Genomic DNA, 71,600 nt, shown 5'->3' with positions numbered 1-71,600 from the left:
AGATGTCTTTTAAAAGTATGATAGTTATCTATTTCCTTGACATCTGCTGGTAGGACGTTCCACAGGGCAGGCGCCACTACTGAGAACCCCCTCTGTTTCTGTGCACTCTGGCTTCTGTCACAGTGTTCTGATGTGCCAGAAATTGTTTAGTCATGCTAGCCACATGACCTGGAAAGCTGTCTATGGACAAATGCCGGCTCCCTCGGCCTGAAAGCAAGATATGTACCACAACCCCAGTCGCCTTTGATTGGACTTAACCATCCAGGGTCCTTTGCCTTACTTTCTTTCTTTCTTTTTACCTTTATAAGGTGTGTGATCTTTGTTGTATATTTTGTTGTTTCTTCAGCTTGTAAACTACTTTGTGTATGGTAACATAGGAAGGCGGTACGCTAATTTAAAATGAAATGAAATTATATACGTTTCAAGTGTGTTGCTGTTGATATGTGGCTGCACCCAGTGGTGACTTTGTGCTAGCACAAGGTGGAGTATCCAATTCCCCCCCCCCCCAGTTCCATCTCCCACTGCCCAAGAGGACTAAGGGTGCAATAGGTAGAGGGAAGCAGGAAAGAGGTGGTATTCAAAGGCTTCCTGCTTCCTACGGTGTTAGTAGAACACAGCTGTTACGTCTGGTAGTTATTGCTAGCCTTCTCCGTGAATTTGACTAACCCTCTTTTAAAGCCACCCCAATTGGTGGCTTTAATTACTTCTTGTGGAAGGGAATTATGTGCTGTGTGAAGATGTACTTTCTTTTGACTGTCATGAAGCTTCCGACATTCAGCTTCATTGGATGGCCCTGAGTTCTAGCATTATGAGAGGGACAGAGACATCTCCCTTTCCTCTTTCCCCAAACTGTGCATACCGTATTTTTCGCTCCATAAGACGCAATTTTTTCCTCCTAAAAAGTAAGGGGGAAATATCTGTGCGTCTTATGGAGTGAATGGTGGTCCCTGGAGCTGAATTGCTCAGGGGCCAAAAGAGGATCATGCTTTTTATTTTACAAAGAGAAAAGGGAGTGTTGAAAGGACCCCACTCAGCAGCTGATCAGCAAGAGATCGGGAGAGAGAGAAGAGTCCCCGGCTCCCTTTCAGCCCCGCCCTCCTTTGTTGAATGTGCTGCAGAGGGAGGTTGTTTGTTTCCTCAGCGACATGTGACTGGCTGATTAGATTATCTGTCTGGAAACTGTAGAGAAGGCTCCCTTTCCTTTATAAGCTACAGAAATGTGAGTTGAACCCCATAAAAATGGGGCTTTTCCTCTTTGCTTTTCCCCCTTTGCAAAAAAGCTGCAAAAATTTTAGCTGATCCTCAAAAAACAAGGGCTTTTCCCTTTTCAAAAAAAGCTGCAAAACTTTTAGCTGATCCTCAAAAAAACAGGGCTTTTAGAAGAGGAAAACCAGAAAAATATTTTTTTTCTTGTTTCCTCCTCTAAAAACAAGGTGCGCCCTATGGTCCGGTGCGCCCTATGGAGCGGGAAAAATACGGTAATTGTAAACATCTCTGTCATGTCTCCTTACTCCCCTTTTCTCTAAACGAAAAGCCCCAAATGTTATAACCATAGCTGTCAACTTTTCCCTTTTCTTGCGAGGAATCCTATTCGGAATAAGGGAATTTCCCTTTTAAAAAGGGGGAAGTTGACAGCAATGGTTATAACCTTTATTCTAAGGTTATCTTGCTCATTTTGGCTGTTTAAGCTCCTTTATTGTAAATTGTCCTGTGTTTGATTTTATCACAGGCAGGGGATGGGATGTAAATGCCCATGGGTTGTCTTTGATGCTGTCCATGCATGAGTGGGATGGACCTCTCTCTTGCAAAGGTATTTCACCTACCTCTCCCCCCATGTATCCTGAAAAATTGCTCTAGGGAGTTGGGGGGGTCTGGGCAGGGATCTGCAGGATGGAGAGAAGAAAGATGAAATCCCATTGCGCAAGCAAAAGTCCATTCATGAAATGTCAGATTCTACCCGTAATAAATGAATAAAAGCACATTTGGCAACTTGTGGGGAAATGACTGGAAAAATGGGGCAACTAAATAATTAAAGACTTAGAAATCCCTGGTAGGGAAAAGTCAGTGATGGGTACCTGAACAAGAACTGAGCATAATTCTGCCACTGCTGTAAAGGCAAGCTCTCCTTTTAACACTCCAGCAACTGCTGCTAATGTGCAATGGTAGTCCTGGGTGAACCGTCTGCTAGGGAGAAACACTGCCAAAAGGCATACAAAAATGTTGGATAAGGGCTGTCAGATTGTTCGTGTTATGAGGCCTCATTGAGAGAGGTTTATTCTGGTAAAATGCTTTTATTACACAGCTCAGACTGCGTTGATGGCTAATTAAATTATTAATTTAGATATATTAATGATTCATCCTACACTACTCTGCTGTTACAGGTTTGTTTTTGTTTTTTTATCAGCAGCATTGAAAACTATCTTTTCCTGCAGGCAGAAACAAAGCAGCTGTTAATTGTACAAGTGAAACCTATGCGTAAGTGGTCATTATTATTAATTATCATTAATCCCTCTGAATGGTGCAAGACAATGGCTTGATAGCAGATCGTTTTTATAGTGGCAATCTAGTGTGCTCATAAAATTGTGTTTTTAATGCCACAGTGTTGAATCTTCTGGTGTTTGAAGGATGAACATAATTCATCAAAGGTTCATGTAGGGAATTCTAAAACTGGTTTAAAAAACAAAACAAAACCTGACATGATGAATGTTATTCTTGGCAGTATTCAAGTTCATGAGGGTTATTCTTTGATCTAAGATAAATAACAAGACACTTCACAACTAAACACCACACCCACTTTTCCAAGTTGAGAAACCAAGACTTCAATCCTGCAAAGACATACATTTTTATCATAAAACAATGGGGGGGTTTACCTGATTTTGTTTCCCATGCCAGTCCCACTAAAAGCAATAACCCAAAGGTTAATGGGTCTACTCTGGTTACAGGTAGGTAGCCGTGTTGGTCTGCCGTAGTCGAAACAAAATAAAAAATAATAATAAAATTCTTCCAGTAGCAAATAAGTTTTGTTATTGGTATGAGCTTTCGTGTGCATACCAATGACAAACTTAGTTGGTCTCTAAGTTGCTACTGGAAGGAATTTTTTAATTTTTTATTGGGTGGGTCTACTCTGAGTATGGCATTGGATATCACAGAATCATTTAATTTTACAAGTTAGAAGGGACCCAAAGGGTTTAATCATAAGCTGCTTTGGGTGGGCATTTCCCAGAAAAGTGGCCCAGAGTAAAAAAGAAAAAGAAAAGTAGCCTTTTAAAGAAAATTAATGATAAAAATACATAAATTATAAAAATGTGATGGCAAAAGAGCTTCTTTTAAAGAGGCAGCGTTGCTAATTTAGTATATTTGAAGTACAATTTGCACAAGGATGCCTATCCTTAAAAAGTTCACATATATTAGCCTATTGACATGAATGTCAGTTAATTAAAATGTGACAAAACCTAGGGAGAAAACACAGGTTTCCAGCTCCTTTATTACAAAGGTCAAAAGTTATAACAATTTCAATTATTCACATGAACATGAACGCAGCTGGTATGCACGGTTACACAGACATAGGACCATCTTTCTTCCACGAGCGAAGCAACTTTCCACCTATTTTATTAGAGATAAGAATGTGCTTCTCATTTGTCACAGCTTTGTAAACAGGTTTACATAGGACATAGCACCGGAGTTCAGTGTCCTGCGCAAGCTTATGCAGCTTTCCTTTTACTTTGGAAAGAGCTCTGTTGTGATTATGTTTAACCCGAAAGGCTGTCATTCAGTGCAACAGAGCTTTTGCAGCTCAAAAGTGATTAGCAGCCCAGTTTCATTACATTTCACATACAAAAATATCACTGATAACCTGAAAACTCAATGGGCTTGATACATGACCATTATACTGAATTACTGCATATTCAGGTATTAGCATTATACACACAAAAACTTAAACCATGGATGTATCATTTCACCACTCTCTTACACACTTCTCAAGAACTCCATCACTGTTGTTGGCTTTAAGAGTTGTTCCAGACACTGGGAAACAGGAAAACAGCATCTCACAGGATAGGAAAGGTTTCACAACATCCAACAATCACATTCTCCTTACCCCCTCCCCTGGAACAACCAGCTTGATTAGGGCTGTGTGACTATTGTGGTACCAGATGTACCGCCATTGGGAATTTGCATTCTCCATGTGTGCCATGGTAGAAAGAGATTACTAGGAAGAGGTAGGTAGGTAGGTGTATTGAAGTTTATGGCACGTGGCAGCCACGCCACATTGAAGCATCTACTAACTAGGGTGAAGGAGCACAGTGATTTAAACAAAAAGCACAAGAAGCTGTCACCAACATATTGCAGCATGGGATAAACATACTGTAGCTAGGAGCCTTCAGATAGGGTTGCCATATGTCCTCTTTTTCTAGGACAATGTCCTCTTTCTTTTTCATGGGTATGTAAAATGAGAGTTCGTCATAGCGATCCATACTTAAAAGCAGAAGTTGGCAAATGGGTCCTCCTTTTTTGCTCTTCAAAATATGGCAACCCTACTTCAGACCTCAGTGGACACACCTCCAATGTTCATTATAGCGAAGGTGTGGGAACAGGCAGATTGGGGAAGAGGATAAATGTCAAAATCCCAGTAACATTGATGTTACGCCCATGATCTGGAACACATTCACTTGGAAACAAGTCCCATCAATTTCAAAATAAGCTTATCCCCAAGTGAGTGTGTGCTTTGAAGTCTCATTTGTCAAACAAAAGCATCTATACAGAGCGCCTCTGTTAAGGCTTTGTACTGGTCTGAGGATAGGTTCTTTCAACCAAGAGATTGTTCTTTCGCATCTGCCTCACTTTGCTTCAGAAGAAGGTTTCTTTGTTGATCCACATGAGGCTGCGGGTCTCATTCGGCTTGCACTCATACTCAATGCAGGCAAAGCTGTTTCCCCACTGGCAATGGTCTCGCTTGTGGTAGTTGTAGAATTTGACTTGCCAGACTGTTTCAAAAGCACCGATGTCAGTGACCTGGAGAGAGCAAACTCATTACACTTCTTGTTAAGGGCTGCAAAACCATTATTATTATTATTATTATTATTATTATTATTATTACTTTATTATAAGCATTTCATTTATAGAAGGACAGAGTGAAAAAAATAAAGAAAAAGTGAGATTGAAAAAATTGAAAATAGTCTTTTTTCTTTTCTTCTTTTTTTTTAAGAGCTGCAAAAATCTGCATGACAGCAGATTCAGAGGTCCTGTGAATACCCTGTAGCCTGACAAACACTAACCTAAGCAACTGTATCATTATTAACAGAGTTGCTGCACATTATATAAAATAAGTTATTTGAAATAAAGCTTTCGCAGGACAGTGCTTGCTTACATCTGTGGCATGAGTAGCAACACATTCCTATGCGTGTCTAATCAGAAAGAAGTCCCACCCACATTCAATGGCACTTATTCCCTCGTCCAGTCTGCTTAAGTTTGCAGTCTAAACCCCACTGAACTTCAGTGTCATCGCAGAAGTTTCACGTAGGGGAAGGGCCGTAGCTCGGTGGTCGAACTCCATCTGCCTTGCATGAAGAAGGTCCCAAGTTCAATCCCTGGCATTTCCAGCTAAGGCCCCTGCCTGAAACCTAGGCAAGCTGGTGCCAGTCATTGTAGACCACACCGAGCTAAGGGGACCAATGATCTGGCTTCCTTTGTTTACATGCCGAAGGACCCATCTTCAGTCCTTGGCACCTCCAGCTAGAAGGATCCTTTAGCAGGTAGCAGGGAAGACCTCTGCCCCAAATCCTGGAGAGCCACTGCCAGTCAGAGTAAGCAGTACTGGGTTGGATGGACAAATAGACCCAGTATGGGACAGCTTTCTAATGACAGATACTTATGCCACAACAAAGTCAAATCTGGCTTCATTCCACAACAACTTATATTGGGAAGATGCTTAAAAAATTGTGGTAGCTGAAAAACCACACACACAGTCACCCCTCTAGGATCAGACACCACTTACCATATGGACCTGCAGGTGGGCCAATACCAGACTATTGTAAGGGTAGACAAGCCTATGCAGATACATGGATGTGCTTAATCTCTTGTTAGTTTACTGCATTTTGGTTAATTTTTAAATGGTTTTTATTGATAATTCTTATATTTCTTATAAACCACTTGCAGAGTATGTTACAATCAAGCTGTATATAAATTGGGCTAAATAATAAAGTAATAATACATCTAAATTCTCTTATGAAAGAAAGCGAAATTTTCCCACCTGAATAAGTTACAAATTAAGGAACCTTGCAAACGGGTCTCAGGCTAGCACTTGGGAGAACAGGGTTCAAATTCTCTACTCAGCCATGATGCTCACTGGGTGACCTTAGGCCAGTCATAAGCTCTCAGTCTAACCTACCTGATAGAGTTGTTGCAAGCATAAAATGTGGCAGGGCCAAAACTAGACTTTCTGTCACCCATGGCAAAGACCCAGTTCAGCACCTACCCCCACATGTGTTTGCGCGCGCGCACACACACACACACACTTGTTGATAAAGGGCATAAAAAGTAGTTAGAAGCTGGAGAAAATATAGTCTCTCCAAATAGTAGAATTGTCTGTGGCTTTCATTCAACCTTAAGTAGATCTCCTCAGAGAGTAATAGATCATTTGAGGAATTCTAAGACTATATGACCAAAGGGAAAATGAAAAAGTAAGAATAAATTGTTTGTCAAAAGTAGAGCTTCCATGTGCAGCAATTGATCCTCTGGTTTCCAGATAGATAGATAGATAGATAGATAGACAGACAGACAGATATGGGGTCTTTTTGAGGCTTTTGCCACCCCTCTTCTTGTTTCCTGACAAATACAGTTCCTGACAAATACAGCTGGTTAGCCAGGCTGAAATGAAAGGGTTTGCACATAAGAACATGACTTTAAAATACCTGGGTGTGTTTGTCTAACTTATCCTATTTTCCTAAGATCCTGTTACCTTTACCTTTTTACAAACCACAGGATGGTTTGTTTGTTTTAAGGGAGATGGGTAGTTACAGATAGGCTGAGATGTGTGTGCCTGGCTCTTGATGCCTTGTTGATTGGGTGTTGGTAAAAAGCTGGATCATAAAGAAGACTGATCGCTGAAGAATTGATGCTTTTGAATTATGGTGCTGGAGGAGACTCTTGAGAGTCCCATGAACTGCAAGAAGATCAAACCTATCCATTCTTAAAGAAATCAGGCCTGAGTGCTCACTAGAAGGACAGATCCTGAAGTTGAGGCTCCAGTACTTTGGCCACCTTATGAGAAGAGAAGACTCCCTAGAAAAGACCCTGATGTTGGGAAAGATGGAGGGCACAAGGAGAAGGGGACGACAGAGGATGAGATGGTTGGACAGTGTTCTCGAAGCTACTAACATGAGTTTGGCCAAATTGCGAGAGGCAGTGAAGGATAGGCGTGCCTGGCGTGCTCTGGTCCATGGGGTCACGAAGAGTCGGACACGACTGAACGACTGAACAACAACAAAAAAGGCTCTGCATGAGGTGGGGACACTGAAAAGGGGAGTTCTGAGACATCTGGCATTACAATGAAGGTTTCATAAACATTCAAGACACACTTCTAGATACAAGATATCCACTCTTTTGCCCAGATACATTTTTACATTCAGAAATCAGGAGTGTTACAGGGGCAAAATAAAACAATCAAAACAAGGACTATGTTTCTTTTGCTTTAGTTGCCTTATTTAACCCATCTGAAGTTGCAATGGCAGCCATGGGGGGTGGGTTATGGGGCTGGGGCTCCCTGTTAGCTTGATTGTCAAGCCATTATTCCATTGTTACCTGGCTTTTGACTCATTGAATGCTCTGTAAATGAAGGATTAAGATGAAATGGTTATCTCTGGGAGCCACAGGTCCACTCTGCCCCCTCCCCCCTTGCTGACAGGTGGGAAGCCTGGTGCCCTTGGGAAAGGGTCAGGGGCAGAGATACTGACTGTCTCCCCCCACATTGGCTACAGCCCCGAATGGGGGCAGGAAAGTCCATGCCCACAATCTTGAGCAGAGGGAAGGTGGGATATAAATGCAATAAAATATATTTTGGAATGTGACTAAGTTTTATTCAAAGTAGATACATCAAAATTAATGAACAGGACTATGTTAAGTCCATTAATTTCAATGGGTCTACTCTCACTGCGGAAGGCAGTGGAAGACAGGAGCACCTGGTGTGCTCTGGTCCATGGGGTCATGAAGAGTCAGACACGACTAAACGACTAAACAACAAGTCTCAGTAAAAGCCCCACCCTGACTACCAGAAATCTTGTTCTAGATTTCAGCTGCAATTGCCCATGTGTCTTCTAGTGCAGGACCAGCCTAATACATTTTGCTGCAAATTGCTGCTGCATCTCCCCAGTCAAGTTGCACAGTAGACAAGGCTGGCCTGCTCCATAGACAGAAAAGCTCATGAGCAAACTCTTTCCTTTCCTTCCAGAAATATAAATATAATAATAAACTAAACAATTCACTTCCCTTTCATGACACTACTCTCCATGCTTCTACAGAACTGTGGCAAAACCACAACCCTACTGCAACCCCAATGAATTACTTTGTGAATTTCCACCCCTTCACCTCTTAGTTTTTTCACCTACAGTTATGTCTCTTGCGTTAGCATATAAAGTAGAACCTGGTGCAGCTGGCTTCACAAATAAAATGCACAGCAGGGGAAACATCAGCAAGAAATTAGCTTGCTTCAAAAATACACAAAGGCAGTGACCACCAATATAGTTTTGAAATAACGTCATTTATGTCCACTGAAAATGATGACCTGGTATGACTTGGACTACTGCAATGCACTCTGTGTGGGGCTACCTTTGAAGGTGACTCACAAAATACAACTAATTCAGAATTCGTCTGGGAGCAGCCGCTAAGACCATGTAACAGTAGTTCTAAAGGATCTACACTGGCTCCCTGTATGTTTCCGAGCACAATTCAAAGTGTTGGTGCTAACCTTTAAAGCCATAAACGGCCTTGGCACAGTATACCTGAAGGAGCATCTCCATCATCCAGCCTGGACACTGAGGTCTAGCTCCGAAGGTCTTCTGGTGGTTCCCTCACTGTGAGAAGTGAAGTTACAGGGAGTCAGGCAAAGGGCCTTCTTGGTAGTGGCACCTGCCCTGTGGAATGCCCTCCCACCAGATGTCAGGGAGATAAAGTATACAGCTATTAGAAGACATCTGATGGCAGCCCTGTTTGGGAAAGTGTTTAATGGATGATGTTTCATTATGTTTTTTATATTCTGTTGGAAGCTGTCCAGAATGGCTGTGGCAACCCAGTCAGATGGGTAGGGTATAAGTAATAAACCATTATTGTTATTATGATGATTATGTTTAGGCCAGGAGCAGTGGAAGAAACTGTAAAGCACAACTGACAAAGACTTGTTGCATCTACATCTAATTTGCTTAAATCAAAAGGTCTTGAAAGATGGGGAGGATAGAGAGAGAATTGAAAGCATTTGGTCATGTTATTACTGACAGCTAATCTTTGTCAAGTGCCTTCATCCCAATGATCAAGAGCTGACCTTTGCTCATCTAAATGCATCTAAGATTTTCCAGACCAGTGATTATTGTAAGCAAATTCCAGGATGACTTTTCAGCCTAGTCAGAATCAGAAGCTTCGGAGTCTCACCTAACAGACACGAAGGCTGTGCTTGCTTGTTATTAGATTATATAGTGGCCCCAGGGTACACCTCTGACAGAATAACAAGAGAGAGAGAGAGAGAGATCTGTCCCAAAGAACTTACAATTGAAATTAGCAACTGTTAGCCTCACAAGAAGAGAATGGTAGAAAAGGGAAAGAAAGGGTTAACCAGGATGCACATGGCTTTGCCCACATTTCCAACTGTAAAACCTATGAGCTGAACTTATACACTGCTTGTATAAAACCTCAAAGCAGTTTGCAAAAGATAAAACAGCAGAATCAAGGGGGGGGGGGGAAATGCAACTACCGTATTGGCCCGAATATAAGCTGCCCCTGAATATAAGCCGCATGTTTAAAATTGGGGGGGGGGAGAGAAATTAGAAAAAATATCTGAATATAAGTCGCTCCATTCCTCACTGCTCCTGACTGCATACTGGGGGGGGGGGAGCCATGCTGCGTTTCCAGCAGCCTTTCCCCTTCCTCACTCTCTCCCTTCCCGGCCTTGGGGGAGAGGACAGGGGACTACACATGGGGAGGGCCCCACTTTGCTCCTGCTGCTGTTCGCCCTGTGCTCCTGGCCGCATATCGTAAGCCGTAAGGTCACGAATATAAGCCGCACTTTAACTTTTCATGGTCGGAATTTGGGGGGAAAGTGAAGCTTATATTCAGGCCAATATGGTAATACGGATTAAAATTAACAAAACTTTTAAAGCATCTGGGTAGGATTGTCTAAACAGGAATGTTTTTATCAGGTGCCAAAATGACAACTGTGAAGGTTCCTGCTGTGAAGGTTCTCAATAGGCAGCGAGTTCCAAAGTGCAGATGCTGCCACACCAAATGTCTGAGTTGCATGATAAGCCTCCCACTGACAGCGTAAACCAGGGACCTCTGACCTTTTTGGACCCAGAGGCACATTTGGAAATTTAAGAACTGTCATAGGCACACAAAACACCCATTTCGCAGAGGATGCTCACCTCCACCCCAGGCAGGCAAAGCACCTATGCTCCTCACAGCTTTAAAAAAAGAAAGGAAAGAGCAGAGGGGGCCTTGGTGGGAACAGTGGGAGATGTCTGAAGATGCTGTGGTGCCCATGGGTGCCACATTGGGGAACCCAGGCTTAACATGAGTGAAGGAAGAATTGCTTAGGCATGCCAGAGATGTTCTGAAGGGCTCATCCATCTGCAATGGGAACATCTGTTCACCAGGAGATTTTCAGGGATCTTACGTAACAACTAGGCTTTCAGCTCCTGCGCAAGACAGCAATGCAATATTTAAGCCCAACTCCCAAACCATGATGTTTCTGCCCCTACAGATATGTTAAAATCGGTCCAAAGGCTGGAACTCTGCTGTGTCATCGGCTCTCAGGCTTCCCAGGTCAGCGTTCTCCCCGCAGAGGAGTATCCTGTGCCTTTAGCACTAAACTGCACAAAGCAATGATTCCAGGAAGGAAAACCTAGACTTGCAAGGTACTGGTTTTTACATGTCTCCTGCCTGTGTGAGTTGTTACCACACATGGCAGGTGTTCCATTCTCCTGGTCTTACTATGCAGGCTGCTCAGCAATCATCATGGTTTATATGCACACACCTTGCAGCTTGTGGCTATCTGATGCAGTAAGCCAGGAATCCTGCCCTCAACATCCTCCATTTCCATTGAAATGCAAAGCCCAGTTCTGAAAGGTGGTCTCCATTTCACAGTTGCAAGGCTTATGAAATGCAGAAGCTCTTAGCAGAGAAGGAAAATAAGTGATCTTATAAAGGTGTTCACAGCTAACAGAGATGCAGATGACTTGCAAAATGGGAAGGGCTTTACTCTGGAGTGTGTGGGTATTACAGCCAAATGTGATAGATAAATGTGATAGATGATATAACTAACAAACAACACCTTAGAGCTGATGTGTTGACAGAGGATGCCATAAGCTTAAAAATGCAACTCAGATGGATTAAATCACTTAAAGGGGCACAGTTTAGCCAGATTTGGTAGCTTTTGCTATGTTTCTATATGGCGGAGATTGCTCTTTCAGTGGGGCGAGATGGGTGAACATAGATCCTACACAGCTTGTTGTTGTTGTTGTTCAGTCGTTCAGTCGTGTCCGACTCTTTGTGACCCCATGGACCAGAGCACGCCAGGCACGCCTATCCTTCACTGCCTCTCGCAGTTTGGCCAAACTCATGTTAGTAGCTTCGAGAACACTGTCCAACCATCTCATCCTCTGTCGTCCCCTTCTCCTTGTGCCCTCCATCTTTCCCAACATCAGGGTCTTTTCTAGGGATTCTTCTCTTCTCATGAGGTGGCCAAAGTACTGGAGCCTCAACTTCAGGATCTGTCCTTCTAGTGAGTACTCAGGGCTGATTTCTTTGAGAATGGATAGGTTTGATCTTCTTGCAGTCCATGGGACTCTCAAGAGTCTCCTCCAGCACCATAATTCAAAAGCATCAGTTCTATGGCGATCAGCACAGCTTACATTACTGCAATAGTACAATACAGCAGTAAAAGATTCCTTGCACCTCACCACCAAGGACAGCAGGGGAAAGGAAAAGCTTCATTCCTGTGATCTGGATTCAAGAACCCTGAATGGAGTCTCCCAATAAAGATAAAGAGATGATGGAAAATGCTAGCATGTTAATGGTCAGCCACAGCTAATTCCGAGTGTTTTAGCCAAGGATGCATATCTTTAAACTAATGCCCAAGCCAGAAGAAGCCAACATGGTTCCCTCTAGAAAATGTTGGGACTCCTATCAGTACCAGCCTGCATTGTGCTTGCCTCTGAATGGCCCAGTTTTGCTGCAAGAATATGTCTAGTCACGGATGACCATGTGTCGCTCCTTAAACCTCAGGTGAACTGGAGCGATGAATGGGTCAGCTGAGGTCATGGGCTCTGCAGAGTAATGGCCAGTCAGCCTTTGGAGGTTTACGCTGTCACAGATGCTTAAAAAGCTAGAAGTCCAAGGTAAAGGGGAATTACAACAGACAGTGCTGTGTTCTTAAGTGCTATACCTTTTAAACAGACCAGAATGCACTGCCCGTGCTCAGACAACATCACTTATGCTACCCCACACCCGGAAATATACACTACCTGTATGTTGATTTGTATGGGCTGCCTCTCGCCACTTTTAGTGTGAGTTACGCCTTCTGTATCGTAGATTCCGGTGTAGGTAACAGCTTGGGGCTCTCTTGACTTCTCTTCCAGGGGGAATGTTACTCCCCCTATACCCATAGTCCTGAAAGAGTAGTTAATATTCTTAGCAAACCTCTCTTCCTAATGTGGAGAGAGAAAGCAAGGGTTACAAGCAAACACCTGCCATGACTATAACCAGCTCCCTTTAGTTTTCTGTCCATATATCAGGATGTTACAGAGAAGGGAAGGCAGAACAAATGCCATGCTACCGTCATTCATGACAGGGGCGGGGGGACATACAATGGACAGATACTCTCAAGAAACAAAGAAGTATTCAGTTCCACCACTTTCTGTTCAGGAGACCATCAAAGAGGATGTGCCTCCTCCACGTGAGATCCATAGGGTGGCAACACAACAACAGGCCTTTTCTGCAGTGGCCCCCCGTTTGTGGAATGCTCTCCCTGGTGGAATGCTTGCCTGGTACTTTCATTATACACCTTTAGGCTCCCAGGCCTTTGAATGATTAACATTCTATGTCCTTTTAAATGTCCTTGTGGGAGAGAGGGTTATGGGTTTGTTTTGGGGTTTCTTTTTGCATTTTTTTTTTTTTTTTTGCATTTTATGCTGTGAGCTGCCCTGAGATACATAATTATAATCTCTCCACCCCAAGGGATGCCCTAGAAATATGCTGGCGACTCTTTTTGCAGATATCTGTCTATGTCATATAGCTGCAATTCAAAACAATTTGATTATGTGCCACTAATCTCAATTAATACAAATGAGTAATTATTCGAATAGTTTGAACAGAAATGCCACAAAAGCCAAAGAAGAAGAGTGGGCTGTAACAAGGAGAAATTGGAGGGGTTTATTTTAAAGCCTGCCTTTTATGACTCAGAAGAAGATACCTCTGTGCTTGTCCTATGGGCGCCTCAGAACATAGTAAACTGCTTTATACCAAGGCATGCCATTGGTTGATCTAGCTCAGTATTGTCTGCAGAGATTGATAGTGACTGTCCAGGATTTCAGGCAGGGGATTTCCCCAGCCCTACAACTCGCTTAGGAGCATAGCACCACCATGACTTCAGGAATAAATGGACCTTTCTGCAGCCTGATGCTCCTCAGAAGCAATTCATATTTAATTCAATGGGTTTTGCTCCCAGCTACAGTGGCGGACTTTGGGCTTCCAAATTCCAGCAGTACCCTGTGCAACACCAAAATTCAGTGGCCTCTTGCCTTCTGTTCTAAGTCATTGTTGCAGCGCCCCCTGCAGCACCCTCTTGGCTCAGCGCCTAGTGTGGGCAAACCAGTAAAGGTAAAGGGTAAAGGGACCCCTGACCAATAGGTCCAGTCGTGTCCGACTCTGGGGTTGCGGCGCTCATCACGCGTTACTGGCCGAGGGAGCCAGCATACAGCTTCCGGGTCATGTGGCCAGCATGACTAAGCCGCTTCTGGCAAACCAGAGCAGCGCACGGAAACACCGCTTACCTTCCCGCTGGAGCGTTACCTATTTATCTACTTGCACTTTGACGTGCTTTCGAACTGGTAGGTGGGCAGGAACAGGGACCAAGCAACAGGTGCTCACCCCGTCACGGGGATTCGAACCGCCAACCTGATCAGCAAGCCCTAGGCTCTGTGGTTTAACCCACAGCGCCGCCCGCAAACCAGTAGCACTCCCCTAAGTGGGGAAAGGTTTGCAACTTCACTTGGGAATAAGCTCCATTTCACTGTAGAAAAAGGTAATGATTCTTAAAGTAAAAAGAAAAGAAAAAAGGGGGGAACCTCAGACTTTGGGGGCCCATTAGCTTGCTGCATTTTAGCTTGCTTATTCAGTTTGTTAGTTATTGAATTTGTACACTGCCCTTCATCCAAAGATCACAGGGCAGCTCACAACAAAATGAGAATGCAAAATTAAACAAAAACAATCCACTAACCTCAACCCCCAATTTAAAAGGCCATAGAATGCTAGTCAAAGGCCTGGTTATAGACAAACTTTTTCACATTCCACAAACGGGGGGGGGGGGGTTTACCCTCCGGGCCTCTCAAGGAGGGGGCAAAGAAGAAGGGCCTCAGATGATGATAGCAGGGTCTGGGTTGGAGAGGCTTCTTTGGATGCTGTGGCATGTATTGCTTTAAGGTCCTGATTTTAATGAATTTGTCTTTGACATCACCCTAATACACCCCCCCCCCAAAAAAATAAAACCCTGTTGGAATGGAAGGCAGAAAATGAATGTTTAAAATAAATATCTCGCTGGCAAACGTGCCCCCTTACAAATTCCAAAATAAAGAGAAACAGAGGATGCTGCAGAGACCAGGATCAGTCCCGGGGGTGCACGCCCCAGCGGGCCAGCTGGAGTCAGCCTTAGGCCCATTTGCTGCTGCCCTTCCTCACCACCTGCAGCTCTGTCACTGGGCGGGGGGACTGGCGGTGTCCAGGACCCCCACCTCCAGCAGCCCACCTGGTTCCAGAAGCCCTGGATCCGCCCTGCTTCCAAAGCACCCCTAGAGGATGCGCGCAGGAGGGGAGGCCGGTTACATAAGCAAAGCCGGAGCGAGGACGCCGAGCAGATCCGCTCCATTGTCCCCCCCCCCTCCCCAATCCCCTATGCATCGCCCTCCGGCGCCGCACCTCGCAGGGCCTTCAAGCCGAGCCTTTCCAGTCCCTTCCCTTCACCCGCACCGGCTCTTTTCTGCTTGCGTTTGTCTGCAAGGCTGGCCTTCGCGAGCAGGCTGCTCCGCGCTTTATTCCTCGGGCGCAACGCAGCAAGGGAGCTCGTTTCCATTTTGTCAAGGAAGGTCCCGTTGGCACTGCGGGTCCAGTTGGCCGCTGTGGGGTGGGGGGTCAGAGAGAAGCGGGACGCAGAGATGCCGAAACGAAAATAATAAGAATGGGAATAAAGATGGAAGCCTGTCCCTTTGCCAGGGAACAAATCTGGGCGGGCGGGCGCGTTGCAAGAAGCAGAAGCTGCTGCTCTGGGGAGGGAAAGGTGAGGAAAGCAGATAGGTCCCACTTACGTGGCCTGGATGGCTCCGGGCTTAATGGCCACCTCGACTTTGTACTTGGCCCCCGTGAGCAGCTTGATGGTCCGGTTCTGGCCGAACCTCTGGCCGTCCACCTTGAAGTAGACGGGCCCGTCGTTGGGCTGGATCTTGAGCGAGATCTTGATCCGCACCACGGTGGGCACCTCGGCCATGGCTTCGTCTTTGCCCTCCGATCCCTCGGCGAGGATGGAGGCGCCAAGGGAAGAGAGGAGCAGGAGAAGGAGGGCAGGCTCTCTGCCCGGCGCCCCCTCGCCGCGAATGACGACGGAGGCCCGCTACACGACCCCCCCCCCTCTCCTCCCCGCGCGCTCGGGTGCGGACGGAAAGAGCGACGAAGCGGGCGGAGCGCGCGCGCGCCGCTGGGTCTGCGCGCAGCGCGAGGCGCGGAAGTTAATCCCCGCTGGGCTGATTCTGGGCCGCCCCCGAGCCAAGCCGGGCCCCTCCCCGCGGACTCGGCCAAACGCGGCCAGCGAGGCTCGGAAGACGCCAGCGGAGAAGGGAAACCCACGGAGCGCCTGGCGGGTGGGGCTGGTCGCTGTTCTTTTACGAAAATCAGTGCGTAAGGGTGGCTCTGGCTCGGATTTAATCGCTCCGGGTGGAAATAGCTGTCTGCCCAGCATCTTCTCTCGGGGTGCCGTAGATGTATAGAATCGTCGAGTTGGAAAGGACCCCGAGGGTCATCTAGTCCAACCCCCTGCAATGCAGGAATCGCAACTAGATCATACATCCAGAGGTGGACTTTGGGAATATGGTGACCTGAGCGAGGACAAAATATGGCGCCCCCTCCCTAAACATTTCTTAGGGTAAAGGGACCCCTGACCATTAGGTCCAGACGTGGACGACTCTGGGGTTGCAGTGCTCATCTCGCTTTATTGGCCGAGGGAGCTGGCGTATAGCTTCCGGCTCATGTGGCCAGCATGACTAAGCCGCTTCTGGCGAACCAGAGCAGCGCACGGAAATGCCGTTTACCTTCCCGCCGGAGCAGTACCTATTTATCTACTTGCACCTATTTATCTACGTGCTTTCGAACTGCTAGGTTGGCAGGAACAGGGAACGAACAACGGGAGCTCACCCCATCGCAGGGATTTGAACCGCCGACCTTCCGATCGGCAAGCCCTAGGCTCTGTGGTTTAACCCACAGCGCCACCCGCTTCCCAAATATTTCTTATTTTCAACAATTCATTTTGGTACATTTGCTTTTTTTAGGGCCTTCTCAGTTGGTGCCCACATAAGTATAAGTTTTATTATCATGATCTTCCATACTTGCTTGACAGGTTTTGATGCTGGGTGTCATCAATGTTACCTCTCTCCCTAGGTCCCAGCAAGGTAGTGAGGTCCAGGTGTCTGAAGTTGGTGGTGATGGACTGGATGAGGCCTAACAAACTGAAAGTTAATTCAGATTGGTTGGTGGGAAGCAATCTGGTTGATCTAAGATCAGTTGCTGAGCTTATTCTGGGTGGGGTTTCACACACCCATCCTTGAAAGAGAAGATTTGCGCCTTGAAGGCGCTTGTGAGTTTGGCTATTACAGGATGAACCAAAGGTAGCAGCGGCCAGTAGCTTTGCCTACTACACCAGTTGAACAAACTTTTAGCCACAGAGCTGCGTAGCACAGGAACCTCAAAATTAGACTACTGCAATGCATTCCACGTGGGGCTGCCTTGGAAGAGAGATCAGAATGCACAACTTGTCCAAAATATGACAACAAGGTTCTTGATGGGCTTCTAGTTTGAATCACACCTAGTCTCACACATCTGAATCACTTACCAGCTAATGTCTGGGCCTTATTGAAAGTGCTGTTTTGACTTTCAAAGCATGAAATGGTCTGGAACCAAGCTATTGGGGGGAAAGTGTGTCTTCTTACATATTCCCCTACTTACACCATCTTGGGTTACTTACTTTGCTGGCACATGGACAGTGAGAGCCACATCACAGGCTTTCTCTGTGGGATTCCTTCTGCGGGAGGATGCATCTGGCCGACCCTTGTGAGTTTTTGGAGGGCAGCCAAAGCTTTCACATTCAGGAAAGCTTTCATACTGCTGGACAAGAAGATATGGTTTTGTTTTTATCTTGTTTGATGCTAGTGAATATGTTACTTGTCACTCAGCTCTGATGGTTGTTTTCTTTTTCTTTGCTGCAAGAACCATGCACTGAGCATGCAGGATATACATGTCATGCTCAAGGATGGGGGTCCCAGTTATAGAAGATCTAAGCCATGGGTAGGCAAACTAAGGCCCGGGGGCCGGATCCGGCTCAACTGCCTTCTAAATCCGGCCCGCGGACAGCCCTGGAATCAGTGTGTTTTTACATGAGTAGAATGTGTGATTTTATTTAAAATGCATCTCTGGGTTATTTGTGGGGCCTGCCTGGTGTTTTTACATGAGTAGAATGTGTCCTTTTATTTAAAATGCATCTCTGGGTTATTTGTGGGGCATAGGAATTCATTCATAATCCCCCCCCCAAAAAAAATATAGTCCTGCCCTCCACAAGGTCTGAGGGACAGTGGACCAGCCCCCTGCTGAAAAAGTTTGCTGACCCCAGATCTAAGCCTTTACCAAAGTACTCATCAATGTGGGGAGGGTTGCAGATGCAGCCCAGTCCAAGCAAACCAAGGTCAAGCACACATAATTAGTCTAGGTCCAAACATGATCCAGAGACAAGGCCAGGTGACATCACAGGGAGGTTAGGCCATATACAACACCGCAAGGCAGGGAAACTAGCACCAGGAACTAGCTACCAAAGACTTTTCTTTGTTTGCACAAACTGGAAGACTCAGGAGGGGAAGCCTTATATACTTTGGGCTCCTAAATGACACCCTAACCACGACTGCCGGCAGTGAAGGAGTATTAGGGACTCCTTTACTCATGAGTAGTTGCAGTTGCTCAAAAGTAGACTGGCTCTGGGTTTGTAGACAGATACCAACCATGCCTAGACCTGAAGCTTTTGGTGCAGGCAGTCATGAGGAAGGGGGGCACGCTCCTTCTCTGCCAGTCCAAGGGGTTGTTCATCAGGGAGCAGCCTGGAAGGGGCTCCTCAAGCTTGGATTTAGCAAGTCCTCAACCTTTAGGGGGTCTGGTTCATCCTCTGAGGACTCCACGTTTGATACCTGGTCAGAGTAGTACTGCAATCCGAATCCTGTTTACTTGCAAGTAAGCCCCACTCAATTCAATGGGTCTTACTTTTGAGTAGACAGAGTTAGAGTTGTTCTATTAGTTTTTAATTAAAGTTTGAAAGAAAAAAATAGAAAGGTTAATATCAAATATGAAATGGTCTGGATGATAATTGGTCTCATCTAGTCCTCTACTGATTCCCTACCCCAGGACTAGACAGCCTGTGGCCCACCAGATGTTGTTTGACTCCAGTTCACATCAGCCCTAGCCTGCAAGGTTTTGGGGGTTTTTTGAAATAATTTTTATTAAATTTTCACTTTAAACAAAAAACAATAAATTCCAACATTCATCAACACATCTCTTTTCCACCGCTCTGCTGAGCTTGTGACTTCCCTCCACCCGGCCATCAGTTTTTCCTTCTTCCAATCTACCTCTCACAGTTTCATCTTATTTATCCAATCCACGTCGTAGGATTTATTTCAATCCTGCTAGTGTCTTCAAGCCTCTACAGTTTTATTCATATAGTCAATAAATCTCTTTGGAATTTTGCTTCATCCTGGTTTCGGATCCTGCTAGTCAGTTTTGCCAATTCCACATAGTCCATCATCTTCATCTGCCACTCCTCCATCATTGGTCATTCTTGTAATTTCCACTTTGGGGCTATTAATGTTCTCGCCGCTGTTGTTGCATACATGAATAGTTTTTGGTCTACCTTTACAATTTCCTCTCCCTTCAAGCCCAGCAAAAAGGCTTCCGGCTTTTGGGGAAAGGTAGCCCTAGCCTGCAAGTGTAATGGTCAGATATTCAACCTGATTATGAAACTCACCCACTGAATTTGAATTACATTTCCCAAAATCACAAATAGAATGCATTGTTTTGTCTCAAGTGTTTCAAATCATCTAGTCCAGATGATGGATCCTGACAGATCTTAATTTATCATCTCAAATTATTTTACTGATGTCACTTAAATCCGTACTGCAAACACCACTACAATCTCACACCACTGTAGTTTAAGCCATTATGTGTGCCTGCCGTCTCTGTATAATGGCTAAGTAGATAGTGGTACTAGATTCAGGTAGGTAGCCGTGTTGGCCTGACGCAGTCAAAATAAAACAAAAAATTGTCCAGTAAGCACATTAGAGACCAGAACAAACTTAGTTGGTCTCTAAGGTGCTGCTGGACAATTTTTTTTATTTATTTAAGGTAAAGGTATAGGGACCCCTGACCATTAGGTCCAGTCGTGTCCAACTCTGGGGTTGCGGTGCTCATCTCGCTCTATAGGCCAACGGAGCTGGCGTTTGTGCACAGACAGCTTCCGGGTCATGTGGCCAGCATGACTAAGCCGCTTTCTGGCGAACCAGAGCAGCGCACAGAAACGCCGTTTACCTTCCCGCCGGAGCGGTACCTATTTATCTACTTGCACTTTGACGTGCTTTTGAACTGCTAGGTGGGCAGGAGCTGGGACTGAGCAACGGGAGCTCACCCCATCGCAGGGATTCGAACCGCTGACCTTCTGCAGGATTAGTTGAACATTCACATATTTACCAGCTTCCATGGTGTCAAGACATGTTGGCTGACAGGCAGTTAAGGGTGGGTGTTGTGTATATTTAGATGATACTGCTAGCATCTTTATATCATAAAGATATAACAGGCCCATGCCTAAAATGTAGGCCTTTATTATTGTATTATTTGTTTCTCATTTTTTTAATGTGCTGGATTTGGGATCTCAACCCAGCGTGTCTCTTTCTAAGATCCGAGCAGATTTTTTATCTATAGATTTGACTCTTAACCTGGTGCCTGGGGAAGTTGTGTTTATTCTTCTTTTGGGAGTTTCCAGAAAAATGCTAGACCAGAATCTACTGCCTGGGAATCCAATGTAGTACCCTTCAGATGTTGTTGGACTCCAGTTTCCACCAGCCCCAGCCAGAACTGCTGACAAACAGGGATGATGGGTGTCCATCCACATCTGGAGGGCACCATGTTGCATATCCTGATCTACCACAATGCTTTGAGTACAGAACCAATGGCCAACTGGTTCTCTTCATGCTCTGCTTTGTTGGAATCCTTTTTCCTGACTCTAGTCTTTTAATTTCACATAATTAGAAGGATAGTTTCACAGCACCCTTCATTTTCTGCAGTCAGCTCAGAGGGACTGAAGGTCATTTGGGGGACTAGTAAATCCATCCTTTACTCTTCCTGTTTCTTGAAGCTCAAAATGTTAGTAGCATGCATCTATATTAATGCTGTCTCAGTATTGGTAGTTTTGAGAGATGGGACATTGAACTAAAAAGCAATCTAATGTGAATTGTACATGAAAAGTGTGCATGAGAAAGGGGAGTAACAGCTATTTTCAAGAGTGGAGTTTACATTTGCACTGAATTATTTCCCTCCAAATTTACCTAAATTCAGTTTTGGGGTGTTTGGAAAATCCATTGTACTGTGTTGATCATAAACAGTACAGTTATGATGAACTGAGATATACCACTTTGATGAGGGTGAGAGGGTGGTCAGGATATCATCTTGTATTTGGGGCTCATTCTAAATGCTTGTGAGTATTACATTTTTAAGGTCAGGGTTCATATTGTAGCACCTGCTTACTGCTACAGCTATTATTATTTGAACTTATATTTTAAATGCAAAGTTAGTAGGTAGGTAGGTAGGTAGGTAGGTAGATGCCCAGCCACGTGCACTGGGAAAACAGGGCAAATTGCTCTTTCACCACTCATTGATCATCCTGACTGTACAGTGGTACCTCGGGTTACAGACAGTTCAGGTTACAGATGCTTCAGGTTACAGACTCCGCTAACCCAGAAATAGTACCTCGGGTTAAGAACTTTGCTTCAGGATGAGAACAGAAATCGTGCTCTGGCGGCGGAGTCCCCATTAGCTAAAGTGGTGTTTCAGGTTAAGAACAGTTTCAGGTTAAGAACGGACCTCCAGAACGAATTAAGTATGTAACCAGAGGTACCACTGTGTACAGGCAAATGGGCAATTCATGCTGTACTTGAAAAAGTAGGTCATTTGTGCAGCGTCATCCCGAGAACACACCCTTAGAACACTTGCGTAATCATAGGTGAGAAAGACATCTGGCTGTGTCATACCAACATGATAAACTGGCCAACAAGGAAAGTTAATACTTTGCAAAACAGATTTGGAGAATCGAAAGCACATGGGGCAGGGGGTGAAAATGCCTGGCAAACAACAAGTACAATACTGGTGCTGGAGAAGATGATTAGAGATTAAAAAAAAGCAATGATGGGATCATTCCCATTATAAAAATGCTTAACTTGGCTCTAAGTATGTCTTAGCAATGTAAATTATTGACATGGGATTGAAAGCTGCTCCTGTCTAGACACCTAGGGTTCTTTCAGCACCATAGATGTGGACAGTTACCACCTAAGAAACTGGTTTACACACTGCTAAAAGACGGCTCTTCGATGTAAACTCCCTCCCCCTAGCTATTTTACCGGTAATTCCTACAGAGCCCAAACCTTGTGAGTTCCAGCTAATCTAAAATTTCATTATCCAATTGAGCAGTAACAAATGACAACCCAGGAAGGTATATGCATAGAAACATACTGTATAGTCAAACTATTAGCAGAACTAATAGCAGATGGCAGAATGCCAGAACATTGGCTAGCACATTGGCTAGAATCAGCAATCAATTAGAACTCTCGCTTGAGTGGGGCATATCATGCCTGGGTAAATTGTGTGGAGCTGGAAGTATTGATTTGAATTTGCTTTTCTCCTAAACAATAGGCTGGATCTATAATGAGTTTAAATCCATTGCCAGCCTTTTATATTTGTTCCATTTGAACAAACAGCTTTATGTAGACAAAGGGAGAGTGGCATTTTTCTTTTATTGTCCTGGGAGTTTTGCAGCATAATTCATTGTTGTTGTTGTTGTTGTTGACGACCTACTCTTCACTCAAAAATCCCAGGGCAGGTTGTTGGCATCCATATGTTTTGAGAGACAGTGGAGAGGCTTCCGGTTTGGCCGCTCCTGCAGCCAGGTCTAAAACTGCCGGGGTTGTGACTCGGGCAGCCTATCCACAGAGGGAAAGAAGTTTTGGAGGCAACGAACATAAGCTCACGGAGGAAAATTCCTGAGCTCAGGGGGCAAGGAGCAGCGCCGTGAAGAGGGGTAAGAAGAACAATAATATTACCCAAAAAAATCGATTGAGAAACCCTGGCGCAATCGCGTAACCCTACCCTCTGTAAGAAAAGCCTCGAGACAAAGGCGCAGCTCAGCGGCTGGGTTTTCAGGAGACAAGAAAGCAAACCCAGAGCAGAGCCAATAGTAAAAACCTTATAAATCAACAATAAAATATTGTGGTCTCAAATATTGAACCACAATAACCCTTGCAGCTTCGATATTAAACTGAAATAAGCCAGGGGAGTTAACAAGGACTTACATATGAAGGAACTTGTCTGAATTCTGGAGAGCCTTTTTACTACAAAAAAAGCAATACAGAAATAAATATATGAGAGAGAACTAAAACGGGAGACCTAGAACTTAGAGCTCACCACCCACCCCAGCACGCCGAGTCTGGAGTGCACTTTTGGGGGTGAAGTCAAACTGTTGGAAGGTTATAGAGCCTTCTGTGGCTGTAGTAGAGACCGATATGGGAGAGACATGTTTTGTTGCAGCTGCAGCAGATGAAAACAGTTCAAGATAACTCACAATTACAAAAATGGTGTGGGTTCTGAAAATACATGTCTCAAGTGTCGAAGACCAGGGTTCAATGAAATCTGTGTCGTGAAGGTGCCAGATGCGCTACAGTGGAGAGGGAGTTCCACAAATGAGGTGGTCCTTTAGAGAATGCCCTCTCCTGGGCCAGCATCTCCTCAAGCTTCTGAGAGTGGTAGAGCTACTAAGAGGACTATCTATATCTATAACTATATCTATCTGTCTGTCTTCCTGCCTGCCTATCTATCTATCTATCTAATCTATCATCTATATCATCTATCGATCTATCTATCTATCATCTATCTATCACCTGTCTATATCTATCTATCTATCTAAATAACTTTTTTATTTGGTTTGATAAATAAGAGTGATAGGAATAATAAATGATGCAAATAAATAGACCTAGAATAAAGCTCTATCTTTTTCATCTCATTAATTAAATGTGGGCCAAGTTCTATCAATGCTGTGGCTTTGTCATCATGCTTCATTGAAGTAAATTTGGCACTCAGTCCTTGGGGGCCCAACTGCTTTCAGGACCTTTTTGCTCTCTGTTGTAGTAAGCATGGATGGGCCACACACATTTGCATATACACAAGTCCTCCACAAGTAAGTGACGAGTGTTTCCTCATGTCCAAATCATATCTTTGATCCTTATTATGCTTATTAAAGGACTGCTGCTCCGGTCATGTGATAAATATAGATCCTGTTAACTGTCTATTGAGACTAATCCATTCATGGCTGCTGTGACCCCCACCCCCCACCCCCACTTTCTCATAAGAACTGCAGGCTTGAGGGTAAATACACTTTTCTTCTCCCCCAGCATCTTGTCCGATGAAGAGTTCTGGAGAATCCAAAAAATAGACCACCATTTTGTGATACTTTCTTTGGTTCTAATAAAGGTATCCATTATAACCCAAAGGGATTGTTACCTCACTTCCTGGCCACAGTCCCCTACCCCCCCCCCGGCTTATGCAAATAACCAATAAGATCAAACAAATTGGCCTAAACCCAGAATATCTTCTTAACGGAACTTTAAATAAGGCAAAAATTACTATTACTCAGAGACTTCATGATGTCAAATTACAACAAGAAACTGCCTTACTCCCGGAGAAGTATAGATGTTTAAAATCTTGGCCTAACTTTGCAGCGGCCCCTTATTTAACTAATATCACTAATGAAGCCTATAGATGGGCCTTCTCTAGAGCCCGTTTCGAGACAATGCCTTCAGCAGTGCTGTATGGCAAATTTATGAAGGTTCCAATGCATGCGCGTCTCTGCCCCTGCATGTCTAACAAGGTAGAATCCGTTACTCACATCCTTTTATTTTGTGAATTCTATAGTGAAGAACGTGCTCGATATATTTTACCCCTTTTAACAAAGTTTACACCCTTACAACACTATTTGGAATCCTCCCCCGAAATTTTACGAAAATATCTTCTGGAGGATTCTTCAAGTCTAGTATCATATGATGTGGCTAAATTCTGCACTTTAGCTATTGAGAAGCATAAATCTCTTTTATTGAATAACACATTGTAAAGTTCCTTTGTGTAATTGTTTTATCTCTGGTGATGTTGTTGCCAATTTTTCTCTGTTTGGATTTATGATTTTCTGTACTGCTGGCTTTTGCCGTAATAAAACTGACTGACTGACTGCGGCATGTGTATATATATATTTAATAAAACTCCTGCCTCCAAGATCTCCTTTTCACATTTTAATAATAGGCATAGGAATACATTTTAGGGGGCAAGGGCCACAGACCTACTCTTAGACATTTTAAAGAGAAACAAAACAAACAATTAGTGCATCTTGTGAGCACTTGTTGAGTCGCTATCACAACTGGGTGCCGCTTGAGAAATATCCAGGCTAGGTCTAAAATAGAATGACTGCCCTGCGACTCTCCCCCAAGGGCACTCCTGCTTGCTTTGGGAAACAAAAAGCCTGAGAAAAACCCAGGCTTTAATGAAACAAAAAAGGACGGAAATGAAGATGTTAGGAAAGATCTAATTAAATCTAGAAAAACTTGTGCCTTGGAAATTTTATCTCGTAGTTTGCAATATTTAGGTTTAGTAGCAGTGGGCGCATGAGACCCCTGGTCTGCCTGAGACCTTGCTCACCCATTGGCCTGTGCTTCTGGGCTGATTCTTCTCCACCTTTTTACTATAGCTTGTTGGTCTAATGCCCTGAAGATGTTAATGGACAACACCATCTCCCTTGACCATTGGCCACGTTGGCTGGGTCTGATGGAAGTCCAAGAGCATCTGCAAGGCTACAAGTTCTGCATCCCTGGTCTAAGACCTGCTCCTCTCCCCAGCCAGCAGCAGCAGTGGTGGAAACACCCACTTCCAAGAGGAGGGAGAGTGGTAGAGCCCCCCCCCCTTCTTTCCCATTGTGTACTCGAATAGTCCATCAATGCCTCAAGGCTCATCTCTGCTGCTGGTGCTATGATTAAGTAGCATACCTGGGAAAGTGGGGGTTTAAGAATGCTTTAAACTGAAATAATAATGTTGTACCTAAATTGCTTCACCCAGCTTGTGGCTAAGATGAATGGAAGACTAGAGGACGAAGTCTCTCCACCTTAGTGTGAGTCACTGCTTCATCTGTTGCCCTTAGTGAGTTTGCACTCTCCTGCAAAGCATCTGTTTTGAACGTATTTGGAAATCAGGCTCTGTGTAAGTAGTACATTTTGGGGAGTGGGGTCAGTAGTTGACCTTGATGGCCTAGGCTCTAGTAAATGTCAGCTGTCAGGCAATGCCAGCTGCTAATGCAATGCCTGATCACAACCCTTTTCTAGGGGAAATTCTCTCACCTGCACCTTGCCTTGAACCATAAGAACGAGCAAGTCAATTTTTACAATGCAACAGGAAGGACCTTAGCTCAGTGGTAGAGCATATGTTTTGCAAGCCCAAAGTCTCAGTTTAAACCCACAGCACCCACAGGTCAGACAGGGAAAGACCCTTGCCTGAAACTCTCGATAGCTGCTGCCAGTCAGTGTCGACAGTATGGAGCTAGCTGGACCAATGTGCTCTGTATACAAGAGAACTTTCTATGCTCCTATGATTGCCAACAGAATCTGGCCCTGTTGCACCCTATTGCCTTGGCTTTATGTCCCTACTGCATTCTGACTTCTCCATATTCATGTGTGCGCATGGTGGGGAATGTGAGACTCGTAGAAATGTTAGTTTCTTAACTAGCACACCGTCTTTTGAGGCAGCAAAACTGCATATGCTCCGGAGCCAAAACCCAAAGAACCGGGCTTACGTGTCACCTTCCTGGCTGTGCAACCTCATGCGCAGCAAGGCAAGCAATACATTAAATGCAAGCATTTAGTTTGGCTCGTAAGGTTACCAGATTTTTTCCCAAAGAATCCGGGGACACTTCTTTTTTTGAAAAGAGAAAAAAAAAGTTATTTAAGAAAGTTAATTAAAAAAAGAAGAAGAAGTAATATCTTCTCTTCTGTGGTCTCCTCTGTCACGTGGCCTTCCTCTGGGCCCCGGCCTGGTCTCTTGGAGAGCTAGCTGCCGTGGAGTAGGCTTGGGTCAGGCCTGGGCTCGGCCATGTGTCCTTGCCCTCCCAGTGCTCTCCTACCTCTTCTCTTCAGCGGCAGCAGCACGGCAAGCTCGGGGCTCCCCTCTTTTTTCTCCTTCCTCTTTCTCTTCCTTCCTTCTCCTTCTCCTCTCCTCCTTCTTTCTGCATTGGCTCCGGAGTTTTCCTTGCCCCGGGGTTTTCCTTGCCACTGGGCAGTCGGCTGAGTGGCCAGGCGCTCTCACTCCTAGCCAGATTTGGGTCATGGGGGGCGGTCAGCAGTTCCCCCAGTTGACGTGCTGGGCGTCCCCAGTTCCTCCTCGGCAGTCTCAGCAGCCTGGAGCCAGCCTGGTAGCGCAGTTGGCTCTGGCTGGCTTCAGGAGCTAGGCCCGCTGCCGTGGCGCCCGCCATTTTGCCTCGCCGGAAGTCCCCATATGATGTGCCTTGTGCCGTTGAACCAACCACCCAACATTCATTCCCTACTAATAAATCTCCAATACTTAAAATATAAATCCAGGGACATTAGATGAAATCTGGGGACATTCCAGGGATGGATTTTGTCCGGGGACAGATGTAAATTCGGGGACTGTCCCCGGGAAAAGGGGATGTCTGGTAACCATACTCTGGGGCATATTAAGTTTTTCTATTTTCTGCCTTTCTCAGCTTTGTTGTTGTTGTTCAGTCATTCAGTCGTGTCCGACTCTTCGTGACCCCATGGACCAGAGCACGCCAGGCATGCCTGTCCTTCACTGCCTCCCGCAGTTTGGCCAAACTCATGTTAGTAGCTTCGAGAACACTGTCCAACCATCTCGTCCTCTGTCGTCCCCTTCTCCTTGTGCCCTCCATCTTTCCCAACATCAGGGTCTTTTCTAGGGAGTCTTCTCTTCTCATGAGGTGGCCAAAGTACTGGAGCCTCAACTTCAGGATCTGTCCTTCTAGTGAGCACTCAGGGCCGATTTCCTTGAGAATGGATAGGTTTGATCTTCTTGCAGTCCATGGGACTCTCAAGAGTCTCCTCCCGCACCATAATTCAAAAGCATCAGTTCTTCGGCGATCAGCCTTCTTGATGGTCCAGCTCTCACTTCCGTACATTACTACTCAGCTTGTGGCCATCCAAATGTGGCTACCAGAGTATCTGGAACAGTGAGGGGAAACTGGGAAATGTTTCTGTTGTGTGCATTTGTTTAGACTCATTTGGTTTGGGAAGGCTTCACCGCTTTAATGTGGAGATTTTAAATTAGTGGAATGAAGCTGAAAGCCTAATCTTCTCTAAAAATAACATCCTGTGAAATTCATGCTGCAGTCTGTGAGCTCAGTTGTGGCATTTTTTTATTAGCTCATTTCATACCTTTTGGGATTTTTCACCTGCTTAGAAAAACAACTGGGTTTTTTTAATCGCCCTAACAGAATCAACAGCTATGTAGATTTGCTACCCTCTTATTATTACAATTCTGGCAAACAGCTTTTGACTCTACTCTTCTCTACTTGCTTAACAGTTTATCGACAGGTGGAGTCAAATCAGCACCAGATTTAGGGTGGGGCAGGGAGTTCCCCCAGCACACAGGGTGCCAAGCTGAGGGGGCACAAAGTAATAATAATAATAATAATAATAATAATAATAATAATAATAATAACAATAATTTGTTGTTGTTTAGTCATTTAGTCGTGTCTGACTCTTTGTGACCCCATTGACCAGAGCACACCAGGCACTCCTGTCTTCCACTGTCTCCCACAGTTTTGTCAAACTCATGTTGGTAGTTTTGAGACTGACTGCTATCACCATCTGCAGTGATCATGGAGCCCAAGAAAGTAAAATCTCTCACTGCCTCCATTTCTTCCCCTTCTATTTGCCAGGAGGTGATGGCACCAGTGGCCATGATCTTCGTTTTTTTTATGTTGAGCTTCAGACCATATTTTGTGCTCTCCTCTTTCACCCTCATTAAGAGGTTCTTTAATTCCTCCTCACTTTCTGCCATCAAAGTTGTGCCATCAAAGTTGTGTGGGGGGATTTCCAAAAGGTGGCACTTTGTCCTGGATCTTAGGCAAGTTCATAAAAAACTCCTTTTTTGGCATTTTTGTAAAAAAATAAATAAAAGTCAACAACCTCAACAATTTTCAGGCTGTCCTGGTTTTTACTTTTTGAAATATGGCAACGCTAAAATACTTGTATGTCTGAATCTGAGCATATAGTTGGAGAGACTATTACAACCTTGCTTTCCATCTAGCAGTTTAGCTGAAACTTTAGCAGTCTAGTGTCACATTTGACTACAATGAAAGAACGGAGGGCTGTCACACAAGCACATTCCAAAATACATCCATAGAAACATTTTATAAATATCTCCGGTTGCTTCTAGTACCAGAAGGGGGCGCTTCTATAACTGAGAAAAACAGCCGAGTAGACTGTGGCGAAGTAAGCATGCAATTTTAAAATCTAAGCAGGAACAGTGATTTAAAAAAACAAACAAACCTGCAGTAACTATACCGTTCTTATGCATTTATTGCGGGGCACCCTGACATCTTTCCTCAGCATAGCCCATGTGAGGATATTGAGTTGTTCTAGGACCGAATGTCTTGTGCTTTGTCCCTGGGAAAATATGCCCTACTATGGCTAGCACATGCATTTCAATTGTGAATATGCCTGGAATTCTACCACTGGATTGTGTCTGTGGCAACAACTCCTTCTCCCATCCCACACCGTTCCGACCTTTATGTTATACATGCTTCTTTTTAAAAGCAGTGAATTCTAGCAGAGCTCTCCTTCTGTAGTAATGCTTCATCTTTGGGGCTTCTTTAGTCTTTTATATAGAACAGGGCTGGAGAAACTTGTGGTCCCACCAGAATTTGTTGAGCTACAGCTCCTATCATACCTTTCTGTTGGCCATGTTGGAGTCCAGCAACAAGGCTCCCCGCATCTGCGTGTTCAAAATGCCTCAGATGCCTTATTCTATTGTGATTCTGACCGCAACCCTCAAAGAGGAGGTGTTCCACTCTGCTGTTATTGTGCTATGTATGTGTTGTCATACCTGCGCGATTCTTTATTAGAGAATTTGTATATTTCCGTGTGCTGCTCTGGTTCACCAGAAGTGGCTTTGTCATGCTGGCCACATGACCCGGAAGCTGTGTGCCGGCTCCCTCGGCCAGTAAAAGCGAAATGAGCGCTGCAACCCCAGAGTCGGATACGACTGGACCTAATGGTCAGGGGTCCCTTTACCTTTACCTTTATATCACCCTTGATGAATTCCAGGGTGGTTTATAATACACAATTTAAACACAATGTGAAAACTAAAGCAAACATATCGTGGTCAGTGTTGTTACCCCCACGTTTCAGAGAGGGAGCTCAAAAAGGGTAACTGACTCAGGGAAGAGCCGTAAGAACCCTGTTGGATCAGACTAATGGCTCATTTTGTTCACCACTCTGTTTCCCATTGTAGTAAATCAGATACATACAGGATTTCCACAGGCAGGGCAGGAAGACCTTCAGTGTTTGTCCTCAGCAGCAAATATTTATGTCTAAACCACAGAGCCTAGGGCTTGCCGATCAGAGGGTCGGCGGTTCGAATCCCTGCAATGGGGTGAGATCCCGTTGCTCGGTCCCAGCTCCTGGGAACAGAGATACCTGTCCTGTCCAGCCAGATATTTATTCCAACTAGAAATGCCCTCTCATAGAAGAGCATTTACTCTAGCCCGTAATCACATAATGCCTTCAGCAGTTCTCCAAGGGAAGTACAAACGGACCCCATTGTGCGAGAGATACTGCCTGTGCGGATCTGGAGAGGTGGAAACTACTGGCCACATACTCCTGCGATGCTGCTTCTACGAGGAGATGCGAGGCGAGTTTATACTGGCTGAGCTACCTGGACGCTCGGACAATTTCTATATAGAGTGGCTTCTCTCAGATGCTAATGCTAATGTGACAGCAAAGGTAGCCAGGTTCTGCGCTAGAGCCATAAAAATTCGGTCCGATCTAGTCCGCAGTACCCACACAACTTCAAGACAGAGCTAAAGACGAACAAATGCTGTAATCGGCTGTAGCCCACCTTTTAAAGTAGTGATATCTTCTTTTATCTAAAAAATTTAAAATTTAAAGTTTATATTTATAGTTCATATTTTAGCATGTATTTTGGATTATTTTTTATGGATATGTGCGTGCTGGTTGAGAACCATAATAATAAATCTATCTATCTATCCCAGCTCCTGCCCACCTAGCAGTTCGAAAGCACATCAAGTGCAAGTAGATAAATAGGTACCGCTCCAGCGGGAAGGTAAATGGTGTTTCCGTGTGCTGCTCTGGTTCACCAAAAGCGGCTTAGTCATGCTGGCCACATGACCCGGAAGCTGTCTGCAGACAAACGCCGGCTCCCTCGGCCTATAGAGTGAGATGAGTGCCGCAACCCCAGAGTTGGACACAACTGGACCTCATGGTCAGGGTTCCCTTTACCTTTACCTTTACTAAGTGGTGTACAAGGAATGCAACGCAATGAAAATGAAAATAGGTTAAAACGATAAAATCAGAATAGACTTAACATGCCTGCTGGAATAAGAAGTCTTCAGTAGGCACTGGAATTTCAATGGGGATGACCTCATATGGGAGGGAGTCCCACAAATTTGGGCCCACAACAGTGAATGCATGATTCCTGGTGGATTTGAGCCATGTATCCGTGATGCCCTCAAAGACCTTGGTGATCAGGCAGGGACAGCAGGCAGATCTTGATGTAACCTGGACCCAAGTTGTTAAGGACTTTCAACCTTGAACTCAGCCCGTCAGCATATGGGCAGTACATGGCTCATAGCCATTGCTATCCAAAGATGATGGATGGAACAAGCAACAGAGCTTGCTGACTAAACCTCAGTTGGTGACCAGACTAGTTATCTGGCGAGAATCCTACCTCAATATTCTTTATCCTAAAAAAACTGAAAAGATCTGTTGTGATACCATTGCTGCCAGGTCATTGTCATTAAGAGAACTTCATTGTTTTTGTCTGGGTCAAATATCCCAGCAGGCTGCGACTCCACAAGAGCACCCCTTAAAATGTGTACTCGCTTAATTTAACAAGAGAAGCTCTGTTCTCTGAGACATCTGGAAAAAGAAAATACATTGGTGGTTATTTCCCCCACCCAGTTTGTGCTAAGCGCTCAGTGTAAACCATGTTAATATTAGTTTATATCTTTAAAAGTTCTTAACTTACCATGTGCACATGATTCTGCATTTCCTTCTTCCGGAAGGGGAAATGAGCCTGCTTTCATGTGATTAAGAAGCAGAGGGATTTGCGAAAGTGACAGCTGTATAAATGCAGCTCGCGAAACCTTGGCGTTGTCAGATGTGTTTGGATTCTGCTGGCAGAGCACAGCAATGGAACCCGAACGAGAACCCAGGCGTATCAGGGAAGGATACCTCGTCAAGAAGGTACGTGTGAACCATTTTGCACAAAAGCTGTGGGGGGGAAATGCTCGATCTGAGCAAACTAGAAGTTTGTAGTGTTCACTATTCTTGAGCTTGTGAACCTCAGAGCTATAACTCTCAGATAGAAGGACAGGACATTTACGTAGAACATAAAAGCCTTGGTTAATCTCTGTAATATTTTCAGGGGTCAGCAAACTTTTTCAGTAGGGGGCTGGTCCACTGTCCCTCGAACCTTGTGGAGGGCCGGACTATATTTTTTTTGGGGGGGGGGATGAACGAATTCCTATGCCCCACAAATAACTCAGAGATGCATTTTAAATAAAAACACACATTCTACTCATGTAAAAACACCAGGCAGGCCCCGCAAATAACCCAGAGATGCATTTTAAATAAAAGGACACATTCTACTCATGTAAAAACACGCTGATTTCTGGACCATCTGCAGGCCGGATTGAGAAGGCGATTGGGCCGGATCCAGCCCCTGGGCCTTAGTTTGCCTACCCTTGTTTTAGGATGTTTGAAATATAGAGTGCCTTTTGTTTCTGTGAGCATGCAATGTCAAGCAGGGTAGGGGGACAGGACAGACATGCCTCTTCCATGATAGCTCAGTTGGTAGAGCATGAGACACTTCATCTCAGGGTCGTGGGTTCAAGCCCCATGTTGGGCAAAAGATTCCTGCATTTCAGGGGGTTAGACTAGATGACCCTTCCAACGCTACAATTCTATGATTCTACAAAGGAAATTATGCCTGTTGTTGAGAAATTGGATAGAGAGACATCATAATCCAAGAAGATGGGTTAGCCAAAAAAGCTGGCATCAGCTGGTGAAGGGCAGGCTTTAAGTACAAATAATAAATATTTATTTGATGATGCTGGATGAGACTACAGAAGAGAGTGAACTTCAAGCAAGCTATCTTTCTTCCTAAACCAGTGAGAATCCCCTGGTGTAATTGACACACACATCCTATAACACAAGATTGATGGAATGTTTGATGAGTAGGAAAACCGTACAAGGAAGTGCCCAGACCACAAGACAAACTAAAACATCAAGGGAGGAACCAAAACAGGCTTTTTGTGTGCTGATAAGGCACTTGCCAAAGCAGAAGCTTTTCTGTTGGGGAATTCTAAGTGCCACAAACAAGAACAAAAGAGTTGGCGCTTCATCTTTGCCTAAAGTTTATTTTGTACATTTATACCCTACTTTTCTGGGACAATTCTTATGAATTAAAAACAAACTTAACAAGAAAACAGCAGTGTCATAACACAGTGTTATACACACAGTTATCAACAGCAGACAAAAGACGTATCAAAGGCTCAAATTTAAAATGCCCACTGGAATGAATTAGTCTTAAAAGCAGGAGAAGGCGTGGGGCACTGGTCAGCCTCTTTTCACAGGCTATTCCATAGTTTAGGTGCCACAACTGAAAAGACCGTCTCTCTTTAGCTGGTGAAGGGAAAACCAGAAGGGCATCAGAATCAAGCAGATTCATATGGAAGGGAGTGATTTCTGAGACGTGCTGGTCTGAGGCTTCATGTCTAGGGGTAGAATGTGGCCCTCCAAGCATCTCTATCTGGCCCTTGGGACTCTCTCCAGGCCACTGCCCTCACCAGCCAAGCTTCACATGCTTTTGCCTGGCTGGAATGTGCTATTTCCCTACAATAATGCCTCTTGCTTGCCTGAATGAAGTTCTCTCTCTCTCTCTCTCTTTGTGTGTGTGTGTGTATGTACTTCTGACTTTTACATGGCTAGAATGTAGTCAGCTATACAAAGGCAAGAGATGCATTTAGGGAATACACAAAGCAAAACACAGCCATTCTTCCAAATTCACACTTCTCTGAATTTTGCTACTTCTCTAGCCAAGAAATACTGTATATGAGGGTTTAATGGGGATAAAAATACATATATCAATAATATTAACATACAGAAATGCATTATAATTTGGGAGAGTGTTTTGCAAAAAAAAAATGTGTTAGTAATTCCACATACAAAAAGAAATGTGTATTGGGAGAAATTTTCACTAAAATGTGAGCAAGTCTTCATGAGAATTTAGAAAGATAAATAATTGCAAAGTCCTGCAGAAATGACCTGAACTTAAGTTGGAAAAATGAAGTGCAAATGAACCCAAATCGATAGATCAGTACACTCCAAGATACATCTGCTGCTCTGCTCACTTTTACCTCCAGCCCCAACCACTGTGGGTTTCTGTCCCCAGTGAAAATCTCCCCCCAACCCCGATTGCATCGAATTGCACCTTAAGGCATGAAAGGCTGGGGCTGGGTTATAAGAACAGATGTGGGGGGCCTTTTTCATCTGGGGCATGCTGGCCATGGGCTTGACTTACCAGCAGAATATATGTGGCACAAGTCTCAGTGTTCAACAGGTGGGGCAGCTATGAGCAACCATTGTGTTTAGGCATGTGGTTTAACAGACTCAAAGGAAAGGAGAAGTGGTATTTTGGGGAAGTTGCCCAGAGGCCACACTTCTAGTTTTCTATCTCTTCCCCTCCTAAAAAAAGAAAAGAAAAGAAGTATTATTTATTTGAGAATAATATTCAGGGAACTTCTGTCTTGGCTCTGTTCTTTGATTGATTGAAAGAGTCGGCAACAATGGGTTAAAACAAAAACACATTGGGGGGTTGTAGATACAAAATAGGAAAGGCCTCTTGCTTCTTTACTAATTGCATAGGAATTTCAGCAAGTATAGCTCTGCGTCTATATAATTATTTAAGTTACAGGAGCTCTGTCATCTTTTCCATCTGTCTAACCTAGTATACTATAGGAAGTGAAACCAATTCCTCCCTCCCCTACATGAACTCAGTTTGGGTTCCAGGGGTTGAGATTTCCAAAGCCAAACTTCTTCCAACTTTCCTTAGAAATATTACTGCAAGCTCCAGGCATGCATGCCAGGAAGAGAAAGCCCTAGTCATTTGATTATCAGTTCTTTGTTGTTGTTCAGTTGTTCAGTCGAGTCCGACTCTTCGTGGCCCCATGGACCAGAGCATGCCAGGCACGCCTATCCTCCACTGCCTCCCGCAGTTTGGTCAGATTCATGTTGGTAGCTTCGAGAACACTGTCCAACCATCTCATCCTCTGTCGTCCCCTTCTCCTTGTGCCCTCCATCTTTCCCAACATCAGGGTCTTTTCCAGGGAGTCTTCTCTTCTCATGAGGTGGCCAAAGTACTGGAGCCTCAACTTCAGGATCTGCCCTTCCAGTGAGCACTCGGGGCTGATTTCTTTAAGGATGGATAAGTTTGATCTTTTTGCAGTCAATGGGACTCTCAAGAGTCTCCTCCAGCACCATAATTCAAAAGCATCAATTCTTCGGTGATCAGCCTTCTTTATGGTGCAGCTCTCAGTTCTAGAGAACACAATTTGTCTGTCATGTACACCACAACCAGTGAAGCCTTACAAGCTCTTCAGATATGAAAGGTCCCATTAATTGTTTCCAAGCCAGAGCCTACAAGTCTTCTTTTGGGATAGTGCACAATGCATATGAGGATAGAACTTCCGAAGAAGAGATTTTGTGGCCACGATTTCAATGTAGAAAATCAGACCCTACCTGAAATAGGGCACAATTGCCATTATAAGCCATAAGGTATCACAGAGGGTGATAGTGGTGCTGTGGGTTAAACCACAGAGCCTAGGGCTTGCCGATCAGAAGGTCGGCGGTTTGAATCCCTGCCATGGGGTGAGCTCCCGTTGCTCGGTCCCAGCTCCTGCCCACCTAGCAGTTCAAAAGCACGTCAAGTGCAAGTAGATAAATAGGTACCACTCTGGCGGGAAGGTAAACAGTGTGTTGCTCTGGTTCGCCAGAAGCAGCTTAGTCATGCTGGCCACATGACCCGGAAGCTGTATGCCGGCTCCCTCGGCCTATAGAGCGAGTTGAGCGCCGCAACCCCAGAGTCAGGGGTACCTTTACCTTTACCTTTACCTTTAATGGACCTCTAAAGCTATAACCCTATACTGAGTTACTTGGGAATCAGGGAAGATCAGTGTAAGTCCGAGTAGACGTGAGTAGACATCTGAGTAGACGTGTGTGACCAAGGGGCAGAATCTCAGACCCAGGGTTGAATGTAACGTCTCTACTAGTCCTCAGAATTGCACTACATGTCACAAACAGCATACATATTGTAACGAAAGAGAATGCTTCTCACTTTCACACGGGACAGCACCTTGTGGTTTTCTCAGCTTCTTCAGTTGAGAAGTGCTGGGGAAATTATATGACTTGCCTGTTAAGTTTTGATTCTTGATCTCATGTGAGTACAATTATGTGACCATAATTGTACTGTGGTGAGGGCAAGGCACTCTGTGCATGCTCTGAGGCACTTTCCTGAATGGTTATGTCACATGTTTCAGGGCATTGCCCTGGTACTGAAAACAGATTCTGGGCCCAATTTTTACAGTGAGCACAGCAACAAGCAGAGACCTTTGTGTTAACATAACACCTTCTATCAAAAGCGACTTTCCTTTTCTTTTTCTTTCTAACATGTTTTCATTAAAAGTGCATACCGTGTCTCTGTTTCCAATCACAGAGTCCTTCATGCAGGTCAGTTACATTCAGTGTGACATTACTGTCCAATGTAAATGAGCAGTCATCATTCAAAGGTAGTCATGCTGGTCCCTGAGCCTTATAGAGTCCTCTCTGGCCCTTCCGCTTCTCTCTCCTTTCTGTCTCCCATCCCATCCCGTCCCATCCCATCCCATCCCATCCCCTGGAGCAACCTTGACCTGAGCAAGTAATGACATCCTTCTGTAATGTGTGCAGAGCTTCTGAACTGAGGCAACATTATGCCTTCAAACCACGATCGAATCAAATAATTTAGGGACCCCAATATGGGCAGCAATTAATTAAAGGTTTGTGGGTCTGGTTTTAGAGACCTCTTTTTTCAACTGCTTTATCTTGCAGTGCAATCCTGCTGGCCACTACTTAAAGGTAAAGGGACCCCTGACCATTAGGTCCAGTCGCGGACGACTCTGGGGTTGCGGCGCTCATCTCGCTTTACTGGCCGAGGGAGCCGGTGTACAGCTTCCGGGTCATGTGGCCAGCATGACTAACCTGCTTCTGGCGAACCAGAGCAGCGCACGAAAACGCTGTTTACCTTCCCGCTGGAGCGGTACCTATTTATCTACTTGCACTTTTGACATGCTTTCAAACTGCTAGGTGGGCAGGGGCAGAGACCGAGCAACAGGAGCTCACCCCGTCGTGGGGATTCGAACCGCCGACCTTCTGATCGGCAAGCTGTTATTTTCCTAATCACAAATTACCAGCTTCTGTCTAATAATCAGGGACATCTTGTTTTTAAAACCCTGTCCTAAAGCCATACAGCTGAACATGCCTGTTTTCTTAATATATTGGTATGTTAGTTTTTGCTTCTTGCAGAAACCTCAAAACAGCCAGTATAGTGTGAGAATTAAGTAACCAAGCTAGTTGCTTCACACTTTATACAGAACTGCAAAATTGCAAGTCACCACTAAATGCTGTTCTAACCCGGGGGTCAGCAACCTGCGGCTCCAGAGCCGCATGCGGCTCTCTGACAGGTTTCCCGCGGCTCCGGCATGCCCCCTTTCAATAATAATTAAATGGTTATCAGCAGGGGGCAAGAACCGGCCCGCGCGCCAGGCGCTGCCAGCAACCCTGCGGGAAGCTTTCTGGGCAGCTTTCCTGCACTCGAAGTGAGCCACGCTGATGGGAGAAAGGCGTCGCGCAGCGGCGAAGTTTGTTTTGGCCCGGCGGGATGAGCCTTCCTCCCTCCTTCGCGCCCTGAGGGCGGGGGCTCCCTTCGCCAACTTCCCCGGGCGCAGTCACCCGCTTTCGCCCCATGGAGAACCCGGCGGGCGGCAGCACCGTCCCAGCTGTAGCGCCCACGGAGCAACAGCCCCAGCTGCCCCCTGCAGCGGGAGTGAACGGCGGGGATTCGTCGGAGCAGCCCGGCGGCGGCGCGAGGTGCTTTCTGCGCCACCGCCAGGCTCCGAGGTGTTGCCAGAGAGCAACGGGCCGGTGCTTCGCCAGCGCTCGCTACAGGCGGTGTACGTGCTCAACGACGGCGCGCTGCAGTGCCTGGCGCGATTTCCCCTCCCCTCAAACCTGTTTTTTGCTTTTTTGCTTTTTGCCTTGCTCTCCCACCCCCCCTCTTTTTCTTCCTCCCCTCCTTTTTTAATCCAAGGGGGGAAATCCCATTTTTAAAACAAACAAACAAACAAACGAAAAACAAACAAACACCCCCCACAGCTGCTGCAGCCACTCTATTTGAATTTTTATTATTACCCTTTTCTCCCTCTATCCCCCCTTTTTCTTTTCTCTTCCCCTTTTGTTTTCAAAAAAAGGAAAAAGAAGAAAAAGATTTCCCCCCCTTTATTTTTATTTTTTAAACTACTACATATTTTTAATAGATATTCTCCCCACCCCACCCCCAATTTATATTTTTCCACCCCACTTTTCCATTCCCACCCCCATCTGTTTTCTACCCCGTCTCTTCCTTTCTCTCTTTCCCTTTGTGTCCCTCCCTCTCGCTTTCTAAACCAAATTCCCCCCCCTTTTCTTTCTTTCTTAGTTCGCATGCCAACCTATCTTAGAGGGGGAAGCCCTCTCTCCCACCCACCACACCCCCCCAAAACAACTTTGAGCTGAACCCCCCAAAACGGGGGTAGATCACTGCTGAAAGTAGATCACAGTTTCTTGGGAGTTGGCCACCCCTGGTATAAGACATGTAACTAGAATAAAAATTAAAAAAAACCCAAGCAAATAATTGTAATAACTACTGTAATAAAGCACTGCTATAATTATATATAATTTCCCTAAAATTTTGGTTTCATTCGCCTTTCCGTGCTGAAATGTCACAACCTGAACGACCATGGCTTGCCCCCCCCCCCTAGTTTTGATCCTGGGTACGCCCCTGAGTCAATGCAAAAAAGTAAGAACTTATTCTTGTTGTTTTTACTAATTATACTTTGCATTGGCTCCTATACGTTATTTATTATTATTGCATTAAGGTAAGAAACAATATATGCAGCGTTATATTTGTTTTAAATGTCGCAATGGTTTTGCGGCTCCCAGTTTTTTTCCCCCCTTTGGAAACGGGTCCAAGTGGCTCTTTTCGTCTTAAAGGTTGCAGACCCCTGCACTAGGGGTTAAATACCATCTGTACACCATTTTCATTTAGTTTTCTTTCTGCTGTAATTTTAAAATCTGCATTCCACAGCTTCTCCCATGCGGCCATTTCAATATTATGGCCTATATGTCTTGCCCAGTGTGGCAGCTGCAGTTCATTCTGGTTTCTCAGAACCTGTAGCTGGCCCATTTTGAGACAGCCATGTGTTAAGCCAGCGATATCAGCAGAGCTGATGTTCAGACACATGTTGACTGCTGAACATTTCTGAGCATTCTCAGCAACATGCCAAAAGTCACTACAATGAACAAATATATAAAATTATGCCAAGGTGCACACACATAGAGGAAGGTTTTGCAAAAGTAGGATAGAAGACACTGTGTGGGATATTAGGGTTATACTAACCTCTCCCATCCTGGTGGCATCCAGATGTTTTGGACTGCAACTCTCATTGGCCAGGGCATAGTGGGAGGAGGAGTCTTAAAGATCTGGAAGGCACCAGCTTGGGGGATGCTGGGTTAGGCTGTTGATAGTCTGTCTCTTGATCTCAAAATGGATAGGAGCATCTTTTAATGTAATTGGAGACAAACACTTCACTTCCCCTGCCCCAGATTATTAAATGTGCACAGGAAGTAGCTGTAGGATCTAGTGCTTAAATCATAGCTGTCAACTTTTCCCTTTTTTAAAGGGAAATTCCCTTATTCCGAATAGGATTCCTCGCAAGAAAAGGGAAAAGTTGACAGCTATGGCTTAAATGAATGCTTCCACGTTGTTGCTGAAATGCTGCCTTGAATTTAACACCAGCAGTTAGTAAAGATTTGACAGATAAGATCATTACTGGGGCTAACCATGGGTCAGGTGATAACAAATGAAGCCAGCTTGATTTAAGTAGGATGGCAAGTGGAATTTGAACTGCACCTTCAGTATTTTGAGATGCTGAGGTTAATAGACACATTAGACTCTGAGAATAAGGAACTGGTGTTTCTGAATATTGAAATTATATCTATGTAGTATGTATCGGTGATAAACAGTTTCCATGCCAAGCAGAACTTTAAAACAAACAAACCAACACCTTGCAAGAAAAGAGAATCCTCCTCTAGTTTTCTGATGAGGCATGGAAATGCGCAGAATCTGTCCTCACCCACAAAGATAGCATGGCATGCGTAACCAGCTTACCAAGTGGTTACAGGATCAATGTGGTAAGTTAACAAGCAATGGCTGGAATTGATGCTAAGAGATGGAATTGATATGGGGGGGTGGATTTATGAAAGGCGGCGCTTTGTCCTGGATCTTAGGCAAGTCAATTAAAATAATAATAATAATAATAATAACAATAATAATAATAATAATAATAGCTAAACAACTAGGGTTTTCCTTTTAAAAAGCTCATCAGTTTGGGGGTCTTCCTAAACAAAAGCTCAACAACTACCGGTATATAATTTCCAGGAAGAGAGACTTGTAGGATTTTCCACATCAGGGGGCAAAATAGCTAGTATCTGACTGGTGGGCACCATTTTGCTCTTCCTCAGTCAGCAAAATATCTTGGTCTAGCCCTGTGAAATATTAATAGTAGGCTGCATTGCAGGCTTCTTGTGAGCCACTCTCTCTCAGCTACAGCACTGGGCCCCTCCCTCCAAAAAAATTGCCTTATGAGGACAATGTTGTACATTGGCATTGGCAGGGAAATTATTTTAAGTATTTAAAAAATGAAACTCCACGCTTTTAATCATTCCTGTCTTTGCTGTGGTCTTGTTTCTGGATAGACTTATCACTGTCAAATCATAGCTACACAAGTTTATTTATTTTTTCTATAGCGCATCTCACTTCAGCCCTGGGTGTGAGAGAAAAACAGCATATAAGAGAACCAGGAGGCTCTGTCTCCAGAGAATTGAATTGTCATTCTAGACTTTACCTATCTCTATGCCTCAAGCTACTGTGAAAAGAAACATACTGGTGCGGTAATGTGGTGTTGAAGCATAACCCCCTATCAGGGTCTCCCCCCCCCCCAAGCCGGAACTCTGTTCTGGCACCTCTCAGGTGGGCGCCATTGTCATCATAAGAGAATAAGGGAGGCCTTCCTGGTGAGTTCCGGCACCTCTTTTTCTAGAAAAATAAGACCGCCCCTTGTGCTGTTGTTCCCCACCAAACCTACCACTCCCCCACCTACCCTTGGTGTATTCTGCTTGGAAATTTGGATGGCAGATAAATATTCTTGTCATAATCCACCCGGCTGTTTCCAAATCAACAAAAACAACAACTTGACCATTTTGCATTGGCCCTGAATATCCCACCCAGAATGGAGCTGATTTGAGGGGGAAATGGGTGCTTTGGGCACGTCCTCCTTTGTAATTTACCTGGGGCACAATCCACCAGGACAATCTGTAGCACAACCCCCATTGAAATGAGGGTGGACAGGGGGATTCCTTTGCTTCAGGTTCTGTTTGCCTCCTCCCAGAAAAAGGAATGTTGGATGTGCTTCACATTCAGCTCAGCATGCTGTTGTCATCAGAGGGACAAACCATAGCCAGAGACATAGCCTTGTTGGAGGCTGCACACACTATCCCTGTAAAGTTATATTCTTCCCCTCAAAGACTTCTGGGCATTATAGTTTGTTAAGGGTTGCTAGGAAATGTAACCCTCTGAGGTGTAAACTATGGCACCCAGAATTCTTTGACGGAAATAATGTGCTTTGAATGTGTTTGAAGGCTATATGCACACTATAACCTTAGTTTGTTGCTGCAAAGTCTTGTAGACACCTAAGACTCTCGGGAAGGAGAAGCAAATGTGTTGGAAGTTAGCATGGAATCACCGAGCCCAGAGACAATTTACCACATCGTTAAAAACAACAATGAAGGATGTGTTGGAATAACATCTATGCAAGAAGAAAAGTAGCATCACAGGAAGAAAGATTCCTAGCCTGAGTTTGTACCTGCTGCACTGGCTATCTACTTGCAGTGAATTGTTTGCCTAGGGCGGGGGTCAGCAACCTGCGGCTCCGGAGCCGCATGTGGCTCTCTGACAGGTCTCCCGCGGCTCCGGCCTGCCCCCTTTCAATGCCCTTTCAATAATAATTAAATGGTTATTGGCAAAAAAAAAAAGAAGGCCAAAAAAACCATGAATAATCCGCATCAACGTTGAACAGCTGGGCGGTCTTTCTCAGCCCTCTCGGGGTTCCCGAGGACAGACCCAAGATTGATGTCCACCTTGACCACTCCCAGAGAGAGGAAGCGACTTCTTCACACCAATAAGTGTGTGGGGAGGGCTGAGCTTTTACCACCTCGGCGTGCCGATTGGCAGGACAGATCGCCCACCTTGGCACATAGGCTCGGAGCCGGGGCCTTACCGCCGAGGTAGCCACTGAGGATGAAGGCGGGAGGCGGGCATGGGAGAGCGACGCTTCGTCCGGCCAATGAGCCGCCGGGATGCCTGTTCTTGTTTGAGGGGAACGGGCCAATGAGGGTGGCGTTAGGGCGGGGAGAAGAAGGAGCTGGGCTTTGCGAGTTAGAGAGAGAGAGAGAGAGAGAGAGAGAGAGAGAGAGAGAGAAGAGTCGGGATAATAAAGGCGGCAGGAGGTGGCGGCAGCGATTGGAGCGGCCCCTGTTCTGAGCGGCCCCTGTCGGGCGGAATCCTTTTCAAAGTGGCCGCGCGGAGGGCGGAGCAGGTGGGCCAGGCGTCGCCGTGACGGGAGGGTGGTGATGGTCGCCGACAGGATGAAGTAGAGCTGCTTTGGGGCGGCGGCGGTGAAAACGTCCGGGCTGCTTCTGAAACCTCCGCCAACCGGTGCTTCGCCAGCGCTCGCTCAACGACGGCCCCAAGGGTGGCTCGGGGGCCCGGAGCGCTGCAGTGCCTGGCACGATTTCCCCCCCCCAAACCTGTTTTTTTGCTTTTTGGCTTTTTGCCTTGCTCTCCCACCCCCCTCTCTTTTTCTTCCTCCCCTCCTTTTTTAATCCAAGGGGAGAAATCCCATTTTTAAAACAAACAAACAAACAAACGAAAAACAAACAAACACCCCCCACAGCTGCTGCAGCCACTCTCTTTGAATTTTTATTATTACCCTTTTCTCCCTCTATCCCCCCTTTTTCTTTTCTCTTCCCCTTTTGTTTTTGTTTTCAAAAAAAGGAAAAAGAAGAAAAAGATTTCCCCCCTTTATTTTTATTTTTTAAACTACTACGTATTTTTAATAGATATCCTCCCCACCCCACCCTACCCCCAATTTATAATTTTCCACCCCACTTTTCCATTCCCACCCCCCTTTTTCTTTCTTTATTAGTTCGCTTGCCAACCTATCTTAGAGGGGGAAGCCCTCTCTCCCACCCACCACACCCCCCCAAACAACTTTGAGCTGAACCCCCAAAAACGGGGGTAGATCACTGCTGAAAGTAGATCACAGTTTCTTGGGAGTTGGCCACCCCGGTATAAGACATGTGACTAGAATAAAAAATTTAAAAAACCAAGCAAATAATTGTAATAACTACTGTAATAAAGCACTGCTATAATTATATATAATTTCCCTAAAATTTTGGTTTCATTCGCCTTTCCATGCTGAAATGTCACAACCTGAACGACCATGGCTTGCCCCCCCCCCAGTTTTGATCCTGGGTACGCCCCTGAGTCAATGCAAAAAAGTAAGAACTTATTCTTGTTGTTTTTACTAATTATACGTTGCATTGGCTCCTATATGTTATTTATTATTATTGCATTAAGGTAAGAAACAATATATGCAGCGTTATATTTGTTTTAAATGTCGCAATGGTTTTGCGGCTCCCAGTTGTTGTTTTTTCCTTTGGAAACGGGTCCAAGTGGCTCTTTGTGTCTTAAAGGTTGCAGACCCCTGTTCTAACCTAACCACTGTTCCATAATGCTCAGCACTCCTTTTCCTCCAACCCCTTGCTCCCCCATTATTTTTCAGACTATTGAAGAGATCACATGGCATTTGATACAAAAAAATTATATTGTCTAAGGTGTTTGAATATCAGGCCAGTCAAATTTGTCTCCCAGTTCTAGGAATAGGCAGAATTTACTTAGTTATTTAATTTGCATCTTGCCTTTCCTCCCAGAGGAGCCCAGTGCAGCAAACATAAAAAAAAATTAAGAGTAAGGCATTCTTCTACAATGGCAGCTGAAAAAAGGAAGAGAGGACTTCTGCAGGAGCCCAAACCTCTATTGTGTCTGTGCCTGCTGTATTTGTACTCCTTTCATTTCATTAAAAGGTGGAATACACACCTAAGGGCAGATCAACCCCATATATTCAAAGCACATTTGATACACCTTTAACGCATCAGTGTTAAAGGTCAGCGTTTTGATTTGGATTTCGGCATCAATGTCAGCCCTTGTGAAAAGATAACTGCCCAATGGTTCCCAAGAAGTTATCTTTTCACAAGGGCTGACATTGATGCTGAAATCCAGCATCGCTTGAGCTCTGTGAGTGCAGCTTTCTCCTGATTAAAGTGCAGAGTGTTTGAGGTCCGGGATATTCACAGGGAAACCAAAATGCTTGTTTACAAAGCTATTGTACTACCAACCTTACTGTATGCTTGTGAAACATGGACCACTTATAAACGCCATCTTCGACTCCTTGAAAGTATCCATCAACAGTGTCTCCAAAAAAATTTACACATCACTTAGGAAGACAGACGAACTAATGCCACTGTACTGGAAGATATAGAAATTGGAGTTCTTGGTAATACCCAGAAGTCAAAAATTAAAGAAACCAAGAACTCTGGCCAGGCGGGAGATCAGTTTTAAAGTCTTCAAACAGTTTTATTATTATAGAATTGAAGCAAATTCCAGTCGAAGAATTAGCGAAACAGGGCCTTGTCCTGGAATTTATTTCGACTGGAATTTGCTTCAATACTATAATAATAAAACTGTTTGAAGACATTAAAACTGATCTCCCGCCTGGCCAGAGTTCTTGGATTCTTTAATTTTTGGCTACTGTGCTGGAAGATGCAAAGATCACCAGTGTCAAAGCAATGATTCTTTCAACATCAACTTTGTTGGACTGGTCATGTTGTTCAGATGTCTGATTATCGTCTTCCAAAGCAACTACTCCATTCCGAACTTAAAAATGGAAAGCGCAATGCCGGTGGTCAACAAAAGAGGGTTAAAGACTCTCTCAAGGCAAATCTTTAAAAAAAAAAATGTAGTATAAACACCGACAACTGGGAAACACTGGCCTGCGAGCGCTCCAGTTGGAGAACAGCCTTTACCAAAGATGTTGTGCTCAAACTCAGGACGAAAAGGAGAAACGTACTAAGAGGAAGGCACGTTGTAGAAGGACATGTGGATCCAGAAAGCCGCTCCACTTACCCATGGGGTGAGGTTGCGGTGGGACGCGCAACCGCCCACTCTTCCCCAGGGGATCACAGCCACGTCATCGGCAGCCGGCCAATCAGCTGGCTGCGGAGGCGTGGGCGGGACCTATTTAAATGGAGGTGCGAGCCGGGAGGCGAGAACTGTGTTCATGGAAGACCATCTTACTCAGATATGAGTGATCACCAAAGAAGCTTGGGAACCATTGGGTTCCATGATAGAAGAAAGGAAGGATCTAAATATATGGGTGGAGGGATGAATAATTAACCCTAATACTGAATGTTACATTGTTTTTAGAATCTCCTTGGGTCTTTGGGGATTGATAGGTGCTTGACACATTTTGGATAAATAAGGATTTATTTAGATACAAATGCTTTCATTGGCATTGTCACAGGATGCATAGATAATTTTTGTCTTGAACTTGTTTGCATACAGGGTAGCATGTTTAACACTTGGAAACCCATGTGGGTAGTCTTGTTAGAAGACGGGATTGAATTCTTTAAGAAGAAGACAGACAACAGCCCTAAAGGAATGATTCCTCTGAAGGGAAGCACCTTTACAAGTCCCTGCCAGGATTTTGGTAAAAGGATGGTGAGTATACATGTCTTCTGAAGTACACTGAAGAAAGCAGGCGGGAAGGTGGTGGTGGGGGGGTTAAGCTATGGATTACCGGTAGGTTTTTTGCACTGTGGTTAAGATATTGTCAGATCGTTCTGGCTGCATAAGCTGATTGTAAGGCTCGCGCGATGGTGCTTCACGAGTAACGGAGCAGGAGCCCAAACAGTCTTTTGCAGTTTTATTGTGCAAACTATTTACGGTGCAGAGCTACAAAATGCATGTCTGTCTCAGTCGCTGGCAGAATCCGGGAGTGGCCCCTTCCGGCTTCTCCCCCAGCATAAGAACTTCGGCACCCCAAGTCTTCTCCTACCCTCTTTGCGTTTCATCCCTCTGAGCAACTGGGGCGGCGGAAATGGCGTGCCTCCCTCCTGACCGCTCGGGCCAGGTGAGTGCAGGGTCTCAGCAACATCCCCCAAGCCCTCTCCCCGCCAGGCTCCCTGTCTGTGGCTCCTGGCTGGAAGAGGCGCTGGGGCTCTCAGTGGCATCCCGAAGCACCCCCCCCCCCACCAGGCTGGTTCCTTCCTTCTCCAAATTCAGCCCTGCAAAATGATAAGACAGGGTGGGGCAACCAGATGATGTTGAACTCAAACACCTATCAGCTTCAGCCAGCATGGCCAAGGGTCAATGATGATGGGAGTTGTAGTCCACCAACACCTGGAAAGCTGTTGGGTTCCCCAGCGCTGTTCTAAGAAAACAATGCTGGTCGTTTTCTTTCTAAGAGAGCCAGTGTGGTGTAGTGGTTAAGAGTGGTATACTCGTAATCTGGGGGACCGGGTTCGTGTCTCCACTCCTCCACTCCACTCCACTCCTCCACATGCAGCTGCTGGGTGACCTTGGGCTAGTCACACTTCTTTGAAGTCTCTCAGCCCCACTCACCTCACAGAGTGTTTGTTGTGGGGGAGGAAGGGAAAGGAGAATGTTAGCCGCTTTGAGACTCCTTCGGGTAGTGAAAAGCGGGATATCAAATCCAAACTCTTCTTCTTCTTCTTCTAAGGATAGACTCGGGGCTTATTCACACCTCCATTTGCCTGCCTCTTCCCCCTGGGGTAGATAGATGTTTATTCGGCATTTGCGCCCATCATACAATACAATCATACAATACAAAACAAGCAGTCAATCAAAAATCAGATAAAATCAAATAAAACAATAACCCAATACAGGCCGCGGATATAATAACACAACTCACAGGGACCAATATTATCACTTCGATAAAACATATATAAAAAGAATTAAAGTTAAAATTTAGGCACCCAAAACTAAAACCAATGTCTAATTCTATTTTTGCCCCCTGGGGTAACCCAGTCAGAACAAGTAGCCTTTGGGTTTTTCATGGATTGCTGTTCCAATTTTGTGGTGGGACAATGGCAAAATCACTTGGACCTGTGCCTAGAAAGATGGGGAAAGCAGAAAACCAAAGCAGGGGATGAGCGGAAGGGTGGACGAGCCCTTGCTTGACAGATTTTTATTGTTATGGGAATTTACATGAAACAGAGTCGCTAAGGTCCAGCATGCATCTCGATTATACTTTGACTGTGCAGTTCTTTACACAGATAAAGAACTGGGGACTATTGATATTGTGGTGAGACAGCTTCTCTGTCTCTGAAAAACTCACATATCTGAGTAAGGGGCAGTAGGAACTGTTAGCTGGAACTAATGCTCTTCAGTTAGGAGGAACAGCAGTCTGAGCATGTAACTGTTGCTGAACTGTATGAGACCATTTCTTTCCAAATCAATATGTACAAGATCAGACTGTGCTGGTCTTCCAAGATCGGGGCAAATTGATTCAATGTTTCCACCCCTGGAACACTGTAGTAGTCTGAGTGCTCAGTGCCTTTCTCAGATATCCGTCTGGGCAGAGAAGTCAGAAAGATGATTAGACCACTGCAGTTTTCCAGAAAAGGCAACGTGAGTGCAATAGTTTTAAATAGTTAGTCCTACTTTGGAAGGCATGCATGTGATCCCAAGTCCCTTTCAGTTAAAACTTTTGTATCCAACTTAGAATAAACCCATTAAAATTAATGAACCCAAGCCAGTCATTTCCATTAACTTCAGTGGGTCTACTCTGAGCACTCCTTGGATGCAACCCTCTTTTCTTCAGTAGTGTGTGGATTGTGCTAATTCCCTAGCCTAAGATAAATTAGATACTCAGCTTTTGCTGTGTTTGTGTCTTTGTGTAGCAACAATAAATCAGCAGGAATGTTTCCTGGTTATTTCAGTATTGCATGATCAAACCAAGGCTGCAGGTTTAATGGGACAGCTGCACATTCCTGCAATGAAGGGGGTTAGAGATGATCTCCAGAGTCCTTTCCAACTCTACAATTCTATGATTCTAAGAGCAGATAATGGTGTAAAAATTATATTCTGTTCCATACTACTTCACAGTTCCTTCCCAGCTTGCCCAGTTTAAGCAGTTTATACTGCTGTATTTAGTCTGCAATCCTATACATACTTACCTGGGCAATATGCGCCATTGAACTTGGTGGAGATTACTTCTGAGTAGGCAAGTGCATGCTTGTTCTGTTAGTTGCTTGTTAATATAAGCTGTGCTACCAAATAATATCTAACCTGCACACACACTGTGCCTTTAGAGCACATTTGAAGCATATTATTTCTCTCACAGAACTCTGAGCATTGTAATTTGCCCTTCAGAGAGTTATAATTCCAAGCAACACTTAGCAAACTACAAGTGCCCAGAATTCTTTGAAGGGGGAAATGTGCGTTAAAGGTCACTCTAGGGTGCATGCAGCCCTTATGCAGTGGACAGGTGTAAATCATTATGAAATGGTTCTCTTCCAGTTTGTCATGAAGCTCACTACTGCCAAGCAACAGGACCACTTCTTCCAAGCCTCTCATCTCGAGGACAGAGATGCCTGGGTGAAAGACATCAAGAAGGCCATTAAGTGCATCGTGGGAGGTCAACGATTTTCTAGGAAATCTACCAGGAAGTCTATTAAGCTTCCAACAACCATCAACCTGGGGTTTGTTAAAATAGACTTCTTCAAAGTGCCGTATTTTTCGGACCATAAGACGCACCTATTTTTTAAAGGAGGAAAACAAGGGGGAGGGGAAATATTCTGATTCAAACCTGGCGGCGGAGGCTGCAGAGGAGAAAGCTGCTTTTGGGCTGCACGTTCCTCCTCCGCAGCCGCCGCAGCCAGCGACAAAGGGGCGGGGAGAATGTTCCTCCTTCCTCCCCCACCCCTTTGCCGCTGGCTTTAAAGCCAAGTTGGGGAGAAGAGGAGGACGCTATGGTCCGTCCCTTCTCCCCAGCTGGCATTAAAGCAAGTGGGGGGAGAACTGCTAGCGCCGTGCACAGCATCAGGGCAGCTCTCCCCTTCCGGGCTGCCAAGTCCCACCCCCTGCCGTCGCCCACCTCTCACTTTTGCGAGCGGCGGCAGCGGGGAGGAACGAGTAGCATCTCCTCCACTGCCTGTCGCCGCCCCCTGGCTCTCGCTGCTTGCTTGACAGGGAGCCTTCGCTCCATAAGACGCACAGACATTTCCCCTTACTTTTTAGGAGGGGAAAAGTACGTCTTATGGAGCGAAAAATACGGTAATATTTAAAGGACAGGAACATATCCTTTTGTTTACTTAGGGGCTAATTACACATAAATGTGATGCTATGATTTTAAAAAAGAAAAGAAAAGCAGCCTTGAGAGATGGAAATTTGGGCTGGAGAAAAAACAAAATAATAAAAAAATTTAAAAAAAATTCCTTCCAGTAGAACCTTAGAGACCAACTAAGTTTGTTCTTGGTATGAGCTTTTGTGTGCATGCACATGAAAGGTCATACCAAGAACAAACTTAGTTGGTCTCTAAGGTGCTACTGGAAGGAAATTTATTTTTATTTTTTATTTTGTTTTGACTATGGCAGACCAACACGGCTACCTACCTGTAACTGGGCTGGAGAAGTGATGGGAGGGTAGAGGAGTGTTTCATCCTTTCCCCAGCTCTCCTTCCCCCCCCCCCCAATCGCATATCCCAGTTGTTTATCCTCCAATGGAGCCTGAAAAAAATACATATTAAAATTGTGAGTAGAGAAAGGATTAAACACACACACAGAGACATCCTCTTCTCCAAATTCCCATCTCTCAAAGCTGCTTTTTTAATTTGTTTAAAGGGTATGTGTGTGTGGAGCTATTTTAACGGCATTCACGCTTGGGTTGTAGTAATCTGGTTTTATTTAGTCATCATTTCTTTGCTTTCCTGTGACAGTAGCTGTTGGGCAGATATGTAGGCCTCTGTCATTATTATAAATTGGAGCTTTGTTTCTCCTATTCCCAAAACACACAAGAAATTCAGAACCTGGCTAGAACAAGGCACTGAGATTACAAAAGTTTAAAATGTTAATTGACAGAAGAAGAAGTTGGCTTTTTTTTGGTTTTGTTTCTAAGTCCACTTGCAATTTGACTTTCACTCAGATTAAGTGAGGATAAGAACACAAAGAGCCCTGCTGGCTCAGTCCAAAAGCCTATATATAGACCAGCATCCTGTTCTTACAGCAGCCAAGTAGATACCCTGTTTCTCCTAAAATAAGACATAGCCATAAAATAAGCCATAGCAGGATTTCTATGCATTTGCGAAATATAAGCCGTTCCCCAAAAATAAGCCATACCCCGAAAATAAGCCATAGTGACGTGGTACCTCCCATTAAAACAGCCTGGAGAGGTGTGGCTATGCAGCATACCGATGCAACACGGTTAAAATAAGACATCCCCTGAAAATAAGCCATACTGTGTTTTGTTGAGCAAAAAAAAATATAAGACAGTGTCTTATTTTAGGTATGTGTTGAAAACCCACAAGCAGGACATGAGTAGACCAACACTCTTCCCCACTTGTGGTCCTCAGCAGCTGGAAGTTAGAGCCATCCTGCCTCTGAAAGGGGAAATTTGTGCTCTGAATTTGTTTAACATCCTTTCAAAGCGATCCAAGTTGGCGGCCATCACAACATTTTGTAGAAGCCAAAAGTCCAATCTTTGAGGGAAGCAGGTTTATTGTGCAAGAGCTCCAAATCAACTTTAATTGTGCAACCTGAGTTTGCTGGAACGTGATTGAATCCCACCAGAAAATAGTGACAGCCTGGAAGCACCCTGTGTTTAGACCTAAGTCTCTATGATTATCTCAACTGTGTAGCGTGGACAAAAGCTTTCATGGAAAGGCCACTTGTTAGTTGTCTAAGTAATAAAAGCATGAGGTGAGCCTTCTTAAAGGATGTAGGCATTTCCTATGCCTGCCTAAGGCAGGGGTAGGCAACCTAAGGCCCATGGGCCACAAGCGGCCCACGGGGGGTCGTTTAACCGGCCCACTAGCCACTCCCGAACTGAGCCGCCCGTTCGGTGAGTCCCCGTGCGCTGTGCTAAACCGGCACACTGTTGTGCGGGGACTCGCTTCCGTGGTGCTGGAAATTGCGCCTGCGCAGATTGCGGAAATCGCAGGCATGCGCTCATGCGCGTGCAATCCAACCCACAGAGTGAACTGGCCCAGGCGAGGTAAACCTTGCCGACCCCTGGCCTCAGGGGCGTAACAAGGGGGGGCGAGGGGGCGGTCCGGCCTGGGTTCCATAATGGAGGGGGTGACAAATTATCAAGGAACAATTTTTTTAAATTTTTTTTTAATGCCTGCTCCGAAGGTCTTATCTTACTATGCTAGGGATTATATAGCTATATATGAAATTTCATGCATATCGGTTAATATCTTGACCCTCCTCCACCAAAATAGCTGTTCACTTGGCTGTTTTCCTATGTCATGAAGGCTGAAATTTCAGTTCAGTGGAGCACTTACTGTTCCCAACCCTAACCCTGTGGAAAGCCATCTAATTAGACTTTAATTTGATTTTGAGATGTTTTTAGGAGGTAATTTAGTTATTGTTTGATTTTATACCAATGTTATGTATCTGATGTTAGCCACCCTGAGCCCGACTTCGGCCGGGGAGGGCGGGATATAAATAAAAGTTGTTTTTTATTACTTGTTATTATTCCTTTGTAAGAATATGAAGTAACGTAAAACCATTTTTGCGGGTCCATTAACACAATACCAGCCTTAAGGGAAATTAAGGGAGATATAAGATATATGTTTGTGCTTTGTTAATGTTTAGTTAATCTATGTACTTATGCTATGTATCTTTGTTATTTTCATGTATTTTTGTAATCTTTATTATTATTATTATTATTATTATTATTATTATTATTATTATTATTATTTTTCTTTGTAAACTTTGAACTTAAATAAAGTCTATTTTAGCATGGGGGAAAAAAACACAATACCAGCTATCCTGACTGTCAAAAGCTCCCAATCAGGTGTTGCTTTCTCAGCCCTAGATGACAGAGTCTTCTGATTACACGGAAAATATGTGCTCCACTCTGAGTTATCTGCAGTCATTGGCAGAGGAAGGAGGGGTGCGGTGGGTGCAGTTCCCCCAGGTGTCATCCTTGAGAGGGGTGACATTTCCGCGCCACCCCCCTGGGACGCTAGCCCCACCCCCGGGTGCACAGCATGTGCCAGAGCAGCTAGCTCTGCCTCTGTCTGCAGTGAGTGGCCTCATGAAAATGGTGGTTTTAAAAACAGCCATCTTGGATGCCCCTATATGATGTGCTCTTTTTGGTTTGTTCATCTGTATAGAAGCTCCCCACAGAACACACCTGGTGCTATAATTAGTGAGTCATTAAGGACTGGAGTTTGCAGAGCCCCTTTGATGCATTTGCAGAAGGAATTTAAACCGCAAAGAGCCAAATCAAACATTGTTTCCTAATTCTGCCTCACTTCTCTCACCGCACAGTGAACTGTATCTCTCAATGAAAGACCCAGACAAAGGGATACGAGAAATGAAGCTGGAAAAGGACAAGAAAATTTTCAATCACTGCTTTACAGGTAAAGAGCTCTTATTTTTCCCTTTCAAAAAATGCTCCGTTGAGTAAGACAGGTGCTAGAAAATGGAGTCGCGACGGGAAGCAGTTTGACTGGAGGGAAATGTCAGTTGCCATTCCAAAATAGTTGAACCTGCTAGTTCCTGAGAAAAATGTCCTATAGATATTGGACAGAATGTGGCGGCGTTGAGAGGGGAAATTGTTTTTAGTAGACAGAATGTGAAAACCTCATGGTCAAGGCTTTCCAATGAAGTGGGCTTGAGTTTTGAAAGCTAATACCACAGCAAATTTGTTAGTCTTTAATATGAACTGGACACAGCCCTAAATACTTCATATAATTTACATATTCACTGGCAACTGAAATATTTGGCTCAAACCAAGTCCAGATATAGTCACCGCTGGCTTCATATTTCCAAACTGTAATTGCAATTTGAATTTAATTGAGAACACATCTCTTTGATTTGCTTAACTACTTGCAGACTACAGTACTTCATTTTGTGCCTTTCTGCTCACACACCTTGGTTCATTTCCTTGCCCTCAGGTAGTTGTGTGGTTGATTGGCTCCTGTCAAACAACTCTATCAGGAATCGCCAAGAGGGTCAAATGTTGGCATCTGCCCTGTTGAACGAAGGTTATTTTCAGCCTGCTGGAGATATATCCAAGAGTGCAGTTGAGGGCCTGTCAGAAACTTCCTTCCTTGACCACGAAGACGCCTATTATTATTTTGTAAGTAGCAATGCACGACACTTCTTTGTGGGTTCGCCGGAGGTGGAGGGGCACGGGAACCCTAGAAAATGTAGCTTTGCAGATTGGCTGCAATATGAGGGTCTCATCTAATGCAGTCTCTGTGGGTAGGTGTATACTGTATGTATGTGCATGTATATTTCCTGGTACTACACATGGAATCCCCATTGACTTTTTTCTCAGGGTATATACTCCATATTGCTTAATACAGATTAACCACCTTTCACTACTGCAGTTGGTGAGATCAGAGCTGAAAGGTGGTCTCTTTGGTGCAAACGTCTTCAAATATTGATACCACCTGATTGGCCTCCAAAGTTTCATGATTCATCTAATTTCACCTTCAACCACTGGAAGGAATTTTTTAATTTTTATTTTGTTTTGACTAAGGCAGACCAACACAGCTACCACCTACCTGTAAAGTGGATGTGTTAGTTATGCAGTAACAAGGATTGATGCAGTAACAGTCAGTTACAGGACTGCAGCATTGGTTTGTCCCCACCCACCCCAGCTGCCACAATTTATTTAATACAATGTCTTTAGATTTATATCTCTGCTTCCCAGCCTTTAATTTATTGCAAAGCACTTGGGAGGAAGAATGACTTGGCACTCCTCTGCTTCAGCAAAAGCAGCAGAGCAAGCCAGCATTCCTCCGAAAGCTAGTGACTGTGAATCACTGAAGTGTAAGAGCTGGCCTCGGTTAGCTGCCATTTCATAGGAAGCTGCCTTGTGTTCTTCTGTAAATGTATTCTATTTACATCTTTGTGGGTATTTTCCTAACCTAAGAGGGTTAATTGTAAATATATGACTCCAACCATTTCCACAGGCCTTCTGGAAATGCAGGGTTGAATTCAATGAAGTTCTACTCAGGGTAGACCCATTGAGGTTAATGGGCTGAAGTTAGTCGTGTCCATTAATTTGAATGGTTCTACGCTGAGTATAACTAACATCGGATACAACCCAATGAGTGGGAATCAACAGAGTTGCTGCATGCATAGAATGTGGTCTGCTCATGCAATGGGCCTCCCTGATGTCAGGGACCGGCTGGATCAGGAGGAGTGGTGGAAGCTGCTAGCCCAAGAAGATGACAACTTAGAGCCCAGAGCCTGGCGGTGGGGGACTGAGGAGCAGTCAGCAGAAGGGATGAGCTGGGAACTGATAGAAGCAGGAGACCTGAGCGGTCAAGGGTGCAGAGACAGTCCCAGTCCTACAGACTCTCTTCCCCCTCTGACCCCTCACTCCAGGAGGGTCCTGTGCCAGACAGGCCCAGAGGAGGACCCCACCCCCTCAACGCAGCCTTCATCTGCTTGGGAGGAACCTAGAGTGAGAGGCTAGAGGGCAGGGGCATACCTAGAGCTTAGTTTCAGCAATGCCTTCATTGAGTTAAGATGAAACAGGGACATTGAAGTATTGTTGGTGAGTTGTTGTTGTTGTTGTTGTTGTTTTGCTAATAATCTAATTTAATTCCGTGCCTTCTGTATATGTGTCTACCCTGTGGATGACCTGGCTCCTTGACAGCTCCTTGACACCCCCCCTCTCCACCCCACCCTCTAATCTGCTCTGGAAAGTAAGAGGAGCCCTCAGAACAGGGTGGGTGGGTGGGTGTGAATGGGGGCAGGAAAGAGGGCAAAGTCCTATTGCATGAGTGGACCTCATTCCCCATCTTCATACCCTACTTAGCACTACAATGAATTCTATAAAAACAGACCTTAGATTTGGTACATCCATCCTAGTGAGTTTGAGGTTCTACTTTTAATCTAAATGGAGCTTGCGGGGGTGGAAGAGGGAACGAACCTTCTCTTTCCCCTCTTACTTCCCCCTGTTACACTGCTTGATGACTTTTGGTATTGGAGCTTGTGGAGTGGTTTTAAGCAATGAAGCATGGGAAGGTAAGGCGTGGGTACCGTACATTGCACTCCATCCTCCCGTGTGCTTCATTTCATGACAAAAGTGCTTTATAACCGGTGCACAACTTGTTTGGCCTTAAGACTGGTCTTCTCAGTCTTCTGTATGCATGGTTATCTAGATTGCCAACTTCATTCGCCAATGCTTTCTAAGGGAATGCTAGTTGCATAGCTGTTGGCAAGCTCCCATATAATCAGTCCTGAGGTTCTACAGCTCTAGTTGGCAACTTATTAAAGAAAGAAAAACAAACAAACACGTGCCATATTTTGTCGCTGAACAATTTTGGTTGTGCCACCTGACTCACTCCTCCATGACAAGGGCTTCCCTATATTAGGCCTTCTAAATTTCTTCTTCATGGAATGCAGATGAAGACAAGAGTTATTTAACCCTCCCTTGACCCCACCCCACCCTGCTCCAGTGTGACAAGTGACAGGAAGAAAGAACACTCCCCATATTCTGCATATTGGTTGCTCAATCCATTTCCCTCGGATTTTGACTTGTGTGCACAAGAAAGCATGGCGAGAACTTTCTCTGAGCCTCCAGTGTGAGTGTAGTGGTTAAGAGCGGTAGACTCGTAATCTGGGGAACCGGGTTCATGTCTCCACTCCTCCACCTGCAGCTGCTGGGTGACCTTGGGCTAGTCACACTTCTCTGAAGTCTCTCAGCCCCACTCACCTCACAGAGTGTTTGTTGTGGGGGAGGAAGGGAAAGGAGAATGTGAGCCGCTTTGAGACTCCTTTGGGTAGTGATAAAGCGGGATATCAAATCCAAACTCTTCTTCTTCTCTTCTTCCACACATTAAACTCTTTCGGGTGACATTAGCAACATGGTCTTGTTCTTTCCTTAAAACAGGCCGACAGTGGATTCTTCTGTGAAGGGAATTCCAGTGATGATGATGGGATCTTCAAGGAAGAATTCAGAGGCACAGTAATCAAGCAGGGATGTTTACTGAAACAGGTTGGTATAGACCTTGTTTGCTGTGATGGCTCAGAAAAGCAGTCAATATAGTACAGAAATATCAACCTTCTTAGGAAAACTGCCTGTGCTGAGACCTCTCTTGACTCTCATTGCTGTGCTGTGTAGAGGTAACATCCTGTGTTGTGTTGCTCAGTGGCAATCGGCTGGTGAAACAGGGCATTTTTCAAATCCTCCAGGGCGGATGTGACAATAGATCTGGTTTTGCCCAATTCCAACAGAATTGCAACACAGCTGTCACGCACGGGGCATATGAAGATTTTATAACCATGTGACTCACTGAGCTTGTCACGTGCTTCATGCAATCCTAAGAAGAAATTGCAGCACTGAGAGGAAATGACCGCAGACTGAATCCACTGTAGAACTTTGGCCGTAAATTTTGAGGCACTTTCAGGAATATAAGTGGCACAGTATCCAAAATGTGAAGGGAAAATGAATTCTAAACGTTGTATTTTCTTTCTAGTGCTTTAGAGACATTCTTCAGTCTGAATTATTTCAAGAGATACTGAGTTTTATAAGAAAGCAAACGTACCACTTTTTAAAAGGGTGTGTATTTGGTGTTACCCAAGCGAACACTTTTAAGAGGCTTTTTTGGATGTAAGCATTGGTGCAAGAAAAGCTTGCATGATAGCTAGTTTGAGGCTGAACAACATATTGCCTAAGGTCTACAACTGACCTGTAAAAGCTGTTGCCACAGATCTTCATTCCTTCTTGGGAATAATATTCATTATAGTATGTGCTCTAGACCAGGGGGTCCCAGTCTGTGAGCTTCATTGAGGTGGTCCACAGCATGTTCACAGTAAATTGTCATATTTTTTATTGCTTCTTTTATTTCTTATATTGTATTTTATTGGACTGCAAACTGAATTCTGTGGAAGGCAAATTGTTAAAAAAAAGAGAGAGAAATAAAGGAAGCAATGAAAACAGTAAGAAATCATACAGCATCTAGCACATCTCATTGCAATTGCTACAAAAGGCAGAAAGAATCATTAAGTGGTGATTAGCAATTTTCAAATGGTTCATGGGGAAAATGGTTTAGAGCAGTAGTTGCCAAACTATAATGGCTATTTCTCACCCAAGAAAGAACCAGCAGCCTTTTGAAAATGAAGATATGTGGCAATTGGTTTTAGAGGTCAATTTTAATTGCATTGGGAATTCTGTAGAAGGGTGACATATACATCCCTAAAACAAAACAAAACAAAACAAAATAACTTTTAGGGTCTTGATTGTGCTGAGGTGAGCAAAATCAGCAGAACTCCAGCAAAACCCACGGATACTCTGCTCCTGACATTCCTGGGATGCAGCCAGGGTTTTTTTTATAGCAGGAATGTACCTTTTAAAAATTAGATAATTATTTTTTGGGTGGGGGGGGGGAGGAGCTGGAACAGATATACACCCAATGCCTGAGCCAAAAATCCACCTATATCTATAAACAATAAAGTTGTGGCCATTTCTAATCCAGATCACTGTCTGCTTGAATTGATAAATAATATCTTACATTTAGCCACTGCCCAGGGGGGTAGGGGTGGGAATAGAGAGAGGTGTCACAATGTGACTGGATCTGCAATAAACAAACAAACAAAAAACTTCTTGGTGAGTTTCCCCATCTCCCCCCCCCCAAGAAAAAAGCACTGGGTGCAGCTATCACAACATTCTCCCTTAGCTACCACAGCGTTCTTCAGTTCTGTTTTTGGGATTTGTTATTGCAACGCAGAAAATGAAAGTCATACATTTATTACACTTATTTAGGGGCACCGGAGGAAAAACTGGAAAGTACGAAAGTTTGTCCTGAGAGAAGACCCTGCCTACATGCATTACTATGATCCTGCAGGGGTAAGCCCATTTTCTGTCGTTTTGCTGGAGCACATTCCGAAGGACATTTGATATGAAACCCACCTTCAGAATCATGGGTTTGGATGGCAGGATTGTTTATGTGAATTGTGTTCAGTTGCTGGGATCTCTCCTCTTGATAAAAAAAAGTATCTTCTTTTTTTAAAAAAAATTAATTTATTTTATTGAACAAGAAAAACCTTAAAATTCATTCCGTACCGACATACATTACATACATTCCATAAATTATAAAGATTATAAAGAATTGAAATAGAAGGGGGGAGAGAAAAAGAAAAGAAAAAAAAGAAAAAAGGGAATTAAAAGAAATAAAAGTATAAGTAGAAAAAGAATATACTTGCATCTGAAGTAAAGGTAAAGGACCCCTGACCGTTAGGTCCAGTTGCGGACGACTCTGGGGTTGCATGCTAATCTCACTTTATAGGCCGAGGGAGCCGGCGTTTGTCCGCAGACAGCTTCCGGGTCATGTGGCCAGCATGACTAAGCCCCTTCTGGCGAACCAGAGCAGCGCATGGAAATGCCGTTTACCTTCCCGCCAGAGTGGTACCTATTTATCTACTTGCACTTTGACGTGCTTTCGAACTGCTAGGTGGGCAGAAGCTGGTACCGAACAACGGGAGCTCACCCCGTTGTGGGGATTCGAACCACCGACCTTCCGATTGGCAAGCCCTAGGCTCTGTGGTTTAGACCACAGCGCCATCCACTTCCTTTGCAAGTACACATCACCAAAAGAAAAGAAACTTCCAACCAAACCCATTGTACTATTTTACATTTAAGCTATTATTTACACAGTTTCCTCAAGTTGTTTCTCTTCATCTTAAATCTGACTTTTTCCAACAATTACTTTATATTACATGGCTCATTCCATATCTGCCAGGAAGCTTTGAGATATTCCTTAATTACTATCCATTCCTTATTAACTTCTTGTGTTGAGTTTCCTCTCACTGTTCCCGTTCTCCTTGCTAATTGTAAGTACTCTATCAATTTGGCTTGCCACTCAATCTTTGAAGGGATAATTTCGCTTTTCCAATTTCTTGCTATTAGAATCCTTGCAGCTGTATTTTCAGGGCTGTATATTCTAATATATTTTATCAGCTTATTTATAGCCCACCTTTTGGGGCATAACTCCACTCAAGGAAGCTTATGTGTAATAAAAACGCAATACAATGCAAAGTGAAACAAAATCTAAATGGCAGCAGTACAATAGTTATTTAAAGCATGGGCTAGTTAAAATAGGGTTGCCATATTCCAAAAGTTAAAATCCACACAAAGTTGTTGAGGGTTTTTTGGGGGGGGGTAGGTCAAAGTTCTTTTTGGGAACATCTCCACACAAAAAGGAAGAAGTTTGGGGGGTTTGGGGGGAATTTTAATGGATTTTTAAAAAAAATTACACCCCTCCCTGCTATACGTCTGGGTTTCCCAGACATTTTGCAAATTCGGCAAAAATCCACCTGGACGCCATTCTGCTGGCTGATTCCTGGACATGTCCAGGAAAATCTGGACATATGGCAGCCCTGAGTTAAAATAAGTGAATAAAATAACTGAATAGATTTATGCAGCCAAAAAAGCTGTATGTTCTAAAACAGCTCTCTAGTTTAATCACATTTAATAAATACCTAAATAAAGGGGAAGCATCCTAATTTTTTGGTGTGTGCAGTGAGTACAAAATGCACCTATTTCAGAAAGGCTTTGTCAAATGAGCTTCAGTCAGCAAAGTGGCTCCCGTTCCCCAACTTTTGTGGCTTGTTCTGTTGTTCTAGCATAGTTTTTCTTCCATCTGTTCTGACCCTCCTGCCAATACACTGAGTTCTAATGCTATGTATCAGAGAGATAAGGGGGGGGGGGAACCATGTTTGTTACTTCCACATGGTTCATAATAACTCCCAGTGAAACCTACTTTCCTTCACCTTTCTCCTACATTGAAGAACCCCGATTTTCTGGTTTTACTCCTCAATTGCCTACAGCCTGTGCCAACACAGAGGGGGGGGGGGAGAGAGGAAGAGAGAGGGAGAGAGGGGGGGAGAGAGAGCCATAGCCATGTCCATCTCATTCCAAAAAGGAGTTTTTAACCAAGATAAGAGACTCAAGTTCTTCATGATTTCCTCCTAAACACATACACGGATGGTTGTAATAATTTCTATCGTGTTAGTTTCAGCTGGAAGCGAAAATGGTTTCCAGAATGAGTTTTTAGCCAAGCTAACCATGGTTTGATTTTGAATCATTTCAGGGGGAAGAGCCACTTGGAGCCATTCACTTGAGGGGTTGTGTGGTGACAGCAGTTGAAGATGCACCAGATGGTAAGCAGGAGTGCCATGCATGTTAATCATTCTAAGAAGTCTTTGTAACACTTCTGGTGGTGCCTCAGACATGCCTTCCTTCCTTCCTTCCTTCCTTCCTTCCTTCCTTCCTTCCTTCCTTTGTAAGTCTCCAGTCCTCTTAGAAAGAAAGTTGTGAAGCAAAATGTGCCGATATCTTCTAAGAGATTTCTGTGAAACAAGAGTGGTATGGCCGCCTTGTAGATTTCTCCTGGTACTGAGGAATGCTGCCTCTTGGTTTTAGACAGCAACAGCATCCGTCAGGAACAGCATTGTATAGTTGACTTTCCATCGTATGCATAAGATTGTCAAGGGCAGAGCCATCTTAAGCATAGATGCCAGGGGTGCAGGGCACCCGGGAACCGGGCTCTCGGGGGCACCAGGCCGAGATTCCGGGGCCCAAGAGTTGGGAAGAGCCCAGCCATTGGTCGGAGCGCCGCTAAGGGCTCTTCTGTGTGCAGCTCGCCTCGGGTTGGTTTGTTGCGCTGGGCTCCTTATGTTTCCTGTTTTCTTTTCCTGAGCAGAGATAAGTGTGGTCTCAGCACCCTTTAAAAAGGTTGACAACTCTGGGGTTCCCCCCCTAAAAAAAAGCTGACAACTCTGGTCAGCCGGGGGGGGGCGCAAGGCGGATCTTTGCACCCCGGCGCCACATATGCTTAAGACTGCCCTGGTCAAGGGTTGGTTACCACTCTAGTTTTGTGTTATGCCACATCCCCTCCATGGCAGCCATTTTGTGATGGGCAGCTCCAGCACGCTTTCAAAATTCAAAATGTCCCTGGTGGTCTAAAAAGGTTGGTGACCCCTGCTTCTTAACATATTCGAGGCCTGGAAGCAAATGGCTCAAACACCCAGTTTTGTTGATTCCCAACCTGGGGCAGTCACATGAAAAAAATCAGCATCTCCTTCTTAATATGTCAACTAGATTGAATTATCTTTGAATGTGAGCTGAATTGAATGTCTTTCCCCATCCCTATTTCCTTGTCATAAAGGCATTTTGATCTGTTCATTTATGCTTAAATCTGTCTGCAGGTAAAACCAACGCTGGCTAGAATTTCCTTGTGATTTATTCTGTCTTTTCAATGTCAGAATTCAATATCCATACCTAAACAGAGCATGAGAGAGGCTTTGAAAGGGGGTGGGAACAACGATCACCATTTCTGACCATTTAGTGCTGGCTTAGCTAACCATGATGCTGGCAGATATGACTCCCAATTTCAAATGAAATACAGGCTTATAGATGTATGTAGACTTGATTTTCTCCGTGGGATTTGGAAGAATTTCAATTGTGTTGGCGATAGTCGTGTGAAAATTGAAGAGACCATTGAGCCAGAAGAACTGAAACAGCTCCCAGACTCCTTCGCTCACAGTCTTCTTTCTCTCACAATTAGGCAAGAAAAATGATGTCGGGGGGAACCTGTTTGAAATCATTACTGCAAATGAGGTCCACTACGTCTTGCAAGCAGCCACCTCGACAGAACGTACAGAATGGATCAAGGCCGTTCAACTGGTTTCCAGGACTGGAAAGTGAAGAACGATAAACTCTAGCAAAATACTAGTGCCTCTTGTTCAAAGGGTTTCCCCACACAGCTGGCTGTCTGTAGCTTTGTTCTCATTCACGGATACCAGGGTGGTTATAACTCTGAAACTTTTATTTGGCAATAACCTGTCTTAGAATTAGCACAGTATTTCATATGCTTGTGTCCTTTTCGCTTTCTATACCTTCCCATTATCCAAAACAGGATCATTTGGCCTCGTCGCAACAGTCTGTAAAGTTTTCTCATGTATACCAAGTAAAGTAGAGTTACAGGTGCGTAGCCGTGTTGGTCTGCCATAGTCGAAACAAAATAGAAAATTCTTTCCAGTAGCACCTTAGAGACCAACTGAGTTTGTTCTTGGTATGAGCTTTCGTGTGCATGCACACTTCTTCAGATACATTCTGTTTCAAGTCTGTTTCTTCAGATACATTCTGTTTCAAATAAAGTAGAGCTACTTTAAGGCAGATGCATGAATAAGTGTTAGGTAACCCTTATGATTTCTGCATATGATAGTGGTTTGGGGGGGGGGGAATTGTTTGTAAAATGAGTTTTGTATTTAAAAAAAAAACCCTCATCCTCTTCACATATATGTGTATCTGTAAGAAGCTCCAACTGAAATAAATGGAGTTCTATTTGCCCTAATAGTATTAGAACTATAGCTAATGTCATGGAAATATATATATATATTTGAAAAATGAACTTGCTTTTCTGTCTGTCTGTTTGTTTGTTTGTTTCTTTCTTTCTTTCTTTCTTTCTTTCTTTGATGAGCCAATGAGAAGAATGGTGAGGATTATTATTTTAAAAATACATACATATATATATAAATACACACACTCTGTCTCACACGCACCCACATCCACACAGCCAGCACTACTGTGGTCACTAAATAGGCCACAGGCTGCTATTCTAGATACGAGTATGGCTTGTAACTTTAACCCAAAGCTGTAACCCAAAGTTATGATGGGGAACTAGGGCTGGCCCAAGACACCTTGCTGCCTGAGGTGAACCAGAAAATGGCACCCCACCCAGAACTGTAGTTTGTCAAGGGTGCTGGGTTAGAGCATGGATAGGAATATCAGGCTCATGGAGTCTTTTTTACTTTAATTGTATGATGCATAAGTAGAAATAAACAGAAAAATATACAAATCATACAAATAGACAGAATAAAGCCAGAAATACATAGATACAAACATAATGACATAAACTGCAATCAAAATATAAGCACTATACTCTCCTAAGAAAAAGGAAAAAGAGAAAATAAAAATAATAAAATGATTAAAAATAAAAAATAAAAAGGTGACTTCCAACTAACTCCATGTGGTTCTTTACTTCTCATATCTCTGGTTGTCTGTAATGATTAAATTTTGGAGAATCATTCTAATTACCTGTGAGGTTTTTATTCTAAGCCAGGGGTCAGCAAACTTTTTCAGCAGGGGGCCAATCCACTGTCCCTCAGACCTTATGGGGGGCCGGACTATTTTTTTTTTGAGGGGATGAACAAATTCCTATACCCCACAAATAACCCAGAGATACATTTTAAATAAAAGCACACATTCTACTCATGTAAAAACACGCTGATTCCCAGACCGTCTGTGGTCCGGATTGAGAAGGCGATTGGGCCGGATCCAGGCCCCAGACCTTAGTTTGCCTACCCATGTTCTAAGCTAAACCAAGTATGATTCTGGGAATCGGTTCTCTTCATATAATTTATGAAGACTTCCCACTCTCTCCTTATTCTCTCTTTAGAATAATTTCTTATTAAACCTGTGAGTTTGGCCAATTCAAGGTATTCTGACAACTTAAGGACCCATTCTTCTTTTGTTGGTGTTATGTTACTTATCCAATGTTTAGCGATTACTATCCTGGCCGCTGTTACTGCATACGAAAAGCAATCCTTTATTTTCTTTTGGGATGTCTGTTGTTAATAGGCCACTCTGGGGCAACTCACCTCATCTCAGGGACAGGCCGGCCCTGTGAAGAACTTGTGGTCCTCTGGGTGTTGTTCAGCTCCAACTCCCATTAACCCCTCTCAACATGGCCAATGGTCAGCGCTGACGGAAGTTGTATGCACTAAAACATTGGCTCAAGATTGCAGTGTTTGAGCTAGGGGAGGGTCTATATCAACGCCTGAACAATGAGGAGTATGCCAGCAACTGGCAGAAAACCATGGCTAGAAAAGCCACCTCTATTGGTCTGGCACCCCCCCCCAAAAAAAAACTCTATTGCTTGGGTTATGAAGGTGCCCTAAAGACTCTAAAGCAAAGACTCTGGGATGTTGCACACAGTGACTTGCGATGTCGATCACACGCAGTCTGCAGCCCGCTGGCAGTGGGAGTGCAGTATGGGCATGCCTTTAGGTTGACATCTTATATTAAAAATCTGACTGTTCCAAAGTACCGAAGGCTATTCACAAAAGCCAGACTTAATGTCTTCCCTTCTGCAGTGCTGAATGGCCGATTGAGAGGAGTTCCTTACCAGGACAGACTATGCTCGTGTGGCCAAGACATTGACTCTATAAAACATATTTTGCTGCACTGTGTGAAATTCGAACAAGCCAGGGCTGAACTGATATTACCCTTGTTAGTACCATTCCCGGGAAAATCAGAGGCTTACTACGCCAGGTTCCTACTGGAAGACCGGACAAATGACAGAACATTAGCAGTGGCGAAGTTTCTATCGGGTGTCTGCAAGAATCAATGATCCCTATTCCCAAGTCTGTATAAAATGCTTATGTAACCTGAAGGCGGGCTGTCGAAATAGTGTACTGTTTTTAATGAATTGTTGGGTCTCTGGACCGTAATAAAAATTGTTGTTGTTGTTGTATTCCAACAAAATCATATCGTAAGAGCTTATGCACGTTATTGTTAATGTTATAAAATCAAAGCAGCTATGGTAGCTTCTCAAAAGGGGATTAACCGTACCACATTTATGACAGGTAGATCCAAAGTTTTTTGTGCTAGCCACCTTTAACACCTGCTTCTCTTCCTTCACCCCACCCCTTTTAAAGACTATGCAGTCAACTGACTGCTCAATCTAGCCCTATTCTCATGTTTGGCCTGTTCCACGAAGTTCTAAGAAACCATTCAACAGAAGGGTGCAACTCAATCTCCTAGGCTGCTGAATTAAAGAAAGACAGACAAACCTAGCCAGGCGGGCACCACGAGTGCCTCCTAAATGCAGAGTTGAGTCAATACACCAAAAGGCAACAAGGAAAGCAACCAGGCGGAGCAGCAGTGCAGTGATTCACTTCCTCCTCAAAGTGGTTCCTCCCAATGCTCTGCCGTTTATGTGGTAAATGAGTCGGCAGTGGGGGGTCAACACCATAGAAGGAGCAGTAGGGGAATCAGATGAGGTACGCCTTGCTGGAGATGAGGGAGAGTGTGCCTGCCTGCCTGCTGCTCCCAAGCACTCTGAACAGAAGCTCTGCCACTTAGGGGAAAACACTTTAAGAGATTGCAACCAAGCTGAGGATATCGGACAAAGACACTACTGCTGCTGATACCGCCGGCAGCTCTTCCTCTGGTGGCACTACGGCTGCTACATAGATGCTGCATGCTGGTTCTAAGCTTTATAGGGCACACACTCACTCTATGTGTGCTGTTTGCACACTGCCTGTGTACAATGTACTGGACTATGTAAAGGTAAAGGACCCCTGGACGGTTAAGTCCAATCAAAGGTGACTATGGGGGTGTGGTGCTCAGCTCAGCCAGTGTTTGTCTAGAGACAGCTTTCCAAGTCACATGGCCAGCATGACTAAGCCGCTTCTGGTGCAATGCAACACCGTGACAGAAATGGAAATGCCATTTACCTGGTACACAGAAACCCAGTTTACCTTCTCGCTGCAGCGGTACATATTTATCTCCTTGCACTGGCATGCTTTCAAACTGCTAGGTTGGCAGGAGCTGGGACAGAGCAACAATTCACCATCCCTCCTCCCTAAGCACTGTGACTGGATTCTAGTCCTGGATTGGAAGCTGGAGCTGTCATTGAGCAAAGCTCAACTCCTGTCCAGTCACCACAGCATTCCCCTAATATGGTGGTGCTTTGCAACACTTTGAAGACAGGCTGTCTGGCTTTCTTAAGCAATTGTCTTGGGAATCTCTTCCCCTTCTGTCCTTCCCTCACCATACTTTTCCAAAGTGATCAACAAGGTGGCATGGGCAGAGCAGCATTGTTACCTGGTTTCCCAATGTAATACATCGCTGTGGGAGGGGTGAGGCCAAGGGGAACTCCACATGGTGCAGACACAGTAGTGGGGCCAATCTTGCTGTTTCACTACTGCTTGCCTCCCTCCCATATGTTTAATTAAGGTTTGAAAACCCCAATTAAACAAGTGGTTTGGAGTAGGAGAAGGAGACAAAGCCTCTCTTCTCCCTGCCTCCTGAACACGTGTCTTATTAGGATTTAAAACCCTTAGGACTGGCCCCCAAGTTGATTCACTTTGGCTACAACACTGTTCTACAACACTGTTGCTAACTTCAAATTATGTACATTATGCATATATTTACATATTTCCAATTTCATCGTTGGAAACATTTTATTTTATCTTTGTTTTTGCACAAGCAAACAATTTCTGAATTTTCAGTTTTCACAGAATAATTTCAAAGCACCTTATAATGAAATAAAATGAGAAGTAGTGACTGGCTCAGGGATACCCAATGAACTTCATGGCTGAGCCAGGACATGAACCTGGGTCTCCCAGTATAAGCCCAACTCATAGAAGCTTCTACATACTTATAATGAGCTCCACTTAAAAAATTAAACAGATACCACACGCATCTTGTGCAAAAAGGATAGACAGATGAGCTTATGTAAGCTATGTGAAAGTGGAATGAGTTCAATACTCATTACCTTGAATTTCACAACTTCAGTCTATCTCATGAAGTAGCTTAATCACCAAATAGAAAGAAATGGTTAATGCTGAGATAAGCAGGTCTTCTTTTTTGGTCTTGGCCATAAAATGGACAGGATTTGCTCTGAATAAGAACCAGCCTGTGAAAAGACTGAATCATTGATAAGGAGTTATGAGAATCAAATCCCGTATTTTTCGCTCCATAGGGTGCACCGGACCATAGGGCGCACCTCGTTTTTAGAGGAGGAAACAAGAAAAAAATATTTTTCTGGTTTTCCTCCTATAAAAGCCCTGTTTTTTTGAGGATCAACTAAAAGTTTTGCAGCTTTTTTTGCAAAGGGGGAAAAGCAAAGAGGAAAAGCCCCATTTTTATGGGGTTCAACTCACATTTATGCAGCTTCTAAAGGAAAGGGAGCCTTTTCTACAGTTTCCAGGCAGATAATCTAATCAGCCAGTCACATGTCACTGGGGAAACAACCTCCCTCTGCAGCACATTCAACAATGGAGGCCTGGGCAAGAGGGCGGGGATGAAAGGGAGCTGGGACTCTTTATCTCTCTCCCGATCTCTTGCTGCTCAGCTGCTGAGCGGGATCTTTTCAACAACCCCTTTTCTCTTTGAAAAATAAAAAGCATGATCCTCTTTTGGCCCCTGGGCAATTCAGCTCCAGGGACCACCATCCGCTCCATAAGACGCACAGATATTTCCCCTTACTTTTTAGGAGGAAAAAAGTGTGTCTTATGGAGCGAAAAATACGGTAAATTGTGCAGTAATTGATGATGAAAGTTCCATTGAATCCATTTTTCTCCTCATATCTTCAACACTAACCCTTAAAGGAGAAGGTGAAGCCTCATTGCTTCTTGTCTCTTGTTGTCTATAACAGTTGTTCCTAGGTGATCTGACTGACTGGTAACTCCTGGCCAACTGTTGCCTACCTGTGGGCCTCCAGATGTCACTGGACTGCAACTTCCATCATCCCTGGCCATTGGTCATGCTGGCGAGGGCTGGTGGGAACTGGAGTCCCCACACCATCTGGAGAAACCTGAGGTTAGCTAACCATGGTTTAGAAAGAGCACTGCAGTCTCTATCACTTCAGTCTGGTTTGGATGAGCTTGAATAGTAAGTAGGCCAAGGCTAGCTGCAGGGGCTGTTGACAGAAGCAGATTTAGGGCAGCACAACGGGTTCTGCCAAGGGAGCACCACAAGGTGTCACAACTATGGCATAGTGAATTGAGCAGAACGGAAGGCGAGAGGCAGGGGGGGGGGTGTTGAATTTTGGCCTCGCACAGGTCACTGCTGAAATTGGAAAGACCAAAGTCTACCCCTGCTGTTGAAAGCAGCACGAGGGCCACTCTGCCAGCCGTTACAACTCTGGAGCAGCCACTGGCATGCTCGGGGAAAGCTCCACTGGTATGGATGCACTGCATCCCTTCTTTGACTTGTGCCATCTAGTATAGAACCCCACAGTGCCACCTGATTGATAGGAATGATGTCGCCAAGGTATTGTTATAAGTTTTTGGGGGGCAGACACCCCTGAACCCAATTAATGTCAGAATCTATCTAGGAAAGGAAAACACAGAAAGGAAAGTACAGAAATGTGCCAGAAAAGGAATTCCTGGCTGGGCTGCTTGAATGCAAACCCTTATGAAACAATGGCCAGGCACCTACACAGAAATTTCACAGGTCTGTGCAAAACAGGGGATGCCAAGGTGATGGGGAAAACTGTGAGCTGACAGGAGAAAGTGCCCTTTTACGGGAGGTTTGGGTTTTTGGCAAGAGGTGTGCCAGGCCTCCACAAACTGCTGGGCAGGCCAGAAGTCCACACAGGGGCTGGACATCAGAGCCATATTGGCTACTGACGACTGAGCCTCTTGGACTTGCCGATAAGAAGGTCGGTGGTTTGAATCCCTGTGATGGGGTGAGTTCCCATTGCTCTGTCCCACCTCCTGCCAACCTAGCACATCGAAAGCACACCAGTGCAAGTAGATAAATAGGTCCCACTGTGGCGGGAAGGTAAACGGGGTTTCCATGCACTCTGGTTTCTGTCACGGTGCCCCATTGCACCAGAAGCGGTTTAGTTAGAAAGCGAGATGCGCTGCAACCCCATAGTCGCCTTTGACTGGACTTAACCGTCGAGGAGTCCTTGACCTTTTTACCTTTACCTTTTACTGACTGGAGGTGCTGCAACACAGATACTGGGAGCCATGTCTGACTGCTGCTTTGAACCCCAGCTTGCTGAAGCTATGACAGGAGCAACAGGAGACACTTGGGGTTCTGCACCCCCTCCATTGCAGACTTCCAGGTGTAAATATGTGCTAATAGAACATATTTCTTAAAGACACTAGCCTCTGCTGTGCCTTGATCTTCCCAACGGAGACACAACCCTGGGAAGGGCCTGGAATCTCGCCCTGCTCATGGACCTTGGGGTGGCGTGTAACAGAATGAATGCATGCTAAAGGGCAGGACTGAGTGTGTCAAGATGACACCACAACACAGATGGCCCACAGAATGTAGTACCTAATCCAGAAGTACCTTTCTGAGTGTATCAGCCATTTTGGTTGTGTTAGGTGGTGTAGTGGTTAAGAGTGGTAGACTTGTAATCTGGGGAACCGGGTTCGTGTCTCCACTCCTCCACATGCAGCTGCTGGGTGACCTTGGGCTAGTCCCACTTCTCTGAAGTCTCTCAGCCCCACTCACCTCACAGAGTGTTTGTTGTGGGGGAGGAAGGGAAAGGAGAATGTTAGCCGCTTTGAGACTCCTTCGGGTAGTGATAAAGCGGGATATCAAATCCAAACTCTTCTTCTTAGGTAAGCTTGAAAAAGTGTGCACACATTGCTGCTAAAAAGAGCATGATAATGCACAGACAGAATGATAGAAATCAAGATTCTCTGGTTTCTTTCGCCAGGATGAGTCTTTCATTCTCTGTTAAAAGTGGGACTGGTATAGTGTAGTGTACCCCAAAAGCTGTGTGACATATCTGCTTGAATGAATGCATAAATTCATTATGCCAAAGAACAATGAAATGTGTTACAAACAGAATAAAATGCATAAAAAGAAACCAGGCGAATTTTATCATTTATAGGGAGCGAAAGGAAGTTCTGACTTTATTATGTGCTTCCTAATTTGTACTGATGACTAGCTCACTGAATTCAGTTACCGTATTTTTCCTTGTATAAGACTAGGTTTTTCCCCCTAAAAATAATGTCAAAAATTAGGAGGCATCTTATACACGGGGCCATCTCCCCCCATTTTCTTAAATATGAGTCCCCCCAAAATAGGGGGCATCTTATACATAGGGGTGTCTTATAGATGGAAAAATACGGTACCTTATCAGTAACATAGCCAGAATCATCAAATGAACAGAAAATATCAAAATATCTGGGTAGAGTACTAAATTTCTGGAGGAATCAGCCTCTCTCTGGACTCCCTGCAGTGTAAAAAGGAGATGACCAACAGATTCATCATTCCAGTTCCACAAAGACAAAATCTTTAACTTAAGCAGAATCTTATTAAATTGGGCAGTTAGAGGAACAGAGGGCAAAACATTAAAACAAGTGAGCACTAAAACTTTCTGTTATGTATTGAAGTTCTCGTCCCAGGCCACTAGGGGTGTTGTGTATATAGTTTCACTCTGCTTACCGTGGCTGCAGTTCTCACTCAGGTCCACACATGCTCACGGATTGGGTAGCTAGAGAGAGAGTTGCTACTGTTGCATGTTACTGAGTACTATATAAGCAGGCTGGCTCAGTCCATCAGTTCAGTTCTGTTCCAGCCTGAGAATAAAGAGAGCTGCTTTGAGAATCACTGTGTCGTCTGCTATGTCCACCCACTATTTAATACTTTCCAGTACTGGTAAATAGTTAATGTCCGCAAATATGAAATTCTGACAATTTCATAAAGTGTGGAACTGGAGGTCATCACAGAACAGTGCCTCTGAACCCCACAACCTTACATGTGCTCTGTAGTATAATTTCAAGTCCCTGAACAAATTTCTCATTTTGGACTCAAGG

General features: G+C 44.5%; 2 protein-coding genes across 2 annotated transcripts; one reads left to right on the top strand and one right to left on the bottom strand.

Moving 5' to 3' along the window:
• Positions 1-4,476: 4,476 nt before the first annotated feature.
• On the bottom strand, positions 4,477-16,058 carry CNRIP1 (cannabinoid receptor interacting protein 1). Its single transcript, XM_033142701.1, has 3 exons — positions 15,777-16,058; positions 12,723-12,867; positions 4,477-5,010 (listed from the first exon to the last, which is right to left on the bottom strand). Exons 1-3 carry the CDS (start codon positions 15,953-15,955, stop codon positions 4,846-4,848), a joined length of 489 nt encoding a protein of 162 aa, XP_032998592.1. The 5' UTR covers positions 15,956-16,058; the 3' UTR covers positions 4,477-4,845.
• Positions 16,059-32,348: 16,290 nt separating this feature from the next.
• On the top strand, positions 32,349-62,757 carry PLEK (pleckstrin). The gene is made up of 9 exons (XM_033142700.1): positions 32,349-32,528; positions 46,378-46,533; positions 49,357-49,538; positions 53,334-53,425; positions 53,963-54,147; positions 56,920-57,024; positions 58,792-58,875; positions 61,118-61,187; positions 62,594-62,757. Exons 1-9 carry the CDS (start codon positions 32,475-32,477, stop codon positions 62,731-62,733), a joined length of 1,068 nt encoding a protein of 355 aa, XP_032998591.1. The 5' UTR covers positions 32,349-32,474; the 3' UTR covers positions 62,734-62,757.
• Positions 62,758-71,600: the final 8,843 nt, after the last annotated feature.

Source organism: Lacerta agilis, chromosome 3 (assembly GCF_009819535.1).
Source record: "Lacerta agilis isolate rLacAgi1 chromosome 3, rLacAgi1.pri, whole genome shotgun sequence".
In the NCBI taxonomy this organism is placed as follows: domain Eukaryota; kingdom Metazoa; phylum Chordata; class Lepidosauria; order Squamata; family Lacertidae; genus Lacerta; species Lacerta agilis.
This window is presented reverse-complemented; position numbering and strand designations above follow the sequence as displayed.

Excerpts from the sequence above, each read along its gene's own strand:
- CNRIP1 (XM_033142701.1), bottom strand. The coding sequence starts at position 15,955 with ATGGCCGAGGTGCCCACCGTGGTGCGGATCAAGATCTCGCTCAAGATC. Across the intron at positions 12,868-15,776 it reads CCCGGAGCCATCCAGGCCAC|GACTATGGGTATAGGGGGAG; the intron begins GTAAGTGGGACC and ends CTACTCTTTCAG. Across the intron at positions 5,011-12,722 it reads CCATACAAATCAACATACAG|GTCACTGACATCGGTGCTTT; the intron begins GTAGTGTATATT and ends TGCTCTCTCCAG.
- PLEK (XM_033142700.1), top strand. The coding sequence starts at position 32,475 with ATGGAACCCGAACGAGAACCCAGGCGTATCAGGGAAGGATACCTCGTC. Across the intron at positions 32,529-46,377 it reads AAGGATACCTCGTCAAGAAG|GGTAGCATGTTTAACACTTG; the intron begins GTACGTGTGAAC and ends GTTTGCATACAG. Across the intron at positions 58,876-61,117 it reads ATTACTATGATCCTGCAGGG|GGGGAAGAGCCACTTGGAGC; the intron begins GTAAGCCCATTT and ends GAATCATTTCAG.